The following is a 72,089-nucleotide window of genomic DNA, read 5'->3' as shown; positions in this document are numbered from 1 at the left end:
GATGCTGAGTGAAACGAGCAGAACCAGAAGATCATTATACACTTCAACAATGATACTGTACGAGGATGTATGCTGATGGAAGTGGATTTCTTCAACATAGAGAAGAGCTAATCCAATTCCAATTGATCAATGATGGACAGAATCAGCTACACCAAGAAAAGGAACACTGGGAAATGAGTGTAAACTGTGAGCATTTTTTTTGTTTTTGTTTTTCTTCCCAGATTATTTTTACCTTCCGAATATAATTCTTCCTTTGCAACAACAACAACAACAACAACAACAACAACAACAACAACAAAAACAAAAACAAACAAACAAAAAAAACATGTTAACCAAATCTAACTGAATATTTAACAATTTTTCCTAATGTCATTGAGTTGGGGAAATGGGAATGAAATGAACAAAAGAGTTGAGAAGAGTCTTTTCTGCTGGACTGAATCCAGCATGGACTGTATGCATTCAGTGAAAGGGTCCCCTTTGTAGCAAAGAATAAGGCATAGCACCCAGTCACTTGGATCCAGTCTGATTCATTACTGTTAGATATGTATGTATTTTTTATATTAATGAGAATAATATCTCCAACCACACAGGTTGCTGAAACTCTTTGACCCTAAACACATGATGGTTTCATAAGCTGACAACAGCCTCTGCCAGGCTTTGGCAAATATATTCTGTGGGCTAAATCTGGCCAGCTGCCTGTTTTGTACATCCCACGAGCTAGAACTTGTTTTTAGCATTTTAAAAGAAAGTTTTTTAGTTGCCTGGTCATTCAAAAACAAGTGACAGTCCAGATTTGGTCATAGTTTGCTGAGCCCTAGTCAATCCCTAGTATTCACATAAGCACTTTGATCTAAAAGGCATGTTTTATCTTATGTTGAAATATTAACATAGGAGAATACTATATACAATGGGCCTTGAGGCAACAAAGGTGTCAAAATTGAATGCAGTGTAAATTTGCATATATTTGCAACACCTACTTTCAGTGCTTTTCAGTAGAACTAAATTTATGGAGAAATAGAGCTCCTAATTTATTTCAGAGCATTTTGTATTTTATATCAAACAATACACTTTCAAAAGATTCACCATTATGTAGCAGGCCTTTAGATGGGTGGAAGTGAGGCTGGAGGGGTACCCTAGGACATCCCATGTGTCTGTGGAGGAGGCCAGCATGTGAGAAGAAGGTAAATTAGGGGCTCATTCCATCTGGCACCTTCCTATTTTAGTTAATTATTTATTGCTAAGAATAACAGGTGCAAAGCTCTTCTATGACGCTGAAGAGTTACAAGTGCTATCAGCGTCCTCTAAAACTGGGGACCTGGGACAAAGCTCTGCTCTCCCTGTCCTAGTTTGAGATCTGGGAATAGATTTAATTTATACTAAGCAAGTTTGGACTAGAATATCTTAGTGATAAGGAAAGGGGCTTTTTTGATGCTTTAACATGCTATAAAAAATGATTATAAAAATGCTACTTTTAAAAATCCTTCAGGAGAGGACATGGTTCTAAAATAATTATAGATGATATAATTCTAGGGAGTAAGTGATACATAAGACATAAATATAAACATAGTGAATACTTTTCAATATAGTTTCTAACATTTCTAATTTATTTTTATATATCATCTTGCTTATAAATGATAAAAGTCCTAAAGAAATGAGAGCTATTGTTATTATCATTGTTCAGATAGAAAGCTCAAGTGCCACACTAGGGCCAATAAGAATTTTTAACGTAATCTTTGTTTTTTTTTTTTTTTTTTGTTATTCTAAACTTGACAAACATAAATAAGCACGAATATTTCTAAGTACAAAGATAAATAGACAAAGAAGAATGTATATCTGTCTATCAGTTAAGGAATATTTAAGTGACTTGCCATATGCCCGGTTCTAGCAGTATTGAAAAAAAAAAGGCAAAAGATAGTTTCTGACTTCAAGATGCGTGTGTGTGTGTGTGTGTGTGTGTGATATCATTCCCCCATTATAGGGCATCCCTTATTTTCTAGTTCTTTGTTACAATAAAAAGGCTGCTATAAGTATTTTTGTAGATATGGTTTCTTTCCCTCTTTGTTGATCTCCTTGGGCTGTGACCTTGGATTGTTAAAAGACCTAAACGAAGACCTGCAATGCTTGGGGATAGATTGCTAATGGACAGGAAGATATGGGTAAAAAATGAACAGTATGAAGAAATATGGATATGTTTCCATCTATATTATCAGAGGAAGTACCCACATTAATGAAGTCATGAATCTACTTAAGTACTAAAGTATCATTACTCAATCAGAATTTTTATTAGTCTCTCAGTGCTAATAACATATTAAATCATAATGACTACATCTCAGTCTATTAGGAGCTAGACAGCACAATGAATAAAATAATTAATCTGGAATCAGGAAGATCTGAATTGAAATCCAATATCTGAGATATACTAGCTATGTGACCCTGGGCAAGTCACTTAACCTGTGTCTCAGTTTCTTCATCTATAAAATGAGGATAATACTATCAACCTCTCTGAGCTGTTGTAAGGATAAAATAAGATAATAACTGTAAAAACTGCTATTGAGGTGAGTGTTCACTAAGAGATAGAGTGGTTTAGGAAAAGGATTCTCCAAGATCAGGTGACTATTATTCTGTATTGATTAAACAGTTTGCTCTGAGTTTTTTTTTTAACTATGCTTTATCATACTGTGAAGTATTCCTTGTTCAAGATTCACATAAATGTCTTGTGTTAATGAAGTGTCTGAGACTTTTCCATGATCTGGTAATAGAGTATTGTATTGGGAGGGGAAGAAAAACCATGATTTGTATAATAGGCAAGCCAAAAAAAAAATACTGAACCTTGGGGAAAAGCAGTAATAAGTTCCAAATCCACAATTCTTAGAGGTTTCAGAAGTCCAGTGTTATGAAGATAAAAATTATTAAAATATTTTTGTTATAATAGTCAAGGCAAATAAATTAATATGCCTAAAATGTACCAGATCTTATTGACAATACTTAGGAGAAAATGAAAGGAAAATTTCTAAATATCATAGAGATATTGTTGAATTTTCATGGAATCTTTTTGTCTTTCATTTTAAGATATGCATGTTTCAGGTATAATAGTGCTGTGTTTATGCTTCCCTTTTTAACATTCTCAAGCTGCTGATGAAGGTCTCTTTTCTCGGAAGATCCTTGCTCCCTATATAAGCTGAGATCCTCTTTTAATCTTTTGCCCACAGAATAATGTTTTCATTTCTCAAATTTCTGTCCTAATAATTGGGTGTACACGTGTGTATGTGAGACATACACTCACATGTGACATATATATATATATATATGCTTATATACATGCACATATTCATATATACAGGTTTTAATGCTGGGGATGACAGACAATAGTAGGAAATAGTTCATGTTACTCTGCAAAAGACATTATTGTGATAAGCTAGGCAATCTATAGGAAAGTTCTATTTCATGGATTAGGTTTGTTTGCTTGTTTTAAATAAAATAACATATTTCTAATCTTGTTTTAACATTATTGCTGTCTGAAAAGGGTCATATTTACACAAAAGAGATGATCTTTATAGGAGATTCCACCATAAACACCTTTTTTGAATCAGAAAACACAAAAATTTTGCAAAATGCTAGAAAACTTTGTAGGAGAATTGTGTGTATTCTCTATGGGAAGAAAGGAAGTAGGAAATGAGAACAAAACCTGATTCTGATTAGTATTATATTTCAGTATATTTTGGTGTCTGGGAATACAGGAAAACTTTGTAATTTGCTCTATTATTATTTTATTTAATACTTTGTGTATAACAAAGTCAAACAAAAGCACATTTCAGGTTATAAGTAGTAACGTCCACAGGCATAAAAGAGATTTTATAAAACAACAACCAGTGTAATGTTATAATCAGCCAAGCAATATGCTCACAAAAACAATAATACAATAAATAGCTTCCTTTGTTACCCTAGTGAACAATTCCATAATCAAGAGCAGAGGCAGAATAATAAACAAATTCCTCATCATTCCCCATAAGAAAGCTATTGACAGACAAAATTAGTCTGTATCAGTAGAGATTAATATATAAGAAAAAGAAATGCCAATCAATTTTGTTATGAAAACAATGACAAAGACAAGTTTGGATAATAATGATGATGACAACGAGAGCTAGTATTTATATAGCACTTTTAAGGTTTGCAAATTGCTTTATGTAATTAATGTCAGTTGCTCCTCAAACCAATCCTTTGTGGTTGGTACTATTATTTGTTCCATTTTGTAAGTGAGGAAACATGCTGAGAGAGGTTAATTGACTTGTCCAGCACCACATTGCTTTTGTGTCTGAGGTCAGAATTCCAACTCAAGTCTTCCTGTCACTAAGGAGCAGTACTATGATAAATTAGCTAAACACCTGGAGATGCAATCCATGGGCAGGTATACCTCCTTAAAACACTGCTAATCCTGACATTACTCAAGGAAATGCTTTTGAGGGAGACTTCTGAGTCATTAAATTTCATTTACTACTTCTATTTATCTTTCTCACAGCATTCACTCTATTACTATATTTGTTTTATGTCATGCTCTTTTCTCTATAGCTTCTTTTTCTTCATTGGCGTGTGAGGGTTTTGCAATAGGGAATGAAATAGGAAGTAGATAAAGGGAGTGATGTGACTGAACTCAGTGGATAATCACACTCAGAGAAAGATTTCAAAGTAGCATGGTTGTAGACATTTTTTTCCCTTTTGTTAGGGATGACTTTTGGATTTGTTTACTCTGTCCACAAGGAGCTTCCATAAGAAAGGGAATAAACATTTATATAATACTTGCTATGTGCTAAGACTATACTAAACATTTTTTAGAAATATTGTTTCAGGGGCAGCTAGGTGGCGCAGAGGATAGAGCACCAGCCCTGAATTCAGAAGGACCCGAGTTCAAATGTGGTCTCAGACACTTAATACTTCCTAGCTGTGTGACCCTGGGCAAGTCACTTAACCCCAGCCTCAGGGAAAAACAAAAAACAAACAATCAAACAAAAAACATTTCAGAAATATTATTTCATTTGATTCTCATAATAATTCTTTGAAATAGGTGCTATTATTGTCCCCATTTTACAGTTGAGGAAACTGATGTAAATAGTTTGTAACTTACCATGGGTAATATAACTTTTAAGTTTCTGAAACTGGATTTGAATTGAGATATTCCTGACTTCAGATCCAGGGCTCTATGTATCCAGGGCACAGTAGTGCCACCAATTGTCTCTAAGGAATGAGTCAGAAGAGTTCTAAGGTACCTATGACCAGAAAACCAGGACCAAGTATACCACAATCCAGGGGAGGCTTCTGTCTTCTACATTTATTTCCTTAGACTAGAGAAAGAGCCAAGATTCTGAGAACATTTCCTGGGGCATGAGTCCTGATTCCAAAGTATCTGAAGAATTTTTGTTTATTCCTCTAAAGACTGGTCCTACAGGAAAAGTCGTTTGAATATTGTATGAGAACTGTATTGTATTTTTCTCATTTCTTTGTTCATTCATGAAGACACACAAAAGAAACAAACTCAAACTAGACATTTCTTAGAAATGCGTTTGGACTACACTTGGTAGGCAATTTATTATGCATTTCATATTGCTTTTGTTGTTCATATACTAAAAAGAAATTGCAGCAAATTTGCATTCAAACATTCTTATTCATTTTAATTAAAGCTTTTTTTATTTTCAAAACATATGCATAATTTTTGTTTTTCTTCTTGGGTTTTTCTACCTTCTTTCTAGATCTGATTTTTCTTGTGCAGCAAGATAACTGTAAAAATATGTATACATATATTGTATTTAACATATACTTTAACATATTTGACATGTAGGGGATTACCTACCATCTACGGAAGGGGTGGGGAGAAGGAGGGAAAAAGTTGAAACAGAAGTTTTTGCAAGGGTCAATGTTGAAAAATTATCCATGCATGTGTTTTGTAAATAAAAAGCTATAATTGATTTTTTTAAATAAATAAAAACATATGCATGAACAACACTCAAGCATTCTTATTGATTCTGTGGATGGTTGCATCAACCCAAGTGAAGTCATAGAACTGGAAGGGAAAAAAAGGAGGATGTGGACAAGTCCATTGACAATTCCTATGGAGAAGCAATATACTCGAGCACTGGGGGGCAAGGGCCAAGATGGTGGAGAGCAGTCACGACTTTCTGTGACCTCCTCTGACCTCTCAAACCAACAGTAGATTAAGCCTCTAAACTGGTTTTGGAGTCAAAGAACCCACAAATATTTGGAGACAGCATATTTCCAGAAGAAGATACCTTGGAAGAACTTCAGAACAGGTCTGTTTCAAATGGGCAGGGAGAAAGTCTGCCAAGCCCAGACAGCAGCACAGGAAGACGGGGCAAGGAAGTGGGACAGAGAGCCAGAGCACTGCTCAGTCCGGTACACTGAGGAATCTTCTATGAGCCTCTTAGGATACTCTGTGCTGGTTCAAGCAGGTGTTAGCAGATTTGCTGTAAAACACTCAAGAACTAATACAAAAGGCAAATTGTAAGCCACAGAGCCCCAGAAGACCTGAGCATCTGGCTGTGATTACCCAGCACCAGAACTCAGGCAGAAACTACAGCCCCATGGAAAACAAAAGCAGCTGTCACTCCTTTGTCTTAAGAGCAAATCTTAACCCTTAAAAAATGAACAAAAAAGCAAAAAGAACTCTGACCATAGACAAGTTTTATGGAGAGAGAGAACAGACTTCAAACCCTGAGGTTCCTAAAGGCCAATCAACTCCAGATGAAGCCCCAAAGGAAGACATGACTTGGTCCCCATTTCACAAGACTTTCTTGGAAGATTTCAAAAAGAATCTTAAAAGAGAATTAGAAGAAAAATAAGGAAAGGAATGAAATCTTTGTAAGAGGATATGGAAAAGGAAAAACAAATTTTTCTGAAGAAAACTCCTTAAAAATAGATTTCATGAAATGGGAAACACATATAACTCCCTACAAAATAGATTTGATGAAATAAAAAGAGCATATAATTCCCTACCAAATAGATTTGATGAAATGGAAAAAGCATATAACTTCTTACAAAAGAGATATGAAAAAGAAACCAGCTCGTTGAAAAACAGAATTTGTGAAATGGAAGATGAATGAATGAAAGAGGATCCTAGTGGGAAAAGAAGAAAAAGGAGGTAAAATAATGGAAATTACATCTCACAGAGGCAAGGAAGACCTGTTATAATTGAGAGAAAGAAAGGAGGGGTTTGAGCATTATATAAATCTTACTTTCATCAGATTTGGCTCAAAGAGAGAATATAAGACATATATGGTTTTACAGAGAAACCTGTCTTACTTTATAGGGAAGTAGGAGAGGAAAAGGGAAAAGAAAAGGAAAGACTAATAGAAGGGAAAACAGAAGTATTAAGGGAAAGATATAAAAATGGGAAGAGGCTCTAAAGGGGGAAGACAGTTTGAGGGAGTTGGTGATCAAAAGGAAAATACTGGGAGAGGAGAAGTTAAGAGAGATGCAAGAAGAAATAGACAGCAAAACTATACTAGTCAGGGAATCTCAACCTTGCTCTCTCAGAACTAGATAAATTGAACCACAAGATAACACACATTACTATTAAAAAATACTAGCGAGTATAGGAACAAATTGTAGGTTTCCTTAAAATGATCAGTAGCATTTATTTAAAACCATCAGCAAGCATCATGTGTAATGGGGACACTAGAACCATTCCCAATAAGATCAAGAGTGAAACAAGGTTGCCCAATATCACCATTACTAATCAATAATGTATTCAAAATGTTATCTTTGGCAATAAGAGAAGAAAAAAATCTTAAAGGAATTAGATTAGGTAATGAGAAAACCAAATTATCACTTTGCAGATGATATAATGATATACTTAGAGAATCCTAAAGAATCAACTAAAAAACTACTAGAAACAATTCACAACTTTAGCAAAGTTGCAGAATACAAAATAAATCCACATAAATCATCAGCATTTTTATATATTACCAACAAAGTCCAGCAGCAAACAATACAAAAAAGAAATTCCATTCAAAATAACTGTTAATAGTATAAAATATCTGGGAATTATCTGCCAAGGGAAAGTGAGGAACCATATAAACACAACTACAAAACACTTTCCACAAAAATAAAGTCAGATCTAATAAGTTGGAAAAATATCAAGTGCTCAAGGGTAGACTGAGCGAATATAATAAAAATGACAATACTACCTAAATTAATCTACTTATTTAGTGTTATACCAATAAAACTCCCAAGAAATTATTTTACAGACCTCAAAAAAATAATAACAAAGTTCCTCTGGAAGAACAAAAGATCAAGAATTTCAAGGGAATTAATGAAAAAAAAAAAAAAAAGCCAACAAAGGTAGCTTAGCTGTGCCAAGAATTACATTATATTATATTTATATTATAAAAGCAGCAGTCCTCAAAACCATTTGGTACTGGCTAAGAAATAGAGTAGTCAATCAATGGAATAGGTTAGGATCACAGGACAAAACAGTCAATAACTATAGCAATCTATGTTTGACAAACCAAAGATCCCAGCTTTTCGGATAAGAACTCAATATTTGACAAAAACTGCTGGGAAAAAAACTAGTATAGAAGAAACTAGGCCTAATACCACATACCAAGACAAAGTCAAAATGGGTTCATGATTTAAACATAAAGAGTGATATTATAAGCAAATTAAAAGAACATAGAATAGTTAACCTCTCAGATTACTGAGGTTAATGGAAAAGGAACGAATTTGTGGCCAAAGAAGAACTGGAACTTATAATTGAATACCAAATAGATAATTTTGATTATATTAAGTTTAAAAGTTTTTATACAAACAAAACTAATGCAGACAAGATTAGAAGGGAAGCAATAAACTAGGAAACTATTTTTGCATTTAAGGGTTATGAAAAACGCCTAATTTCTAAAACATCTAGAAAATTGACTCAAATTTATAAGAATTCAAGCTACTCTCCAATTGACAAATGGTCAAAATATATGAACAATTTTCAGATGAAGAAATTAAAACCATTTTTAATCATTTGGAAAGGTGCTCTAAATCACTGTTGATTAAAGAAATGTAAATTAAGACAACTCTGAGATACTACTACACACCTCTCAGATTGGCCAAGATGATAGGAAATGAGGAAACAATAATGATGAATGTTGGAGGCGATGTGGGAAAACTAGGACGCTGATACATTGTTGGTGGAGTTGTGAACTGATCCAACCATTCTGGAAAGCAATTTGGAACTATGCTCAAAAAGTTATCAAATTGTGCATACCCTCTGATCTGGCATTGTCTCTACTGGGTCTGTATCCCAAAGAGATATTAAAGGATGGAAAGGAATCCACATATGCAAAAATGTTTGTGGCAGCTCTTTTTTTGTATTTCCAAAGAACAGGAAACTTAGTGGATGCCCATCAATTGGAGAGTGGCTGAATAAGTTATGGAATATGAATGTTATGGAATATTATTGTTTTGTAAGAAACGATCAGGAGGATGATTTCATAGAGGTCTGGAGAGACTTACATGAATTGATGCTAATTGAAGTGAGCAGAACCAAGAGATCATTATACATGGCAACAACAAGATTATATGATGATTAATTCTGATGGATGGGGCTCTCTTCAACTTGAGATGTTTCAAACTAGTTCCAATTGTTCAATAATGAGGAGAGCCATCTACAGCCAGAGAGAGGACAGTGGGAACTGAGTATGATTCACAATATAGCATTCTCCCTCTTTTTATTGTTGTTCACTTGCATTTTGGTTTCTTACTCATTTACTTTCTTTTTTCTGATCTGATTTTTCTTATGCAGCAAGAGAATTTTATAAATATGTTTATATATATTGGATTTAACATATATTTTAACACGTATAATGTATATTGGATTGCTTGACATCTAGGAGAGGAGTGGGGAAAGGAGGGGGAAATTTGGAACACAAGATTATGCAAGGGTCAATGTTGAAAAATTATCAGTGCATATGTTTTCCAAATAAAAAAAGAGAGAAGTAACATACTCATGGTGCAGAAAAAGATGTACATTTAAAAAATAGTACTACTATATGAATTAATTTTGCTTGAGTATGCTTATTTGTTAAAAAGCATTTTTTTCTTTCCCTCAGTTTTTTTTAAATTGGGAAATATGAAAGGGGAGAAGTTACTAAGTTGAAAAAATCATTGAAAAAAATTAAGGCATGGAGAACAGAAGGAAGCACAAATAAGGCAGAAACTATTCATTTCTGTCTTTGTATCCCCAGCTTTAGTATAATTCCTGGCACATAGTAATTGCTTAATCAATGCTTGTCCACCTGTTGATTGATTGCATGTTGGTTCATAGTCATTAACACCTCAGTGAGGATGAATGATTAAGGCAGTGATTAGGGATGAATTGATTGACTGAGCCTATCACTCAGGCCTTCTCCCTTTTTTCAACCCTTTGTGTTTAATCTATAAAAAGAATCTTCAGTAGAGAACGGCCTTTTTTTATGAGATTTTTGGCAGCTGAATTGCAGTCTAAAGAACCAAGGCAGAACTAAGATTAAATCTGGAATCAGGAATGGGGGAGGTAGGGAAAGACTATATGTTACTGAACAATTTTTCTCCTTCCCCCATGCACATATTCAGTAAAACCAATGATGTCATAATCCCCAGAAAGAGCAGCAGGGGAATGGTATCTGGAAAGGCACACGCTTTCTACCACATGGCTTTAAGGAAAGGGAAGTAAATTACGAAACGGCCCAAGTTCCAGAATCAGCCTTTTTTTAGAGTCCAGGAAGTCATCTTCTGAATAAGGGAGGAGGAATTTTCTGGATACAGTCAATTTCTATAGAATTCCATGACCCAACTTTCTAGAGAAGAAAGGGGAGTTCCTGGAAATTATAGATTCCTGGAACGAAAAGGATCATATATATGATCTTGGAGGTAGAGAAGAAATAAGGAACCAAATCACAATATAGAGGAGCCAAAACTTGGACTTCATTCTTCAGTACTATGGATGGATGGAACTGATCTGTTAGAAAAGCAAGTTTACCTCTACATTAACTATGAGTTTTTCTGTATCTGTGGGGGAGTCCAAGCTTTTGGTGGTATCATCAGGTTGATGCATTGTATGTATTGTATTCTACAGAATATTGCCTTTCTAGCCAACCAAAATACTGTCGTTTTCAAGGGCAATCCAAACCAGAGTGGTGAAATGAGTCTGGAATATTATATAAATTTCTGAGGCAAGGTGAGGCTCACTGGAAAATGATTGGAATTATTTCAGTTGTTTATGAGTTAGTATGAATCCTTTTTCTTTTCTCTTTTTCTGTTTTTGTCTGTAGAATGAAATAAAGGCTACCTCCTCCTTAATATGCAGTTACTCCAAATGTTAGGGTATAAATCATGGAAATTAAGTAGTAAAACAGAGAACTCCATGTAATTTGCCTTTTATATAAGAGATTAGGCTTGTGTCAAAGCAATTGTTTTCACCACTGAAATAATGCTTTCTATTGAGAAATGTTTTCTGGGTGTGCTCAGTGGCAATCAACCAAGAATCTCTCTCATGGAGGCTTCTAGGATGAAAGACATCAAGGAGAAACTGAGGTAATCATTTCTATTTATAACAAGAGATACAGAATAGGGAGAAGTAACTATGCTGAGTCGCTGGAGATTCAACAAAGGGCATCAGGTAAAGAAAATCAAGGTTTAAATTGTTCACAGGCAGGATTGAGTTGCATGGGAATTGTTGGTATAATCCAGTGGAGAGAAAGGGGAATATGTATAATTCACTTTATTGTTGATTATAACATTAAATTTTTTAAAAATAAGATTTAAATATCACTACCACAAACACACATAATATAAATAGCAAAACACAAAAAGGGGATTGTATATGAAACTATGACTCTCCATTTCAGTTTTTTTAAGGTGCATAATAAACTCTACATATTACTTGTGAATTTCCTTCTCTTCTCTATGCCTTATTTTTTCTTTTTTTTTTTTTTGCCTTAATTTTTTTCAATGACTTTTTCAACTTAGTACTGATAACTCTTCTCTCCCTTCATATCTCTCAATTTAAAAAATTGAGGGAAAGAAAAAATGCTTTTTTAGCAAATAAGCATATTCAAGCAACATTAATTCATATAGTAGTACTATTTTTTAAATGCACATCTCTTTCTGCACCTTGATACATCACTTATCTATCAGGACCATATGTAATACTCCTTTGCTTTTTTCTAAACGTGTATTTCTTTTATTGTTACTTTCTTCCTCTACTTAAAAATCTCTGTTTTTGTTACTTAACCCTCAATACCCTTTGAAGACATTAAGGTTTTGAAGGAATATTTATTTCTCCCTATTAGAATGTTACTCTATAGAATACTATGTACTAAATAACCACTTCCAATTATTCATATAAACTTACCTTTCTAAGTTTCTTTGCATTCTTGCATTAATAATAAATTAATTAAAAAAGACTTCAGAGCCCTCCTCAGCTCTGATCTTCTCAGCATAAATGATTTAAAGTTGTTTTTTTTTTTTTTAATTTTGTTTTGTTTGTTTTTATTTCATCAAAGGATAAGTGATCCTTATGTTGTTTGCCCTTTGGAATCCAAATCTAAAATTCCCTATCCTTTTTATAGAAACTACCATGTTTTATGTGATCCTGGCTACAGTTCCTCAGAAGTACATGAATGCTTAAAATGGGTCCAGATTTGACTAAGCCATTCCTGATATTTTTCTTTTTTTTGGAATTGCTTTCAGGAAATGATAAATGGGTTCTTTTTTATCTTTACTTTGCCTTCTGTTTCTAATAGTTCTAAGAAGATTAAAAAATATTTCTCAAAATATAATGTTTAGGATAATTTTTCTCATAGTTTTAAGTAAATCCAATTATTCTTAATTCATCTCTCTTTAATCCATGTCTTCCAAATTAGTTGGGGTTTTTTCCCCCAGTCTTTTGATTTGACGCAAATATCCTTATCCAAGACAATAAGAACACTCAGATATTAAGTTTCAGTTTGAGGAAAATAAGTTTCAGTTTGAGGGTAATTTTGCAGAGATGAGAGAATCAATACAAAGATGATGGGGCATTTAGCTGTGGTACCTGAGAGTTAAAGATTCTGAAAAAGAGAAAAGGTACTAAAGACGGAGAGCTCTAATTTCCTAGAAAACAAATCTATAAGCTAATTCCCTAAGTTCCAAATAAAACCTGTGAGAATTTCATCAACTTTTTCAGGCAGAAGTATGATAGAAACCAAAAACAAGTCTAGTAAATTCACAAGCTTTCATGGTCCTTTCATACTCTGTTGTGTAAATATTTCTTAGAGATTTTGTATGTTTCTTTTTGCTTCTGTGGAACCAAGGATGGTGTCCAGATCACCAGCATTTGAAGAAACTCTTGATATTAGCCAGTATAGCACAATTACTTTTACTTTCACTGAAAAGATTAGAAGCTACCATCTCCAGTCATTGTGCAGGCTGTTGCCATACATACATGTCTTCCTGTTTCCTTTTTTTGCATTATTAGTTTTTTTGACTTTTGCAGTTTAACTGCACCCAACATAGACATATACATCCCCTATTCTTTACTTTCTTTTGGCTGAAGCTCCTATATCAGCAAATATGGCCTTCGAAGTTTCTACCTTTGATAACTAAGTACACTCTGGAAAGCATTTTGCCTTTCTGCTGCCCTTTGGCAGCCTTCACATCTACACTATATAAATGCTTTTCTCATCATTGCATTAAAAACAGAACTTGATGGTCAGCCTATGCCTTCCATGGTTACTATAATGCCCTAAGTACTATCTATAATATTTTTTATTGATAGTTCCTGATTGTTTCCTGCCCAAGACTTCATTTGAGAGGAAAGGGACAGTTCCTTGTTCTCAGGGAATCAGAGCTTGCCTTTTGCTCCCATTGGAATTAGAAGTGTACTACTCAGATTCAAAAAAAGGCAGCTGAGGGTAGAGATGTTGGTTCTTTGTTCTAAGCCAAGAGCCACACATACCAGCATTTTTTAAAGGACTGGTTCCAAAACTTAACTCTACTCAGTGCTGGCTAATGAGTGATATACTCACTCATCCACCACTTTAGTCAGGGTTGGAGATGATTTCTAATTGTTCTTCTTTGTAAAAGACACTCAATAAATCAGATGTTCTTAACCTTTGGTGCAATGAACCCCTTTGGCAATCTAGCGAAGTCTATGGACATCCTCTGAAAATAATGATTTTAATATGCATAAAATGAAATAATTATATTCAAATAATTATAAAAATATTAAAAAAAAAAACTCATTCATGAGCTCCAGGCTAAGAATCTTTAGAACAAAAACTGGAGAAGCTCTTAAAGAAAGAAAAAAAGGAAAAGAAAAGTAGAGGGAAGGGAAGGAAAGAAAAATTAATATGATGTGAAGACACGTGATAGCAATAAAAATAAAATAAAAGTTTACTTTTATTTTTTTTAAGAAAAAAAGCCAAGTGTGGTGAAGCATATCATGCCTGCTTCCAGGAAGACTCAATGCAAATGTCTTTTCTCATGAGTTCTGGGGGTTTGAGTTTTAGTCAGTAAAGCTGATCCACACCAAGTTTGCTATCAATAGGATGAAACCCCAGAATCAGGAAGACAAAAGGCTGCCTAAGAAGGAATGAACTGGTTCAAGTTACACATGAATCAGTTTAAGACTCATTAGTGGGATTGGTTCTTGTGAATAACCATTATACTTCCAGTCTAGGTGAGATACAGAGGCCCAGCTTTTTATTTTTATTTTTAAATTAAATTTCATTTTTTCAAATAAATATAATTGCAATGATCAATATTTTCAAGTCTTTCCAATTTGTGTTTATATTTTTGTTGTTATATAAATCATTCTCATGGTTCTGCTTACTTCATTTTATATTATTTCATACAGGTTTTTGCAGGTTCCTCTGAAAACACTCTTTTCAATATTTCATTAGAAAAATATTGCATCACTTCCATGTATCACAACTTTTTCAGCCATTCTCAATTAACTGGCACCCTTTCAATTTCTAATTCTATAACACTTCAAATAAAAAAGCTGCTATAAATATATTGTTACTTATGGTTTCTTTCCTTTTTTAAAAATTTTTCTTTGGAATATAAACACAGAAACTGTATTTCTAGGTTAAAGGCTATGCATGACTTACTTAATACCTTTTGGGCATAGTTCCAAATTACTTTCTAGAATAGTTGGACTAGTTTTCAGTTCTATTGGCAATGAACTGATTTACTTTTCCTATAGTTTCTCTAGCATGTCTTAACTTAGTTGTTTTAATTTATATTTTTCTTGATTATTTATAACTTGGATTTTATCCTCTGAAAAAATTGCCTGTTCATACTCTTTAACTATTTATCCATTGGAGATTTTCTCTTACTCTTATAAAGTTCCCTTTATGTCTTTAAAGTGAGACCTTTATACTACAAAAATACCCCCCCACACACACTTATTTGTTTCTCTTTTAATTTTAGCTGCATTGGTTTTATTTATACAAAAATTTTAATTTCATTAAATCAAAATTATTTATTTTACCTATTTATTATCTTTTTAAAATTTTCTTATATGGATATGAACTCTTCTTTTACTCATAAGTCTGATAGGTTATTTCTTCCTTATTCTTTTTTTCACCCATTTAGTCTAAACTGTATAATCATTTGGAGTTGTTCTATGTAAGATACTGGACTATTTCTAGTTTCTGCAGGATTGCTTTTCAATTTTCCCAACAGCTTTTGTTAAATATCGATTTCTTGCCTCAATAGCTAGATTTTTTGAATTTATCAAATATAAGGATACTGTCCTCATTTGCTTCTGTATATTGTATACTTAATCCATTCCACTGATCAGCCTCTTTATTTCTTAACCAATGCCTAATTGTTTTGATGATTAATGTTTTGCAGAGTAGCTTGAAGTCTAGTATTAGTAGGCTCCCTTCTTTCTCACTTTTTTTTCATTAATCCCTTGAGAGTCAACTTTTTATGCTTTCTACTATGTGCCATTCATTGTGCTAAGTGAATTACAAATATCATCTACTCTCCAGGAAAGGATGGGAAAAGTATATAACTCCCTACAAAATAGATTTGATGAAATGGAAAAAAACATATAATGTCTTACAAAATATATATGAAAAAAATACCAATTTATTGAAAAACAAAAATTGTGAAATGGAAAAAACTGCAATTAGCAAAACAATTGACCAAATATAAAAGGAGCTAAAAAGGCAAGTGAAGAAAATAATACACTAAAAATTAGAATTGAACAAATGGAAATGAATAACTCAATAAGACTTTAAGAATCATCAAACAAAAACAAAAACAAAAACAAAATAGAAGAAAATATGAAATACCTCCAAGGAAAAACAACTGACCTGGAAAACAGATCTAGGAGAGACAATTCTAGAAGAGACAATCTAAGAATTATTGGACTTCCTGAAAGCCATGATGAAAAAAAGAACCTAGACATTATCTCACAGGACATCATAAAGGAAAACTGCCCTGATGTCTTAGACAAGTAAGCAATCTGAGCAGTTCCAGGAGATCATTATATACTTACACAACAATATTATATGATGACCAATTCTGATGGACGTGGCCCTCTTCAACAATGAGATGAACCAAATCACTTCCAATAAAGCAGTAATGAACTGAATCAGCTACACCCAGCAAAAGAATTCTGGGAGTTGACTATGAACCACTACATAGAATTCCCAATACCCCTATTTTTGTCTGCCTGCATTTTTTATTTCCTTCTAATGGCTAATGGTATACTATTTCAAAGTCTGATTCTTTTTTTGTACAGCAAAATAATTGTTTGGACATGTATACATATATTGTATTTAATTTATACTTTAATATATGCAACATGTATTGGTCAACCTGCCATCTGGGGGAGGAGGGTGGGGAGGAGGGGAAAAATTGGAACAAAAGGCTTGGCAATTGTCAGTGCTGTAAAGTTATCTTGTAAATAAAAAGCTATAATAAAAAAAATGGGAAGCTTCTATAAGCAGAAAAAAAAAGAATTTTGAATTCTTTCCCCACTTTCTACCCCTCCCTATTGTTTGAGAAAGCAAGAAATGTGATTATCAATGATACTCGTGAAATCATACAAAACATATTTCATATTATCCATTTAACAAGAGAAAAAATTTAAAGGTGAAAAAATATACACTTTAGTTTGTAATCAGAGTCCTTCAATTCTATCTTTGGAGGTAGATTGCATTTTTTTTTTATCATGATTTCTTAGAATTGTCTTGGATCATTGTATTGATCAGAGTAACTAAGTCTTTTGTGAAGAATTTAAAGTGACAAATAGAGGAATTTATCATCTGTAACAGGGAACTGATCAATGTAGTTTGTTCTATGTGTATATGTATGAGAGATATGGTCAGAATCACACTTTAGTAAAATATTTGGAAGATGAATTTGAGTGGGGAAAAAAATTGATGCCAAATAGGGAGCTCCAGATAAGAGAGGAGATTCTGGGACTTGCTGCTGGGTATGAACAGAAAGAAGGGGACATATCAAGGAGAGGATGTGGAAAAAGAAATGACATGATTTGTCAGCTGTTTGGATATATGGGGCAAGTGAGTGAGGAATTGAGGATGGCACTGAGGCTATGAATCTGGGTGACTGTGATGGTGGTGGTGAATTTGTCAGTAATAGGGAAGTTCAGAAGAGAGGTAGGTTTGAACAAGATAATGAGTTCTATTTTGGAGCAGATGGATGGGAAGTCACTTATTGTACTGTTTCTTCCTGGCCATCTGTGTACAAATTTTTCTGGCAGGTAGTTAGATTTCTAGTACCAGGTATCTAAATTAAAGATAACAAAGGAGGGGCAGCTAGGTGGCGCAGTGGATAGAACAGCAGCCTTGAATTCAGAGGACTCGAGTTCAAATCTGGTCTCAGGGGAAAAAAATAATAATAATAAAGGAGAAGAAAGTAACTTAGATACAAACAAAGAATATGGTTAGGGGTAGTAAGACATAGCAAAAAGATGAGATGATAAAAAATTATGATCACATAAAAGATTTTTGGAGTTCACAAATGGAATCTATGTGAATGATCAAAGTTAGCTAAAGCAGAATAAGAGTTCAGTCGATTAGATAACTGAAAAATTAAGTCTCTTTCTCTCCTATTCCTTAATACTTCTGGCACAACTGTGAGACCTGACACCCTTCAGATGACATTGCATTCCTAACCATCTTTCTTCATATTAGTTATATTTTTCTTGTCTTTCTGACTACAAATTCATCTATCAAGCACTTTTTGCCTAAAATAAGTCACAAATTCTGGTCATACTGTTCTATTGCCCCTGCCATTTCCCCTGCCTTCATCTCCTAGTCTTCCAAATATTCCATTTGATAATTAGATTTGAGGTAAAGTGCCTTGGAAGGTGACCATGGGATCATTTACAAAAATTTCCTTTGTCTATGACGATAAAAATTACTCCCAATACCCTGAACACATGAAATGAGATAGAAGACTTACAGAAAATGAGACAGACATAAAGGAATTTAGTAAGCTCTACCATTCTCTATTTTCCCCTTTCTAGTTTGTTTTTTAAATTAAATTTTATTTTATTTGTCAGTGAATAAGCACTTATTTTTTCTCCCTCCTACATCACCCAGATCTTGCTTGGTTTTCATTGAAATTTCTATTTGCTCCGTATCCTCCTCATATTTATGATAGGCAGGTATCTATGCTATTTAAGTAAGGAAAATAATAAACAAACTTATTAAGTGTGGATTACATGCAAAACACTGAATCTGTCTTTGGAAGTTATTAACATTTTTTTAAATGGTGAGATAGAGTCTAGGAGAGTGTTAAGTGATTTGTCCAATGTCATATAGACAGGAAGAAGGACTTAAACCACAATCCAGGTGCTCTTTCCATAATACCATTTTGGGTCTTTTTTTTTTTTTTTCCCCCTGAGGCTGGGGTTAAGTGACTTGCCCAAGGTCATACAGCTAGGAAGTGTCTGAGACCAGATTTGAACTTGGGTCCTCCTGAATTCAAGGTTGGTGCTCTATCCACTGTGCCACCTTGCTGCCCCCCATTTTGGGTCTTAAATATGAGGTAAGAAAGTTAAAGTGAGTGGTTGGTCTGGATAAAAGCTGTGTAGGTGGATTGAGCATAAATAAAATTTCCATACTCTACCTATTTTTGAAAAATATAAACATGAATTTTTGTTTAATTTGTTACAACTTTCTCTCAAAAAACCTAAGCAAGAACTTCAGCAGATGATTATAATTTGTTGTTCAAAGAAAAAGCTTTCTTTTAAAATGAAGACCAAGAACCTTGTTTAGCAATTTTTTGGGGGGAGACAATTGGGGTTAAGTGACTTGCCCAGGGTCACACAGTTAGAAAATATTAAATGTCTAAGGCCAGATTTGAACTCGGGTCCTCCTGACTTCAGGGCTAGTGATCTATCACTGTCATCCAGTTGTCCCTGTTTAGCAATCTTTAACAGTGACAATTGGAGTACCATTTTCTCTCTCAAGCCAGGTACCTTCTCACTTGAATGGAATGGACATTTCTTTCTTCCTAGAAGCCTGTTTGCAGGCTTTCCAGGTAGGTAGTTGGATTTACAATGCTAGATATCTAGATGAATGATGATAGGAGAACAAAGAAGTTATGGTATACTTGTGAAAAATCTTCCCAAATGATGATTGCCTTCCCTTGCTAACATTTCTTTGCCTAGAATTTAGTTATTGGAGGTAATAATCTGTGCATTATCCGTATTATTTCAATTTGAGCCTTCATTTTTCATTTAATTCTGAAAATGAAGATCTGGCCAAGAAGTTTCTTGTACTTGGCAGAATAAACTTTATCTTGATGTGATAATGAATTCTGAATTAGAGTCAGATAACCTTTGGGAAAGATTGGCATACAACCTTATCTGATAATTGTGCTAATGTACAAAGAACTTGGTTGTACCAGCCTGGACTGTTGCCATTTTACTATAAGGATTTAAGAAGTAGTGCTCATATGAAAAATCTTTAAGTGGCCTTACACATAAGTACTGTTGTCTTATCTGTTGTTAGTGTTGATTTTTTTTTTAAGTTCCTAGTCTCCTCTGTTCCTCAATTAATGTAATCACAAAAAGCCTAGACAGCTCAGTTGAATAAATCAATAATGCAAATAAATTCTGGACAAATCTTATTTTTGTAAAAGTTCATTGTATCCATCCATAAGTCAAACAGTTTTTAAAAATCAACTGTAAATTATTTATGTTTATTCCTCACAACAGCTTATAGTTTAATTTTTTGGGAGAGGGGGAGCACCTACCATTTACAAAGGATAAGGCAGTTGAGCCCTAGTCAATCAGTCACTCAATGAGCATTTACCCCAGTTACATACAAAAACAATTTTTTTGCATTTGTTTTTAAGATTTTTGAATTCTAGGTTCTTTCCTTTATCCCCCACCCATAATTAAGAAACCACATATGATGTTATACAAAATATTTCCATAAAAGCTGGACAAATCTTTAATCAATTGCTTTGGTAATTGAATAAAAACAGAATGAACCACTGGAAAATATCCTGTGATTGGGTGAAAGACTTCCTTTGGTCCTATATCTAAAATAGCAAGTCAGGCCACGATCAGACTTCTAGCTGCTGGCCAATCATGTGAGTTTAAGAGACTCAGCAGGACCAGTCTAAGTCCCATTAGAGGAATATTAATGGTTGATGGAAGCCAGGGTGCATGCATGCATACCCATATTGCCACATCAAGTGGAAAAGTCTCAAAGATATCCCCAAGACTCAGATAATACCCCTCAACTAAACATATCCACATAAAAAAATAGAAATATGAGCTACATGCCATGGATATTTGTAATCTCATGTTTAATCCTTTTTTTCAGTTCTACTTTTTATATAGATGCAAACATCTTTGGGGATTATTTCATTCTTGGGGACAAAAAAACCCTGGGGGAAATAAAGAAAATGACCAAAACCATGGAAAATAACCAAAGCCCTTTAAAAAATCATGAGAAGCTTGATACACAAAATGAGACTACAAGTGGATCCATATCTTCCTATTCTTGAGGGTGGCAATGTGGGTATAAAAGCAGCTGGGCGGTATAGTGAAGAGAGTTTAGGAAGACCTGAGTCCAAATATGGCCTAGCTGTGTGACCCTGAGTAAGTCCTTTAATCCTGTTTGTCTCAGTTTCCTCATTGGTAAAAATAAACTGGTGAAGGAAATGGAAAGCTACTCCAGGATCTTTGCCAAGAAAACTCCAAATGGGGTCATGAAGAGTCAGAAATGACTGAACAATACATGGGTTGTTAAGATGGGAACCAGTCAAGCAGGATGATGGCACTCGGCCATTTATAAGAACTTGGCAATCAGGTTTACAATGTTAGCAATCTCTTGCAGTAACAATAGGTGCCTTTCAAAGATCCTTATTCAAACAGCTAGTTACTTTTCCTTTCTTTCTTTTTTAAAGAAGATTCAGTTTTTTCATTTATTTATTATAATAGTTTGCTTTAATCATGTTTTAAGAGAGCTATGGAGGAACCAACTATAGAGGGACAGATGAAAAACAATAAAAAATGATGAAAGGTTTTCAATATTTGATGAAAGGCTGAAAGAATTGAAGTTAATTCTATAATTCAAAAGAAAATGAGTAGAGAGGCTTAATTCACTGTATTAGTAAAGAGGACATAGATCACATTCCCTCTGTTACTGCAGACCTAATAGACATAGAATAATTAACTTGGTCTTCTGTTTCCCTCCCTTCTCTGTAACCTGAGGAACTAAGCCAACTTAACCCTCATTTTTTTTGGTTAAATTCTTCCTCACTTTCTGATTCTGAGTGATGTAAGGGTAGGTATAGTCTCACTGGTCAGTCTTACTCTAACATTAGTATTTGGCAGTTCCTCGATATGTAGGTTCCTTCCATAGTAGGCACTAATTGAATTCCCACAGTTACTGTCCAAGTTATTACTTTCTGAGTCAAGCAGGATGGGTCTTGGACAGAATTACTTTGTCCTTAAGTGGGCCTTTGTGGAAGAATTCCTTGTTGAATTCCTTGCATTTACAAGATTATCTTGACTGCACAGTTACTGTATCCAATCTGGAGGCCAAGTTATAGATGTCCACCCTTGAGGTTATTCTTTCACTATATAAAGATTTAGGAACTTAGTGTGCTGTGAGACTTTCCCCTTGTTAATTGCTAAACCCTTTTTGCAACTTGGCCTGCCAGTCAACAGCATGATAATAAAATCTTTGTCTCTTGATTTGAAGATGATCTAAGCCTACAAATTCTTCTGAGTGATGGGTGACACTGACCTGAAGTCCTCATATATACATATATTTGAAGTCAGTTCCTGTATCACATCACTACTGTTATCCCCAATTAGATGAGGAAATAAAGGCTGCATGAATTTGTAGAGCTTTTGAGAACATTTGGGGTGAGATTCACCTGATTCTTGACTCTAAGTTCAACTCTCTATCCATTAGTCCCAATTGTTTCTGATGCAGTCAATAATCATTGCGGAGGGGAGATCATTTAACTGAATCTCCCAGGAAATTCAGGAATCCCCTCTACAAGACACATTAACTTCTGTAGGACTAGATAGTTTTTTTCTAAACTGTTTCTCTAGCCTATATATTCAACTTCTTTTAAATTCCTTCTGGGCTGGTATCCTTGTGAGTCTTCATTATAAAGGAAGAAGAGATATAAACAAATGAAATTAAAATTAATTGATACTACTTCTTATAAAAAGGTTCAATGGGGAGGACTGAAGTTGCTGTCTTAAATTAGGGTTTGTAGTAACTGCCATTTTCAATGATTCATCCTGCTTTGTAATTCCATTTACTAACTGTGACAATTTTTTTTTCCTTTTTCAAAAAATTATGTTTACATTTTGTTTTGACACAATAGATATTTGCCAAGAGAGGTTAAACAGTATCTCTTAACTCCTTATCAAGTTAATTCCCTGAAAAACATTTCATCAGTCATTAACAGAGTGAATTAATGAATGAAAAAGAATTTATTATAAAAAACTGTTGTGCTAGGAATATAAATTTAAAAGTGGAAATAGTTCCTTCTTTCAAAAAGCTCACATTCTAATAATATTTTATTGTTTCCCAATTACATGTCAAGACAATTTTTTAGCATTCATATTTACAAGATTTGAGTTCTAAATTTTTCTATTTCCCACCATACTTCATTGTGTTATTGAGGAGAGCTGAATTATTCAAAGTTGAATAATCACAAAATGTTGCTGATATATTCTCCTGGCTCATTTCACTTTATAGAAGTTCCCACAAAACTTTCCAGATTTTTCTGAAATCTGTTTGTTCTTTATTTCTTATTGCACAATAATATTATATTAATTTCATATACCATAACTTGTTTCAGCCGTTCCCTAGTTGATGAGCATCCCTTTAGTTTCTAATATTTTGCCATCACAAAAAGGGCTGCTATATATTTTGGGATACAGACCTACCAGTAGCATTACTGGAAAACATTGCTCTCATAGGGATCTTGGGATTATTTGCCCATTGATTCAATTGATCTGAAGTTGGTTTTGGGGGTGGCAGGGATGGAAGACCCTTTCTACAAAAAAATGGAGAGTATGACTTATATTCTGAAGGGTACTGTTAATCCCAGGACTCTTGAGTTTAGGATTCTGGGCTTTATTCACTAGGATCTAAAGAGAAAGGTTGGTTAAGATGATTTTATCTGCTTGTCACATACCATATTTACCTCTTCCTCAGAAGGAGCTATAGTGGAACTGTGTTTGGAGGTATTTTCATTTTATCAACATTTATGTTTTTCAATAATTCAGGGATTTGTGATTTCATCAGAGCAGGTTACAACTCCTCTATGAAGAACTTCAAAAGATATAATGACCAAAACATCACACTCTGACCATCTTGGTGATGGTAGCCCTTAGCTTACATAGGGGGTTCTTGGATGACAGATGTATATATTATTTAATAATGCATCATATTCACAACCGTGGTGAGACACAACAAAACTTATGTTCCATTGTGCAAATCCATGAAAATTCATAGTCACTCTCATATCATGATTAAACAACAGCAAAGAACTTGAGTAGAAATAACATTTATTAATATTTTTTTAAATGGAGTTTGGGTTTTTTTAATCTCTCTTTTTTTGAGGTAATTGGGATGAAGTGAATTGATAAGGTCATACAGTCAATAAGTGTTAAGTGTCTGGGGCTATATTTGAACTCAGGACCTCCTGATATCAGGGCCAGTACTTTATTTACTGTACCATCAAGCTATCCCTGGGGGGTTTTGCCTCCAGAAAACCTTGTCCATATCATTTAATAAAATGCCTTGTTCTGTTTGGTTCCGTACCATATATTTATCTATATAATATATCTACTTTCATGTTTCTTAATCACCACAAATTCAATATACCTAAAACCCAACTGATCATCTTTTCCCTTAGATCAGTTCCATCTGTAGAATCTCCATTTTTAACAATGGAACCATCTTTCTTGCTGCTACCCTGGTATAAAACCTTGGAATAAAACTTTAGTCCCCTCTCTATATCTAGTCTTTAAGTACAGTCAGTTCTGCTAGATTTATTTTGAAGTCTGAATTTATTCCAACAAAACTGATATATTAGGAAACAATCTGAGCATGCATTTGTCTATAAGAAACAATTAAAACAAAGAAGACTATACCACTTAAAAAATACTCACAAGCTGCAATCTTTCCAATGCTCATTTTTAAAATTTTTTTATTTTTTTAAATTTTATTTATAATTTTTTGACAGTATATTTTTGACAGTAATTTTTTTTATAACATTATCCCTTGTGTTCATTTTTCCAAATTTTCCCCTCCCTCCCTCTACTCCCTCCCCTTGATGACAGGCAATCCCATACATTTTACATGTGTTACATTATAACCCAGATACAATATATGTGTTGTAAATACCATTTTCTTGTTGCACATTAAGTATTAGATTCCGAAGGTATAAGTAACCTGGGTAGATAGACAGTAGTGCTAACAATTTACATTCACTTCCCAGTGTTCCTTCTCTGGGTATAGTTATTTCTGTCCATCATTGATCAGCTGGAAGTGAGTTGGATCTTCTTTATGTTGAAGATATCCACTTCCATCAGAATACATCTTCATACTCATTTTCACAAGCAAACTTCAGGTCTTTGTTGAGAAAAAATGCCATAATGTACTGTATAGCTTCTGATGCAACAGGGGCTGTGAAAAGAGGAATGCTGATCTGTAGCCAGGAACTCCCCATCTCTTCCCCAATTCCTCCTACAAGCCCTCCTTTCCACTTTCTACCATAACCATGGCTTATAACTTTTGACTTTGTCAACTCAGACATGTGGTACCTAGGAACAAAGACTGAGTAGAAGATGTCTGAGGTCTTAGAGTCCATTTCTATTTGTTGTAGTATTTTTGGATTTTTTTTTTAACCATTAATATGTATAAAATTATGCGGCTGATTTTATTAGGTTCTTATTTTTTATAAACTACTGATGAAGTTTTTAAGTGTTATATTCACAGCTTCATTTTCCCCATAAGTTCTATAGTTTTTATTATTTGTATTTGTATTATTTTGTATAACCAATAATTTTTAGGAAAGTGTATGTCTGTCTCTGTCTCTCTCCTTTTTCTTTAACTCTCTCTCACTCCCCTTTCTCTCTTTCTCTCCTTTTTCTCTGTCTTTGTCTCTATCTCTCTGTCTCTCTCTGTTTCTCTCTCTCTCTCTTTCTCTCTCTTTCTCTCTCTCTCTTTCTCTTAGGATCTTTAGGTGGGGCAGCTAGGTGGCACAGTGGATAGAGCACCAGCCCTGAATATTATAGATTTTCCTTTTACAATGGTGCTTATATCTGTCCTGCCCTTTCCATTGCCATTGCCACCATTTTTGTTGGATCAGGATCTATTGGTGCTAGATACCTTTGTCTGTATTTGAACAAGATTCATTTTGAAGAGGCATCTGTCCTTGTACAGCTGAAACATATACAGACTGAATAAACCAAAGTTAAAGTTAATTAGGTAGGGCTTGGGGAAGTACCGAATTAAGTTAATCATGTCCTTTTATTGGTCACGATTGTATTGTCAATGTCATTACTGAGCTTGATATGTAATTCAGTAATTTGTCTATCATTAATTCTCCCTTGATACTAGCTTTTTTTTTTTTTTCCAACTGCTTCCTTTCCTGTCTTTTAGCAACCCTGAATTTTAGTTACATTCATTATTGATACTTCCTCTTCATCTGGAGCATTGTTGTTTGGCAAACCTTTTATTCAATTCTTATTGATTCTTCCCTCTCTGAGATGCTATTCTAAATTCTTTCAACTTTTGAATCCTTACCTTAATTACTACCCTACTCTCAAAGATTTCTGTTTTATCAAGGAGTTTTCATCTTTTTTGATTGGTGGTATATTGCATATTTTATCTAATTTATCTAATGAGAACCTGTCACAGAGTGGAGAGTATTGCCCATAGAATCAATGAGAGCTGGATTCAAATTCCTACTCCTATTCTTCATACCTGTGTCACCCTGAGCAAATACCTTGACATTTCTGAGTGAATTTGGTCTCAGTGTTTCTAAAATTCCTTTCAGTTTTATATCTATAATCCAATGATAATCATGTTAATTATTAGGCAGAAAATTGTTATTGAAAAGAATGCTAGGTTTGGGAATTTTGAGTTATAGAACTAGGTTTGAATTCCGGCTTGGTCATAGCTATAAGTCATTTAAACCCTATGAGTCTCGGTTTGGGAAGAGACTAAATTAGATGATCATGAAGATCTTTTCTGTTGATAAGCTGAGGATCCTATCAATCTCAGAAGAAGAATTATTCCATCTCTCCAAGGCTTCCAGTCTCTTTAATTCTCTGCCTATGCTTTCACATCTACCATGGCTTTGATCACATTTCTTTCTAGCCTCTTCATTTTTTCTCCTGGTTCATGCTTTGATAGCTTCAAAAAATCGCAAATCATCCTTATCTTAGAAAACCCTTTGTTCTTTATTGCATTGTTCTCTCTAGCTCTTATCTTTTCCATCCAAATTATTCCAACTTTTTCACTATCAAGTATCTTTAATAAATTTTATATCTTCATTTTTAGAATCTATCAAGCAAGCACAACATTTATTAAGCATTTGCTGTGTGCCAGGTATTGGTACTAGTTACACAGGATACAAAAACAAGAATGAAATAATTCCTGCCCTCAAGGAAATTATAGTCTATTAGAAGAGACAATGTGTATATACATAGACATATACAAAATCAATGAGATTCTTACTTGCTGTGTGACCCTACTTAACCCTATTTGCCTCAGTTTTCTCATTTATAAAATGAACAGGAGAAGGAAATGTTAAAACACTCCAGTATCTCTGCCAAGAAAACCTCAAATGGAGCCAGGAAGAATCAGTAATGAATGAAAATGACTGAACAGCTAAGAAAGGTGATGCTTGAGTGGGATTTTGAAGGAACCTAAAGATCCTTTTTTTTTTTTTTTTTTTTTTTTTTTTTTGAGGCTGGGGTTAAGTGACTTGCCCAGGGTCACACAGCTAGGAAGTGTTAAGTGTCTGAGACCAGATTTGAACTCAAATCCCCCTGAATTCAGGGCTGGTGCTCTATCCACTGCGCCACCTAGCTGCTCCAGCTAAAGAGCCAGAGAGAGAGAGAGAGAGAGAGAGAGAGAGAGAGAGAGAGAGAGAGAGAGAGAGAAAGAGAGACAGAGAGAGATAGAGAGACAGAGACGGAGAGAGAGACAGAGACAGAGACAGAGAGAGACAGAGAGAGACAGAGAGAGAAACAGAGACAGAGACAGAGACAGAGAGAGACAGAGAGACAGAGAGAGAGACAGAGAGAGACAGAGACAGAGAGACAGAGACAGAGAGAGACAGAGAGAGACAGAGACAGAGAGACAGAGACAGACAGAGACAGAGACAGAGACAGAGAAAAAGGAAAAAAAGAGAGAAAGGGGAGAGAGAGAGAAAGAGAGAGAGATAAAGAAAAAGGAGAGAGACAGAGACAGATAGAGAAAAAGGAGAGAAAGAGAGAAAGGAGAGAAAGATTAAAAAAGGAGAGAAAGAGAGAAAGGAAAGACAGAGAGAAAGAGAGAGAAAAAAAGGAGAGAGTGAGGAAAAAGGAAGAGACAAGTGTGAGAAAGGGAAAGAGACAGAAGAGGGAAAAAGGGAGGGGGAAAGAAAAAGGGAGAGAAGGAGAAGGGAAGAGGGACAGAAGAGGAAAGAAGAAGAGAGAGGGGGACAGAGGGGGGAGAGGGTGAAAGAATGTGTGTGTGTATTTGTATGTGTGTATATATACATATGTGTGTGTGTGTGTGTGTTGCAAAGTGGGGTGTGAATTACAGGCATAGAGAGCCGCTTAGAGTCTCAAGGCTTAGAGATGAATATAGAAAATTGTATTTGAGGAACAGTAAGAAGCAAGTTTGATTGAATTATAAAATGCACAAAGGAATGATTGTGAAGGTCCTTAAATGCCAAATAGAAGATTTGATCTGAAAGGTAATATGGAACCATTTATTGAGTAGAGGAGTGAGATGGTCAGTCCTATGTTTTTTGTAAATCATTTGGCAGTGGCGTGTAGAAAGGAATTATTTGACACTAGGTGATCAGTTAGGAAGCTATTATACTGGCCTGACTCTAGGTAACAGATAATGAGAGTGTGACCCAGGGTGGTGGCCACATGAGTGGAGAGAAGGAAATGACTATGACAGATGTTGTGGAGATAGAATCAATAAAACTTGCACCATCTATCTATTCTATTCTTAATTCACTACGCCCAGATTTCTTCCCCATCACTCAACTTCCCCATTATACTCTTGAAGGTCAACCATGATCTCTAAATCATTCAATAACATTTATTGAGCACCGCTAGTGTGCATAACAACACTATGCTCGAGGCATGAGACATAAAAAATGAAGACGACACAGACCCAGTTTTCAAGGAGTATAAGAGAACAAACGATGTGAAGTCCTTAGTAATTGGGTGAGGTTGGCAGAGAGGGACTCAAGCATTTATGGAATGGCTTCCTGGGACAAGCAGGGAAGAGCACGATAGGAACCAGTTTAACCTCATGGTACCACCCTCTCTGGAGGTTGTGGATAGCCCCACCTTGCTATATCTGGTCAGAAATCTGAGTTATGTGAAACTCGTGAGGTTAAATTCCCCCTACAAACCTGTCCAAAGCTCACTGAATCCCTCTTGGGATTATATCCCACCACATCACTCTACCACGTAGTGTCTCAACTCCTCACCATGCCTGATGGTGTCTTTCTCCTTCTATAAGATTAGGGTGCTAAATCTCTTTTGCTATTTAGTCTGGCAGCTAAGGACAAACTCCAACCTCATGGGGTGAGTGTTCCCTTTCTCCTGGAAAATTGTGAGTTCCACCAGGAAACTTGGCCTTCTTCATCATTAATTGTTAAAACTTCTTTTCTTGCTAACTATATGTTATTCCAACCCTGTTTCATATTTACGCTTCCCAGTGCCTATTGTATCTCTTCATTTTGTCTATAAACTTTTCTCCTAAACAAACCTACCTTTTGCCAAAGAAAATGGCCATTGTGAATTATTCACATGACAGAACCCCAAACACATAATTTGGAACCAGCATGTTCTTCTCTTAGATCACACCACTAAGATTGCTCAATCGTTTTTCAATCATGTCCAACTCTTCATGACCCCATTTGGGGTTTTCTTGGCAAAGATACCATAGTGGTTTGCATTTCCTTCTCCACCTCATTTTATAGATGAGAAAACTGAGGCAAAGTGACTTTGCTCAAGGTCACAAAACTAGTAAGTGTCGGAAGCTGGATTTAAACATAAGGAAGAGGAGTCTCTCAAACTCTAACTTGGCACTCTATCCACTGCACCACCTAAACATATCATTTTTCTGCAAAGTAAAAGTGATAACCTTTCAATTGAATCAAATAAGCCTTTACTAAGTGTTTATTATTTGCAAAGCTCTGGGGATATAAAGACAAAAAGAAAAATGGTTCTTAACCTCAAGAAGATTACATTCCACTGGTGGAGGCATGGGGGGAAAGGGACCTAATTTAAACAAATTAGTTTATACATGATAATTTTGGGCAAAAGATGGTACTGGCAGCAGGTGCCATAAAAGATGTACAAAGTGCTATAAATTCAAAGAATGAGAAATTATTTTTCATGGGCTGCGATCAAGAAAAGCTTCAGGGAGAAGCAGGGAGAAAAGCTTAACAATACTTAAGTTTGGCTTGGAGAAAGGCAGTAGAATTTCGATAGGCATGGATAAGGCAGAAAGGTATTAAATGTGGAAAGAACTGTGTGATCAAGAGCACAGAATCAGGAACACATTGGAGTAATATGGAAAACAGTGAAACACTTTGATGACTTGGGTATATTATAATTATAAAAATAATTGCTAACTTTTATATGGCACTTACTATGTGCCACTGGGATAAGCACTTTAAAATTATGTAATTTAATCCTCACAACTACCCAGGAAGATAGATGGCATTATTATTATCCCCATTTTAAAGATTAGGAAACTGAGACAGAAGTTAAATGATTTGCCCAAAATCACTCAGCTATGGGTAGATTTGAACCTGACTCTAGGTCCAGCACTCTTTTTCCAAACTACCTACCCTTTTTTTCTTTCTTTTTAAAAAATATTTTTAATATTTTTTTTGGTTTTAATTTTTAATGTTACAATCAAATACAATCAAATTGAAGTACAAATATAGAAATATAATATCTTCTTAGGTACTGTTGGTTTGGAACAAACTAAATAGCGTCCCTTCCCTTAGGGTTGTCTGCAAATTCAGTGTTAGTTGAACATTAAGTTTTATGTAAATTAACATTAGCCTTAACCTTAAAAAATCTTATATATACTAGCAGATTTTCAGTTGTATACCACTTAGCCTTAAACACAGATCTGACCATGCCATTCCCCTGTTTTGTTGTTGATGTTTGTCTTTCATTCTTGAAGAGGACCATGACATTGGGAAATGGTGCCATGACATGCAAGTGAATTGAATTTAAATGAGGTAAGGCTGTGCAAGGTCACCTATCTCACTTTCCCCTCCAGAGCCATCTGGGTCCAGTGGCCAGATATTGAAGAAGATGATTGAAGATGGCCCTGGATTTAATAAACTCCAGCCACTCCATCCTCTAGGATCAAATGTAAACTTCTCTATTTAATTTTTGAAATTCTGGATAACCTAACCTAGATTGATCTTATGCAAACTTACTGTACATTACAACTCTTCCCATTTTGCAATCTAGTTGATGAGGTAAAATAGCATCAGGAATGGTAAAAAAGAAATAGATTTTAGACAGTAATAAATTTGGGAGAGAATTATTGTAAGGAATATTATAAAAATAGCATAATAGAGATTTAGCTACAGTTCAATCAACTTAAAGTCAGACATCTATTACCTATTACAAAGGAGTGCTATTTTATTTAGTAAAAATAGAGTAACAAGTCACAAGTGCAGTCATGAATGAATGAGCAATTTGCATTTTAGGGTACACAAATTTTACTATCTCAGGGAGACAGAATTTATGCATTAAGGGGTGGAACCAGGAAGGAGTTTGATAGCTTAGAGGGAGGGAGTAAGGCAGAGCCAGGTGGAATCCACCTGTCAGACCTGTCTAAAGATATGCTAATCAAGATCTCAAAAGTTATTTAAACCTGCTCTGAGGTTGCAGGGATAGACCATAGTGGCTGATAAAGAGTTCTATCCTTACAATCACTCTGTACAAATGGAACAATCTGGGGTGCCTGATAATTGGACTCCTTCCTGATAAGGGAAGAGAATAAACTGATTTAAAGTCCACATCACAGTTATATGGATCTTTTCTTTTTTACCGATACAAGAAGTCTTTCCTGATCTCCTCAACTGCTATATTTATTACCTGCATATTATATACATAAGATACCTTTAAATAAAAAAAAGGATAAAGGAAGTAAGATATTGAATCTTTCATAAGAAATAATTTGGTACTTGATTGTATTAGGAAAAGAACTTTGACTCAACATAAACTGTTAAAGTCTGTGTAAAGCTTAATTTTCAAATAGACTGCACATTAAAAATGTGCAGAAGATTAATTGTGGCATAAATATAAAGGCTTAAATCACTGTTAGGAGAGTGGTTCTTTTATATGTGGATAATAGAGTTTAAAAGGTCAGAGGAAGAATATTTACTGAAGTTGATAAAATATGCACATAGTTTTTAGAGACACAGCCTGTTAGAGCTTTTTAAAGATTTTGGAATGGCTGGAGTTGCAGGGCATTATGGGTTTCCAGCTCATTGCCATGTAACTATTTTAAGGTTTAAGATGCTAAAACTCACAACAGAAAAGAATCAGGTATTTGTATGATTGGAGATCTGCAGATGACTAAATGCAAACTATTGATTTTGTAGGGAAGATTTGTGAGTTTTTCATCTCATAAGTGAAAGTCAGTCAGTCAATAGCAACAGGCTCTGATTTAATCCACTAAAAGTAGCAAGTGATGATTGAAGAGTCTGGCAAGTGAAGACTGAAGACACAAAAAATTGCAGTGTCAAAGGACAAATCTGTTAGAGCTCTATGAAGAACCATCAGCCAGAGTAATCAGAAGAAATGAGATTGGTTGGAAAGGCTCAATTGCACTGGACAAAAACTTCAGTGTCAAAGTTTAGTATCTGCTACTTTGACCTTTAATGTCAGAGTTTCAGAAAGGTCAAGTTTCTCTTGTCACCTATGATTGGAGACAGAAAAGTAGGGAGGGAAAGATAAAATTTACATCTGTTTTGCTGAGAGTTTTCTTTACTAAAAAATAAATGACCTGTGCAATATCCCAATGAGTAAAAAGCTGGCTTGTCTTGTCTGCTCTGCCTAGACAATAAACCTGACTTGTTTTTCTACTAATGATTGGATCAGCAGTATCCTGGTGAATGGGTAGCTTCTTGCCATTGTTGTCCAAAGAGAGCCTGCTTGAAAAACTTTTAGATCTCTGGCTTAAATGAAACTATTAGTTAAATTAAGAACATAATGCTTTCTCTGTCCTTTAAAAGACAATTATAATTTAAAGAACTTGCAAATGCTTTATTGGTTTGCTAATAGAAGAAAAGAAGATTTACTTAGTGCAAACCCTTTGATCCAGTAGTGTCATTACTGATTCTGCATCCCAAAGAGATCATAAAAGAGAAAAAATGCACATGTGCAGAAATGTTTATCACAGCCCTTCTTGTGGTAATAAGGAACTGGAAACTGAATGCATGCCCATCAGTTGGGGAATGGCTGAATAAATTATGGTACATGAATATAATGGAATATTATTGTTCTATAAGAAATGATGAGTAGACTGATTTCAGAAAAACCTGGACTTACATGAACTGAGGCTAAGTGAAATGAGTAAAACCATTGTACATATTAACAACAAGATTAGGTGCTGACCAAATGTGATGGACTTTGAGGTGATAAAAGGCAATACAATTAGACTTGGGTTGGAAAGTACCATCAGCATCCAGAGAGAGAAGTATGGAGACTGAGATTGGATTAAAGCATAGTATTTTCACCTTTTTGTTTGTTTGTTTTTCTTTCTCACATTTTCTTTCCTCTTGATGTGATTTTGTTTTTGTGCAGAATGACAAATTTGGAAATTATTCAGAATAATTGCTCATGTTTAACTTAGATTACTTTATGTCTTGGGCGGGGTGAGGGGGAAGAGAGGGAGAAATTTTGGGACAAAAGGTTTTGCAAAGGTGAATGTTGAAAGCTATCTTTGCATGTATTTGGAAAAATAAAATACTATTTAACAATTATACATATATGTATATGCATATATACATATCATACACATACTTTTTAATATGTATGTATATATACATATGTAATATACAATATAGTTAGCAGAGAATTATAGTGCAGATGTTCTTGAATAGACCAATGACAATAAATCTTATAGTCCATAGAGCACATAAGCTTTCCAAAGTAATTTATTTCTGTGCCAAGTTTCTATAAGTATATACCTTCTTTTCCTTATAGATTCTGAGTGCATTGGTGGGAAAGGGTGACTGAGGTTTTACCCATGTATTGAAATGTGTTTATTATTTCTGAATTTGCTTTACATATACCCCTTTAATGTTATTAGTAGTATTAGCATTTTCTTATTCCTGGCTTAATTACTGTGTTTAATATCTAAATATGTTAACATTGTGAGTGGCTGGTTTTGTGTAAAAAGAAGTGCATAGATGGTCTTGAGAACTAAAGTGTAAAGTAAAAAAAAGTAAATATATATATATATATATATATATATATATACACAAACATATACTTACATATCACCATGTATATATATATATATATATATATATATATATATATATATATATATATATATATATATATATATATATATATATATATATATATATATATATTCCTTTCATAATAGGTTTACCCCTATTGACCTATAAGAGTTTTAGTTGTGGCTGTGTTTCTTGGATAAAAAATCTCCTGAAAAGCTTTAATAAAGTTCTGAATTAGGGTAATAACAATGGGAATGAGGGGCAGCTAGCTAGTATTGTGGTATAGCTTTAGACCTGGAATCAGAAAAACTTGAGTTCCAATGTGGCCTCAAAGCCTTACTAACTGTGTGATCCTGGGCAAGTCACTTAACCCTGTTTTCCTCAGTTTCCTTATCTGTAAAATGATGTGGAAAAGGAAATAGCAGACTATTTCAATATCTTTGTTAAAGAAAGAAAATCCCAAATAGGGTCATGAAGAGTTGAACATAACTGAAATAAATGAACAATAATAATGGGAATAGAAAATATTGGATAATAGAGCCAGATCATTTGCTATAAATAACCAAATTACTAGTGAAAAGCTATCAGCCAACAAAGATTTGTTAAAGTTTCATATATTTCAAGTGTACAAGGGCTACAAAGAAAGGTAAAAAAAAAATAGTCCCTTTCTTCAGAGAGTTCATAGTCTAATGAAGAAGATATAACAAATATAGACAGTATAAATGAAAAATAATCTCAGAAGGAAAACACTAGCAGTGGGGAGGACTGGGCAAGATCTCTTACAGAACATGGAACATGGAATGTAGAAGTGGAGCTAAGTCTTAAAATCTGCGTCTAGGAAGTCAGGAGGAAGAGGGAGAACATTCCAGATATGGGAGATAGTTCATATAAAAGCACAGAGTTGAAAATGAACTATCCTGTTCAAAAATTAGCAAGTAGGTTAATGTGAGTAATTGTAGAGTATGTGAAAAGGAAAAAAGTATGCTGTTATTCAGTTTTTCCAACTCTTCATGATTCCATTTGGGGTTTTCTTGACAAAGATAATGGAAAAGTTTGCCATTTTCTTCTCTAGCTCATTTTACAGATGTGGAAACTGAGGCAAATAGGATTAAGTGACTTGTCCAAGGTTACCCAGCTAGTAAGTATCTGAGGCTAGATATGAACTCATGAAGATAAGTCTTTTTTGATTCCTAGCCCAGTACTCTATTTACTGCATCATCAAGCTGCTTTAAACCTAAGAGTCTCTCAAGTGGAAGAAAAAATTATATTTGTTCTGCTTGACCCCAGAAAGCCAAAGTAAAAGCAATGAGTGGGAATAACAGGAACAAATTTAGTATTAAAGTGTGGAAACAATTTCTAATCATTAGAGCTGTCCAAAAGAAAAATTGTCTTCTTTACCACATAGTGATTTCCTTCTCACTAGAGGTCTTTGAGTAAAAGTCATAAAATTACTTGTTAGAGAGGCTGTAGAATGGATTCTTGCTTCCGTAAAGTCTGAATAGATGTTTTTATGCTCTTTTCCAAATTAAAAATTTTCTGATTTTGTGAAATGTAAAGAATTCAATTCAGTTTAGTTACATTCAACAAAAATTTCTGATTTGAATTGAAAAGCAAAATTGCATATTAAAAATAAAGAATTAAGCTAGTTTCTCTTAACAAACCATTGTCTTTTTTGCTAACTCTCCATCTTTTCTGTCTTAGCCTGAACTGCATTGCTCTTCCAGCAACAAGAAGTATACTTTTAAATTTTATATTTGTTTATGCTACCTATAGCCTAAGATGAGCTAAAGGACAAAAAAAAATTTAAATAGATTTGACAAATTATAAATCAGTCAGAGCAGAGGGGAATTGCTAAAAAGTGAAGGAAAATAGGAAGTGGGGGAAATCAAGGATGAGAACATTTGTAAGTGTAAGAGGAATTTTCCCAAAAATTAGGTCAGCTCCCATAAATCATCCTCTAGGGAAATTTTCAGGTCATACTGAAAATATCTAAGCCTACTGGAATTTTAGATAAAGGCCAATAAAGGTTCTGGCAATTTAATTCTTTTTATTTGGTAACCCACACATCAATATTTCTTTAATAGATTTTGTTTGGAAGTAAACTAAAATTCTTTGAAGGTGAGATTGGTTATATAAATGCTAAATAGTAAGTTTAGAAAATATTCCTGTATTTCATACATATATTTATACAATTTTGTGGTTGAAGTTGTGTCTAGTTTACTCATGAGCAACAATTCTTCTTAACTACCAATTCCAGATGAAATGTGTTGTAGTAGAGTGAGGGCCATTCTTGGAATCAGAAAGATATAAGCTAAAATTGTCTCTAACATATGCAAATTGTATGGCTTATGGGTATTTAACTTAATCTCTCCGTACCCCAGGTAGCATTCTAGGAATATTACAGGTGTGTGTGCGCACACACACACACACACACACACACACACACAAAAGCACACAATACACACATACTCACACACACACACAGATTCAGAAAAAGAGAGAAAGACAGAGGAAGACAGAGAAATAGCATTGATTATAGCCTGCATTCAGATTTATACAAGCCAGTATATATACACACACACACAAAAGTACACAATACACACATACACACACGCACACAGATTCAGAAAAAGAGAGAAAGACAGAGGAAGAAAGAGAAATAGCATTAATTATAGCCTGCATTCAGATTTATACAAGCCAGTATATATACTATGCATAGTCAGTGACATTGAAATTATAATTATAAATGATGGCTCACATTTATGTAATTCTTAATGTTTAGAAAGAACTTTATAGACATTATCTTTTTTTTGGGGGGGAAGTCCTTATTTCAACCCTCTTAAGCAGGTTCCATTATTATCCTCATTTTACAGATAAGGAAACTTTATTTTAAAATTATCTATGTTTTTATAAGTATCTTTTCTACTACTTTTTCCCCTTTTTGAGCACCACCCCCACAACAACAAAAAGGAAAAAAAAAGACAAGAAAAAGAAAACCCTTATAATAAATACATATGGTTCTGAAAAATCAATTCCTTTATTGACCACAACCAAAATTTTTTTAAGCTTTTAAGCAGATCTGGATAACTTACATTATCGTGACATGAAGCTAGAAATTTGATCTGAAATCTTATGTGCCATTGCCTGCTGGCCTAGCAACCATAAATAATTAAACACTCTCCCAAGTATTTAACCTGTTTGGGGGTACTCTGCCTCTGGACCAATTTTCTTCCTATGTAAACCTGCCTGTCCTAGTCAAGGACATCCCTTTGGAATATTCTATGTTCCAATGGAAAAATGCTTGATGATCTGCATATTGCAGGATACCCTCCTATTGGATTGCCTAGATGCCCTCTGTATTGACAAAACTCCTGGAGGTATTCCAGGTAACTTATATATTGCATATTCCTGGAGGAATGTTTACCAAGGACAGTTTGTTTTTTTGCCTGAAGGTAAGAGTGACTTTCAGTCAGACTTAGTTCCTTATCCTTGTAGGATGGCTTAGTATAATATTTCCCACATAAGCTTAAAATTCACTCTCCCAAAAATATACCTTATATCCATAGGAAGAATAGGTTTACACTTAAGAGTACAATAATAGTCCAGGATATGTATTGACAATATGTGGAATTCCTTTTAAGAGAGTTCTTAGGTTGTTTCCCTGAGGTAAAAGCATCTCTGCTGGGCAGATTGCTCAGCGGCATTACAAAGACCTCTTTCTCCCTATGGTTTGTTTGACTCTTTGTTGCCATGTGTAACTCTCTATTAAGTCCATAGCTAGCTTTATTCTCTTCTTTCAGGGCTTCTGTTTCTCAAAAGTGTTTCTTCCTTTGAGTGACTGTCTTTCTGTAGGCAACTTTGGCTGGAGTGTGTGTCTCTCAATTGGACTTCCAATTCTTGAATTGATGAGCTCTTGAAAGGCTAAGTAGGATGTAATTCTCAGAGCAAGTTGATGCTGAATACTATGGGTGATGGGGGATGGAGGAAGAGCTTCATCTCATTCCCTACTATCAGTGAGCATCATCTCCACAAAGCACTCATGAGCTTCCATTTCCTCACACTTTCTCCTTGCCTTTGCTGTTTAAAGTCCTGCAAAGATATGTCCATTTTTTTTTTTTTTTTGCTTATCCAATGAAGTTGGTCACTTTATTTCCTTAAAAGAAGAGATTCATATTTCATAAAAGGATCCCTGAGTATGGCCACAACTTTGCAGTTAAATACTTTGTTGCTACATTAAATTAACTGTGACTAAATTCTATAACTACATAAATTGTGTTGAGGTGAGTTACCACATTCTCCTTTCTTTAAACATAACTTTCTTGTAAATATTTTATACAAGAAAACAGACATAGGAGTCAGTGACTGCTGATGTTCTAGTTTTTTGTTTTTTTTAAATAACATATTAAGGCTATTTTCATTCTTTTAAAATTTTCCCATCTTTGATCTATTTTGAAAAGTGATATCTGAATAACTTTAAAATTGAGTAACTTCTAACATGGATTTCTTTTATACATATTTACTCTGCTTCAGCTACTTCTATTCCACATTTATTAAGTGTTATTTTGACTTCCTTATAAAGCATCCTGGAAACAGATATGATGCTTGTTGAATTGAATTAGAGTCCAACCATGGCTGTTATACATGAGAAACATTGGCAGATCTGTTTTATTTTGTTTGTTCTGTTTTTTGCTTTTCTTCCAAGTTCAGATGCAAAGTAAACAGCTTAGTTAAATAAGTTTTTATGGAATCACTGAATTTATGAGTTGTATGCTGAATACATAGATGAAAGAGAGTTCTGCTACAGCATACTTATCACAATCTTTGCTTGGAGACTTCTAAAATGGGGGAACCCACAGTTTTTTAGTCAATCATTCTGTTTTGGGACAGTTCTAATTGGTTAGGAGCTTTTATTCTGATATCTCCCCTAAATTGTTTTCTTTGCAACTTCTACTCATTGCTCCTAATTCCTTTCTGGGACCATGACAACCTTTCATATCTTAAACACAGCTATTATAGCTCCCCCCTGAATTTTCTTTTCATCAATCTTGTTCCTTCAGGTGATGAACTCAAGATCCTTCACAATCCTGCACACTTTTCACCTTATTAATGTCCTTCTTAAACAATGGTGAAAACTGAACATGATATCACACATGAGATCTGATAAGATCTGACAATGGAATGATCATTTTCCTATTCCTGGAAGCCATACACTTTTAATGTAGCCAAGATCACATTACATTTTTAGTTACTATCTCACACTGATAACTCATATTGAGCTTACAAGCTATACTCCATCTTTCTAATCCTTTTCTCACACACCCTTCATCCTTTTCAGATCAATTGCTATCTAGACATACCTCTCTAATTTCATATTTGTGAAATTGATTTTTTTTTGAGCTACCCAAGTGTAAGATTTTACATTTAGAAGTTTCATCTTCTTTTTTGGAAATTAATTAATTAATTTAATTTATTAATTTTTACAAAAATTTTATGCATAGGCAATTTTCCAGCATTGACAATTGCAAAACCTTTTGCTCCAATTTTTCCCCTCCTTCCCCCAGATGGCAGGTTGACCACTACATGCTAAATATGTTAAAGTATAAGTTAAATACAATATATGTATACAAGTTTCATCTTCTTAGATTTAGCCCTATGCTCTACCCTGCCAAGATCCATTTGAATTCTGACTCAGTCATCAAGTGTGTTAACTAAACCTCCTAGCTTTTTCATCACTCTGCAAATATGGTGAACCCACAATCTTTATTTAAGACATTGATAAAAATGATAGGCAGCAGAGGACCACATTCAAATTCCTGGATTTTCCCATAGGAGTCCCCTTACTATTTTGACACAGATCCCTGAGTTACCCTGATGGAGTCTTCCCATCACTGAGCCATTAACAACTATTTTTTGAGTAGGACCATCCAACTGGTTCTGAATCTATCTCATTGTTTTATTATAAAATTTATATCTTCCCAAGAATAGTATAAGATACTTTATCAAAAGATCTAAGTAAAGTATGCCCATGGTAGTGCCCTTATTTAATTGTTTAATAATCTTATCAAAAAAGGAAATGAGGCTAATTTGGTATGATTTGTTCTAGATGATACCATGCTGGTACATTGGAATCACCACTTTTCTTTGTGGATATTCACCAATCCTATATTTATTGATTCCTTCTAGAATTTTTACAAAGATTGAAATCAAGTGTATGGTCCTATAGTATACATCTGTATTTTTTTCCCTTTTTTTGAAAATCAGGAGGATATTTGCTTTTCTCCAATCTTGTGATTATCTTTCCCATTTCTCTAGCTATTTAAGATATCACAAATGGTTGCTCGGCAGTCACATCTTCCAGTTTTTCCAGTCCCTGAGAATAGAATCTGTCTGGATCAAGTGACTTGAATTCATCAAGGGCAGCTCAGTGCCCTCTTATTATCACCTTACTTGTCTTAAGTATCAATCTTCTGTTAGTCTTGTTTGTTCTATGATTTCCCACATTAATGTCATGATTCTTTTCAGAGAAAAGAGAAATAAAATACAAGTTTATTTAGTCCTTACTGTGTATAAAAGGTCTGAGCTAGGTTCTGGGGCTCTAGAAACAAAAACAAAATAATCCTAGCCTTTAAAAAACTTACATTGTACTTGGGGTATAGACAATGAATAGAGAGGCTAATATAAGGTAATTTGGTAATAGAAAGAACATGATCCATTAATGGGATCAGGGAAGGGTTCACAGAGGAAATTATACCTGAGTCATAAATTGAAAAAAAGTAGATAATCTGAGAGACATAGTTGAAGAGGAAGAGTATAATAAGTATAGGAGACAGCACCACTCACCTGAGAAAAGAAATGGAATGCCAAATTAGGGAAGTGACTAGCTAGCCATTTTGGCTGGAATGCAGAATTCACAAGGGGTCAATAATGTGAATTAAAGCTGAAAAGTGAGATTGGAGCCAGGTTCCAGAGAAGTTTAAATAATGCTAGGGTGAGGATTATGTATTTATTCTAGAAACCACAGAAAGTTACTAAAGGTTTTTGAATAAGGGGATGGATGTCATGGTACTTATCCCAAGATACAAATACTCATTGGATAATTTGACTTAGTTCTCTACAGGCTCATTTTCCTTAATTCCCCTTACCCTCTTTTTTTGTGAGAGGAAACTGCATAATCTTATATTTTATTTAGCATTTTAAAAAAAGGTTTTATTGATATTTTCTACTTCTTACATTACCATAGTAATCTTAAGTATCCCTTTCCCTCCCAGAGAGCAATATAACAAATAATACCCTATAGCAAAGAAGAAAAAGTCAGCACAACTGAGCAATATGTTGAAAAAATCCAAATATATGTGCAATATATAATATCTGTGGACCTCCCAGGTCCGTGAAAGAGTGGGTTGGTAAGGGTCTCCTCTCTTATCTTTTCAATTAAATTCTGCTTGGTCGTTATAATTTTGTCTCATTTACTTTTGATTTTTTGATGTGTAGTTCTTTTCATTTACATTGTAGTTACTGTGTAGTTTATTTTCATGGTTCTTCTTACTTTGATCAGTATCACTTCATGTAGACCTTTCCAAATTTCTTTTTTCTCTCAGAGAATCAAAAATTCAGAGTATCCATTTTAGGTTCTCCCCTCTAGGCATTTTTTGTCACTGCATTGTAAAGGGTTTCCTTTTTAAAATTTTTGTTGTTGTTCTGAGTATTTTAGACCATACCTTCAGCTATAACTGCTTTATTTTTAACATACAATTTCTGTTTTAGAAGGGTTTAAGAGGTTATGGAAATCAGAGAAAACATTTAGTCCTTCATCTTGTTGCACATATTCTTAGTAATGTTTTGCTAATGAGCTTATATGCAGCTCTTGACTGTTATGTCACAATTTAGCTAGGAGGTCAAGAATTTGATGCTGAAACCATCCCAATTATTAGCAAAGTGAATAAAGATGTGTGCCCCCCTACTTTGAGCGCTGTCACAAAATCTATACAAAGGATAGTATCTTAGAAGTCCAATTTCTTTCTGATATAAATATTTAACTGTATAACCCCTTATGAAAACCAAGTGAATGAAATAGCCCAGAGATCAAGTTTGTAAAGCAGTAATCACCAAAATGAAAACAAAGCCAAAAAATATATTGGGAATAATCTCTCCTTTCCCCTCCTTTTTTGATATTTAAATCTGATAGAAAAATTTAAATAAAGTAATGTTGATTCAATTTAATTCAATTCAGCAAAGATGTATTATGTTTAATGTACTGTGCAAAGGTCTGGGAATTCAAAGACAGAGAAAAAGAAGTCCATGCTCTTAAAATAGCTCATATAAAAAGCTCAACTTGAACACACATAAGTAAACACCACGTATTTACAGAATTACTGAAAATAATTTCACGAGGGATGGGACACTCACAGCTTGGGAGTATGGGGGTATGAAATTAGCAAAGGGTTTTTGGAAGACATGGTACTTGACCTGCAATGAAGGCAGCTTGGGATAATGAGACTCCCTAATTATCTTCCTGCTAGCAGTATTCTTATCTTTAGAGAGGCAAATGTTGCCTATTGGAAAGATCAGAATTAAAATTCTGACAGTGGAAGATATAATAATTCAGAGGGAAAGAGCTAATTTGCAAGTTAGTGTACTTAATATTCAAGCTCTACTATGATTTTTTGGATCAGTCATTTTGTCTTTCTATCTATAATACAGAATTAATACTAAATGTAATACTAGGATGTGTAGGGTTAAAAAAATAACAGAAATACTTTTTAAAAAAAAATTTACTATAAGTGCTTGGCATAAGATTAGTTTTTGTCTCCATTCTATAATAAGGAATATAAACACTGCAACTATTTCTATGCAACATAAAGAGACTTATTATTTATTTAGGTACAATGGTATGCATGAATGCAAAGAGAATAATTTGAGTCCAGAGGAAATTTTTTTTTTTTGGTCTCAATTACTAGGCATACTGCATCATTGATCTTATGAACTAGGCCGCTGCCAACAGCTTGAATGTTCTTACAGATGGTTTGATTCTACCAAGTTAACCCTCCAGAATGCATTTTTAGAATCTTCTCAAGATAAGATGCTATAGCATTTTTCACTTTTTCTGCTATTGTTTGCTTGCATTTTTGTTTTCTTTCTTTCTTTCAGATTTTTTTTCTTCTTGATTTGATTTTTCTTGTGCAGAAAGATAACTGTATAAATATGTATACATAGGGGGCAGCTACCAGCCTTGAATTCATGAGGACCTGAGTTCAAATTGGGTCTCAGACACTTAACACTTCCTAGCTGAGTGACCCTGGGGAAGTCACTTAACCCCAGCCTCAGGGGGAAAAAAATATGTATACATATATTGGACTTAATATACATTTTAACATATTTAACATGTATTATTCTATCTGCCATCTAGGGGAGGGAGGGGAAAGAGGGGAAAATTTGGAGCAGAAGGTTTTGCAAGGATCAATGTTGAAAAATTACCTATGCATATGTTTGATAAATAAAAAGCTATAATAAAAAAAGGGAAAAAAAAGATAAGATGCTAATATTAGGGGACAGTGTAAAAGTATAGGTTATAAAACATAATGAAGAAAAATATATATGAATCTCAAGAGTTATATTATTGCACGAAAAAGCAAGAGACAATGCTGTTACTCTTAAATGGATATTTTATAGGAAGATTATTATAAGCCCACTTTGGGAGGGATTCTGTCTCTCTCTTCTGCTAGTTTCAGTGCACTTCAGTGCTTAGGGAATAATAAATATAACGATATTAATAGATTTTGAAGAGTCACAAATCCTGTCGAGTTATCCAGCATTATGGATGACAAGGGGAGATTGAGTCCTTGAAACCTTTTAAAGGGTGTCCTCTGCAAGCTAAGCATGGGGTGAAGAGGTTTATAGGGTATTTTTCTTTTCAACAGAATTGGACCATGACAGACTTGCCTTTGCCTGGAAGTCTTTTCATGTATACAAATCCTACACATCCTTCAAAGTCAAGATCAGATTTAATTTTGAATACTCCATAAAGCATTCAATCCTCATGTTTCCCTCATTTCTAAACTTTTAACCACAGTTAATTTAATAGTACTTTATATTGCTTGCTTTTATTTTATGCATTGCAGCACCTGGGGATTCTTGAAAATTGGGAGCCCTGGCAAATAGCTACTCCAGATTCCAGGTAATCTATGGGCCACTTCAAGTATTAAATTTATATCAAGAGCCTCTACTGATGTTTTTACATTTAATAGTGAGCCAGTGGATACAATTAATTCAAAGCAATGGCTTTTAATGAAATGGCATAAAAAAGTAGTAAGAAAACATTTACCTCTGGGGTACATTCTCCAAGAGATACACAGTAGAAAGAACAGACCCACAAGAAAAACATGTATGGAACATATGCTAGTCAAGGAACATATATAAAGGGGCTTCATGCCCATGATCCAGTCTTTTAAAGATGTTGTATTGTTCCTATATCTTGTGTTTTCACTGCCAGATGCTGTTCTGATTGAAGGAAGAAAATAGACATTTATTGGGTTCGTGATTTAAACATAAAGGGTGATAATATAAACATTTAGGAAAACAAGGGATAGTTTGTCTCTCAGATCTGTGGAGAAGGAAGGAATTTATGGCCAAAGAATAACATTATGTAATGCAAAATGTATAATGTTGATTATATTAAATTTAAAAGTTTTTATACAAACAAAAGCAATGCAGCCAAGAGTAGAAGGGAAGCAGAAAACTGGGAAATTTTTTTTTACATCCAAAAATTCTTATAAAGGCCTAATTTTTAAAACATATAGAGAATTGATTAAAATTTATAATACAAGTCATTCCCCAATTGATAAATGGCCAAAGGATATGAACAGACATTTTTCAGACAATGAAATTAAAGCCAATTCTAGTCATATGAAAAAAATGCTTTAAGTCATTATTGGTTAGAGAAATGCAAATTAAGACAACTCAAAGGTACCAACCTCTCAGATTGACTAAAATGACAGAAAAGATGTTGACAAATGCTTTAAGTGATGTGGGAAGATTGGGACACTAATACATTGTTGGTAGAGTTGTGAACTGATCCAACCATTCTGGTGAACAATTTGGAACTATGCCCAAAAGGCTCTCAAACTGAGCATATCCTTTGATCTAGCAGTGTCTCTACTGGATCTGTATCCCAAGGAGATCATAAAAAAAGGAAAAGGACCCACATGAGCAAAAAATGTTTGTAGCAGCTCTTTTTGTACTGGCAAAGAACTGAAAACTGAATGGATACCCCTCTTATTGGGGAATTGCTGAATAAATTATAGTATATGAATGTAATATTCCATTAATATTCTATAGAAACGATCAGCAGGCTAATTTCAGAAAAGCCTCGTGAGACTTACGTGAATGGATGCTGAAGTGAAGTGAGCAGAACCAAGAGAACATTGTACACAGCAATAGCAAGATTATATGATGATCAATTCTGATGGATGTGGCTCTTTTCAACAGTGAGATGATTCAGGTGACATCTAATAAATAGACTTGTGATGGAGAGAACCATCTGCATCCAGAAAGAGAATTATGAGGACCTAATATGGATCACAACCCAGTATTTTTATCTTTTGTTGTTGTTCTGCTTGCTTTTTTTTCTTCTATTTTTTTTTAAATCTTTTTTGACCTGATAAAGATAGAAATATGTTTAGAAGAATTGCACATATTTTACCTAGATTGGATTACTTGCTATCTAGGGAAAAGGGAAGGTGAAGAGCAGGGTGGAGAAAAATATGTAACAAGATTTAGCAAGGGTGAATGTTGAAAACTATGTGGAATGCCAACACAATTTTTTTTAATCAAAATGATTGCTCAGATTTCTCAAAATGAAGATCAGAAACTTTATTAGAATTTCCCGAAAAGTGGGCAGTTCACTCACTAGAATATCAGAGAGAAAAGGCCGATTTTACAAAGGCTAAGAGATAATTTAAATAGTCAGAAACCACAGAAACTCATGACCCTCTCCCCTCATCTGGTTAATTTTCACTGTCTGCTCAGATGGAAGTAGCAAAGGTGTGCTAAATTCTAGTCAAGGCAATATAGTTGACTTATTGCAGATGTATTTGTAACAAGCTGACCACAGTAAACTTAGGCAATAGGTTGCAAAGGCTTGCTTGAGCTTATATGAGCACTTTATTGTAATGTTTGTACTGTAATGGAGAAACTGAGCAAAAAAAAAAAAAGATTAGAGAACAATTTAACAATTTATTTAATGGAAAGATTTACTGAGACCAAATGGATCCATGGTTTGGTCCGGGCTGAATGAGACTATAGTCTCAAAGAATCCAGCCCTGAATGTCAGATACAAGATTTTTTTATAGGGTTACAAGACTGATGACATATTTTTCTCCACCCCTTCAAAAGCTATACTCCAAACTTTTGCTAATTTCCTGTCAGGGCATTTGGCTCACTGAGAAATTGTTCCTCTGTGTAAACCCATCTTTGCCAAAAAAATCTACCTTTGCTAAATTCTAAATTCCAATTTGGAACTAGCCCTCTGGGAAGTCATTTCTCAGTGTAATACATTATTATTATTTATTATTATAATATTTTTTTTCCCCTAAAAAACCTGGCCTGCAGATCAGGACTGTGAATTCTTTCACAAAAACCTGTGACACAGGCCTGAGGATTCCATTGCTGTTAGGGTATCGCTTTTCATACCTCAACATTTTGACTCATGTAGAAATCTTTAGCTCTTTCTACCCATTTCATGAAGAAAGCTTTTGACCCAGAAGACTTAGCTAATAGCTTCTTCAGTCAGATAACCTCAGTCTTAGCTTCTGAGGCCTCTCATTTCTTTTCTTGGTGATTCTTAACCCCAAGCAGTCAAATTCTTTAGAACAAAAAATAAGGTTCTTTTTCTTAGGTAGCAAATTCCCTTAGATTTAATCTTTTTCTTTGTTCTCTTCCTATTTCAGAACTTGGGTAATTTGGTCAGAATCCTCACCCTAGTTTATGATGAACATTCCATATATGTTCCCAATTTTTTTTATTTCTGAAAGATAGACTATCAGCCAGGAAATGATCATTTGGGAAGCTAGGCTGCAGCCAGGAAAACTAATCTTTCTGAGCTCAGCTCTGACCTTAGCCACTTATTAGCTATGTCACCCTGGACAAGTCACTTTACCCTGTTTGCTTCAGTTTCTTTATAATGAACTGGAGAAGGAAATAGCAAATCCATACAGCATCTTTGCTTATGAAATGCCAGGGTCAAATGTAAATGAACAACAAAATGATTATCTGTCTAATTATTGCTAGTGGTTTTCAAGTTTTTAAACTTTAAACTTTTTTTTGTTTTCTTAATTAAATGAGTGGGCAGAGAGAAATAATGTCAAGTCCAAGGGTCAAGGACATTGTCTCTCTTACTGGGTCATATCTCAGACTCCTTCACATGCAGATGCAGTCAATTGAAATGCAATCAATTTACCTCACAATTGAGGCAAGGAATCTCTTTCAGCTAGTCAAAAAAAAAAAAAATCTAAATGAATAAATAAATTAGAAAGGGGAAGACCCTCAGGGTTTCTGGCCAAAGCAGAAATTTACTGAGTTATCCTAGTGATACCCACCTCTGGAACAAGATGTGTTTCTCCTCTCCATACCTCCTTTTTCCTCTGAAAATATTTTTGGGCTTCCATGAAGGGGAGAGGAAGATAGTATTCATTCTTTTATTCAACAAACATTTATTAAACATCTGTTGTGTTCAGAACACTGTACTAGGAGCCGGAGGAGATGCAAAATTAATGACACATCCCTGTTATGCAAGAAATAATATATAAATGAGGGTTATAATATATAATACAATAAGTATATCATAAAGTTGAGAAACAAAATGATCTGCAAGATATGACAAAGGGAGAAGGCAATGGTATTGGTGGTAGTTGGATTAGGAAGGAAGATTGAGGATAGATCTATGAAGAAGAGGTTTAGAGGGTAGCATTTGAAGTGGAGACAAGAGGAGGTGGGGTCATTGCATGATTGTGCAATAGCCTCAGGTTTATAGACTAGCTCCCACTGCCAGCATCAAAAGTTCGGAGTCTGAGTTGGAGATCAAAAAAAAAAATCTCTATTGTTTCTCATGAGAAAGGGCACAACTCTTGCTAGGGCAGCAGCAGCCAGCAAGTGCAAAATGCAGAAGCTTGTGGGCTTCTTTTATCCTAATCCTAATCCCATCCCAAATCCTCACAATCTTCTTGCTAATACTAACCAATTGGAGCAAAGCATTTTCAATCCTTCATTACCACAATTATTCATAGCTAAACTACAACCTATCAAAAGACTACTTTCTACAAAACCTCCTTATGTATTTTCTTTCACCAAAGTTGGAAGTGTTTAATTAAGAAAAGGGCTAGAGTGGTTCCCTTTTAACATTACCTCATTTCAGGAAATCATGACTCAGGAAACAAAAATAAATTTGTTTGTAGAGATAAGAATATAGCAATGAGGAAACTTCACTGAAGGTTATTTCTTACACTATCAATATTAAGACCCTCTATAAAATGAGATGGGTGATGATTCCATCTATTGGGCCTTATGGAAAGTATTGCTAATGATGTAATGTGATTTTGGGGGGCCCTGACCTTGGAGCTTCTATTCTAATGAGTCCTTGGTCTTCTGGCTTTGGAATCTGCCTCAGAAAACTGAGCACACTCTATCTATCTGAAGAGCATTCAATTCATTTGGAGATTACTTCTTAGCCTTACCCTCTGGTCATAAAATTAATATATCTATGATTGAAAGCTGTATAAGTGTATATCTTTGCTTCAGTCTCTTTGCTGGGTTCTAGATTTTGTTCTTAGAATTCAGTCTGCTCGGTAATGGTGTCACATTGCTTTTAATAAAATCTTTGCCCCTTGACTTGATGGGTTCAAGCCTGGAAATTCTTTTGAGACACTTTGCAACACCATCTGGGACTTTTGGGGTCCCCCTTCTCAATCTCAACATTGCTAGTATACACTTCTCAGCTTTTCCATAGTGACCATGCCCTTATTTTGCTATTGTTTTGAGTATACTTCAGGTGTTAAGGAATTAATAAATAATGATATTAGATTTCTAAAAGTAATAAATCCATTTAAGCATGAGGGGATGAATGCCAGAATGCCACAAGCTAATATTGAGTATAAAGTAGAAGTCCAGTGCATTTTTCTGTCTGAATGATTCTCATTTTAGATTTTTCTCGTTTTATATGTTTGCTAGAGTAGTTTGGGGAAAATAAAAGAGAGGAGTGAGAACAATTAGAAAAAAAGAGAACTTATCAATAACGCAGGAACTGTTTTCTTTCTCCCTCTTTTAATTTCTTCCCTTTGGTTCTTCATTTTTCTTCTCTTCTTTCTAAGAAAGAAATAGATTTTAGAGTCTTCTGGTCCTGGGTTATTAGGTGGAGTTGGCAGAAAGAGTCTGATAGACTAATAAAATTATTCCCCGAGGCAAGCAGAGGCACTGATGAGGATCAGTTTGAAACTGGAAACTGAGGACTTCTCAGAATAATAACCTTGGGTAATTCAAGATTCAACACCAAGGATCTGTTCATCATTAGGCTCTGGGAAGAAGAGCAAAGACTTGCTCTCCCAGCAGAAAACATTTAAGAGATAACCCCTTTGACCTTCACTCAACTTCTTAGAGAAGAACCCTACTAATTATTTAATGGCCTGGAGATATTGGAGAAGCCTCCAAACTGGCTAATTTCTACTGATTGAAAAAAGCCTGAGGTAAACCAAGTTTCCTTAGTTATTTTAGAAACCTTTAACTCCTCTGATTTAATCAGTTACTTACCTGTAAATAAATCTCCTTATTGTGAAAGATTATGTTGTTTCTCACAAAATCATTAACTAAAATAGATTAAACCTATAACCTAAATTTTAGTATGTGAAGATCTGATGGGTTTGGGAAAAATGAAATTCTTTGTGCAAACATTACAATAGAGTGCTCATATCAACTCAAGCAAGTCTTTGCAAACATTGTAACAAGTTGACCACAATAAACTTAGGCAAACACATCTACAATAAGTCAACTATACTGGCTTGACTAGAATTTAGCAAACCTTTGCTACTTCCAATTGAGCAGGCAGTGAAAATTAACCACATGAGGGGAGGAGGCCATAGATTCCTGTGTTTTTTTGACTATTTTAATCCCCTCTTATCCTCTGGAAAATTGGCTTTTCCTCTCTCTGAAAACTCAGTGGGTGGACTGCCCACTTCTCCCAAGATTCTAATAAAATTTCTGATTTTCACTTTGAAAAATCTCTGAGTAGTCATTTTGAGTCAGGGGTTGCCATCCCACACAAATTTAACCTTACAATCCTACTTTCTGTGGAGGCCATGGATAGCCCCATCTCACTGTGTCCAGTCAGAAATCCAATTTATGTCAAACCCCTGAAATTAAATTTTCCTTATAAATCTGCCTATGGCCCATGCCATCTTTGCCATTTGTAATCCCTTTTGGGGTTATGGCAACTACCATGGCACTTTGACTTATGGTGTTTTTCTCTTTTTTATAGCTAACTCTTTTAGGGTACTAAACTCCTTTATGGACTTAACCTATCAGTTATGAACATGCTCCCACTTCATGAAGGATAACCTTTCTCCTGGTTAATTTTGAGTTCTATCAGGGAACTTGTCCTTTCCATTGTTAATTGTTAAAACCCCTTTCCTTGCTAATTCTAAAATATTTACCACTCCTGGTGTCTATTGTATTTCTTCATTTGTTTGTAATCTCTTTTCCTTTTGCCAAAGAAAATGGCCATTGTGAATTTTTCACAGGATTGGACCCCAATATTTGGTACTTACATCAATCACATCATTTGGTGCTAAATCTCAAACACATCATTTGGAACTAGGAATTGCTGCCCTTAACACATCAATTATCAATGATAGAGACAGTCCAGCTGCCTTTAAAAAAACCCCAAAACTATTGGTTGTGGAAGAATCAATGTGATCAGGTTAAGTGTTCAAAGCAGTTCATTTTAGGATTCTCTTAATTTCTATCAAACAAGAAGCCCAATGCCATATGCTTATCTGATTACAATGAACAGCATGTGACTTCTTTTTGCTTTCTATTATTAGAAAATATGATAATTTCTCATGGCTTGTTTGAGATAGCTAAAATATGGAACAGTTAGATGGTATAGTGGATAAAATATTAGGTTTGGAATCAGAAAGATTCATCTACTTGAGGTCAAATGTGGCTTTAGACACTTATTAGTTATGTAATCCTGGGCAAGTCACTTAACCAAGTCTGCTTCAGTTTTTTCTTTTATAAAATAAGCTGAAGAAGGAAATGGCAAACCATGCCAGTATTTCTTCCAAGAAAACCCTATATGAGGTCATGGAGAGTCATACAAAACTAAAAAATACAACACAAACAAGAAGAAGAACCCAACTTCCACAAATAGAAAAAAGAGTTAGCATTATTCATTATTTAGCATGCAGTTTTATGGTGAAGGATGGTTCACCTGTCTTTTGGTTGAAACACACCTGCTTGGAACAGCCTGAATGTAAATTTCACATATGCTTGAGAGGTTCAAATTCCCCTGCCTTTTATTGACAGGCATTCATTTATATGAGAAAGATAGGAAGATTAAATCAGAGTGAGAATTAGAGTTAAGGTTCCTAGTGGATGGATATATTAATTGAACTCTCTTCTTCTTTCACTGTTTAGCCCCTGACAACTCAATTACTTTGGGGTGCATTTTATTAACTAAGGCTTTTGCTGCTCTAGAGTCTTTCGCGCCAGGGCTAGTATGAGCTGATTCAAAGACAAAATGCCATTTTGTTGAATGACCATGCTCAGAAAGGAGATTATTGCATACCTAAAATTTTTTACATCTTCATCTTCAACTCACTTCAAAGAAATTCAATTCAGTAAACATTTTTTAAGCACCTATTACTTAGATCTCTCATCAAGTTTTTTTTTTAAACCGTATTTCTCTTTACTGATTCTTTCTGCTTTTTATCTCCCCCTTCTTTTCTCTAGGTTTTTTAGAAATATCTTCTAAACCTTCTTTGCCTTTGTATATTCTATTTTTCTTTTTGGCTGCTGAGTATTTGCTGAAAGAAGTGGCTTCTAAGCTCTTTTGGTCTCTATGATGATTTATATTGGTCAAGTATCTATAGGAACTTGTTAAAATTGTTGCTCTCTGATCTTCTATCTGTTTTCCATTTTGGGGAATGTTTTATTTAAATAGGTCAGGTTAGATTTTTAATCTCATGCAATATCTATTTCTCTTTTTTTAATCTTTTTCCTAGTATGCTTTAATTTTAATTTTTTTCTTTATAATGTGGTGGGGTGACCTACTTCTGATGTAAGAGTGAGGAATAATTGGCAGGTAGGTCATATGCTCCATTGGAATTGTCATACTTTGAATGAAAGAAAATCCCTGAGCACATTTGATCCCCCATGTTGTATCTGCGGATATGGAAAAGCAAGAATTGCACAAGATCCACAGTCATGAATAGATTTATATCACTATCATTTGAGGGAGTACTGATGTCCACTAGAATACAGAAACATTGGAATATTGAAGTATCATGTGCATTGGATATGTATTTATATTAAGATGAAAATAGATTTAATCTCTGCCCTCAAGAAGCTTATAGTTTAGTAAGCAGGATGAAATGCATTCACAAATAACTATCATTTGATAATTAGAATTAGTTATATTTTGGGAGTTAGAATTTAAGAAGAGCACAAGTAGGGTCAGGAAGATTAGACTAAGAAATTCAAAGAGGAAGTGATAACTACCAACAAGTAGGGAAAATTTCATAGGTGGTGCCTGATCTGGAATTTGAAAACAGTAAGAATGAATGAGGGGAAACATAAGGTTGTTTTGATGTATAGGACTCTTTGGTCCCCTGATCTTTGTGGGGTGCCTGGTTCAGAAAAACCCTGAATCTTCTGGCTTTGGCTCACTGCTACCCCCATCCTTAATAAACCTAGAGATTACTCTCTAGACCACCACGCTCTACCCCTGATTCATCTGGAGATTGATCCCTAGTCCTGGACTACCGAAAACTAAATAAAATTAAACTGTTTCTCACTTCCCTGCGGATGAGGGTTGAGGTCCCTTTAAGATTCCTTTCTAATTGCCCAACCCATGGCTGATCTTGATTCACAAATCCTGGTCAAAGTCACCCTTTGAATATCCGGGCCCAGCCCCACTATCAGCTCAGCTTCCCCCAGCCCTCACCTGATCTGAGCTAAGTGAAAAGCCCCCAAGAACTTGGAACTGCCCACAATCTTTTGGGTATAAAAGAAAGAGCCAGAACGCCCTCTTTTCAGGAGCCCTCCCGCCAACACATGGTATCCTTCCAGCCATGTAAGGGTTCCTGAGGCCCTGGTGTCTCTCTAACTGAACTTTACTTCCAAATTTCTACAATAAACTTTTTATTTATCAATATAGGTTTTCGGGCCTGTAAATTCATTTTACAGGGGACACTGCACCTCATGAGATTATCTTATTATCTATGTGCCGAGAAATGGGGTTCCCCCTTTCCTTTCCCTCATTACTGCTACTTTCCTAGTCAAGATCTTAGCCCACTGAGAACCTCTCAGAGTTAATAATACACCTTCTTTTGCCAACCTCAACTTGGAAAGTGGGGCTTTGAATTCTTGCACAAAACCTGTGACACCAGCCTGGGGACCCCCAAATGCTGTTAGGGTGTCTCATCCCTCAACAATTTGAAACATTGGTCAGAAGAAGGTAGGATAACATTAGAAATAATTCAGTTCATCAGGAATGTGGAGTATGCTAAGAATAGCATTATACAGCATGGTATAGTGGATAAAACACCCTTAGAATCACAAAAATTTGAGTTCACATCTTGCCTTTAAAATATAATAGTTATGTGATGATGGGCACAACCGTTGTCCCCAGGCAATTTTCTAAGAGTAGTGTAATGCCCCCAAAACTGAGCAAGATAGAGATTATAGTATTCAATACAGAATGTATTAAATGGAGAGATTTACTGGGACAAAAGAGATCCATGGTTGGTCCCCGGGCTGAAAGAGACTATTGTCTCAAAGAATCCATCCCTGAATATCGGATACATCATTTTTTTATGGGGTAACAATGACATGATGGAGGAGGTACCTGGATGGGGATAACCTAATGAGGGCAGGCACCTAAGATGACATAATGGAGGGAGGTACTGGAGAGGCTCCAGATATTCTAAGGATGTCTCAAAGGGATAAAGACCTTAATCCCATCAAACATTAAGAGGGATTAAGTATAGCCTAAGGTCTAAGATATAAAACCTTTATCCTAACTTTAAAAGGAAATGGTTATAACCTGAGGCAGAGTGACTGAATAGGACAATTAGAGAAACTGGGTCAGGACATTAAAAGAGAACAGTGACAAAACATAAGTAGAGTTGCTGATCTGCTTTAGTGGACACAGTTTCTACACTGGCAATGACTCATTTGGATAAAAACCACAGGTCCAGGGTGATCAACATCCCTTCCCTTACACAAAACAAACCAAAACCAAATCTCTTAACAATAACAATGATATATATATATATATGTTTTGTAAAGTAGTGATCTGGTTCAGGTACTGTTTGAATGAGCAGCCTCTAAAGTCTTTTCCATTCATATTTTATAACACAATGATGTCCCAGAAACTGGAATATTGGTCTCTGTCATATCAACTATCACTGAAGCTATACTTATCTCTGAAAACTTTGTGGGCAGCTCCATTAAGACAGGTAAAAAGTCTGAGGACTAATTTCTGGGTAAATAATTATTTAGGGGTCAGTGACACCCTTGAATGACAAAGACCCCTCATGGAACCCTCCCAATACTTGCCCTTCTAAGAAAGAGGGCTCCTAAGGATGGCAATCAACCCTGGTTATTAATGAGAACAATGAGAGGTGAACCTGGCCAAATAAGGGGATAAGTTGCGGGGAGAATGTGATTTTGATCACTCTTGCTCCGAGATTACCTTCAGTTTTAGGCAATCTCCGCTAAGGCTCTTCCCTCTCCTCCACAAAGGTTCTTCTCTCTCCTCCCCAAAGCCAAAGTAGAATGCAATGGGTTTCCCCATTTGAGTGGAGTCAGCAGTGAACTTCACATGCTGACTTGATCTTATTCATACAAATCAGTTTGTTTTTAAAAACACCCAATGCAAATACAATCATATACAGAATGTCTAATTCCACACAAGAGAATTCAAGAAGTTTTGATAAGAGATTCCCATTAACTTGTAATGGGAGAGACATTCTGCGATTCTGAAACAAAAGGTCTTATCAAGTATTCTGATAAAGAGGCAGGGGGGGGGGTTTTTGGCAGAACTAAGAGGCAAGGAAACTGAGGCAGGACTGAGTCAGGGCAATAATTCAAAGTTAAAACATAAGCCAGCCAATCCTAGTCTAGCAAATTTTCAGCTAGAGTCCCCTGTAAAGGCCTTTTGTCTCTGCAGCCTTCTCCAAACCCCGCATCTGCTAAAATCAGGTGTGTCTAGCTAGTGGACAGGTAAAGAGCTTTTTCAACTTTTTGTCTCGCTCTCTTGTCTCTACAGAGATCCAAGCAGGTTTGTAAGATAAATGATTATTAAATTTACCAATTATGGAAAGATGCAGGATTTTTCAACGCCCCCTCCCACCACTGACCCTCATCCTCATTGGCTGAGAGTCTTACATTCTAAACGCGAGATCTACCCATGAAATTGAACTTGACCAATAAGTACATAGTTGCCCATATTTGGATGAAATAGGGAGATGTCATAGGAGGGGAAGGCAATGCCCTTCAGAGTCCTTCAGGCCTACTCGAACTCTGAAGTAGATGAAGCCTTACTCGATTTTCACAACTGTCTTGAAAGATCTCACCTCATCTCATTCAGATTGATAGACAGACAGAGAGATAGATAACAGCTATATAAAAGATAGATAGAGAGATAGATAAAAACAATATTTACTAAGCACTTACAATGTGCCAAAGATCTTTCCCACTGACCTCTAAATTGTCTTTGGATAGAAAATGTTCCACTTCAACTTTTAGTGTGTTCTGACACTCTAAAATTTGTTTAGTCATTATTTAAAGAAATTTGTAGTAGTTTGGAGGAGAGATTGTCAAATCCCTACCTTTATCATTTTGGCTTTGTTCCTTTTCTTTCTTTAAGTCTTCCAGGAATTCTTGTTGAACCTGAATCCAATTAGCCTTTTTAATTATATCTGTTAATTATTAATTATATTTGTTGGTAATCTTCGGAGTTTATGTCACGGTTTTCACTGCCATTGTAGTGGCTTTTTATGTTTAATCTCTTTTGTTGCTGTTTTCTCATTTTCCAGCCATTTTCTTGACTTTGAATTTTACATTAAAATTGGATACTGCTTATCTAAGGGTGGGGAGGCATTGTTCCAAGCTTTAAGCTTTTTGTGTTGATGTTTTCAGAGCTAGTTCTGGGAATCTAGAAATTTTTGCTGCCTCCTAAGTATGTGATAAGGTGAGAGTTATGGTTACTATTCTCTTGGTCAATTTGGTCTTTATCAGAAAGGACCTCTGTTTTCCTGAAGCCATAAACCCTAGAACTCTTCTTGGCTCTGGAACTGTGATTAGGTACTGTTCTAGGACTTTTCTTGCCCCTAGAACTGTGACCAGACTTATTTTCTCTCTTGTGACCAACCACCAGTATTTCTCTGCTTTGGAACTATGACCCAGAAATGCTTATTTATGGTCAATAGAACTGCCAAACAGTGCCTGGTCCTTCACTAGTTAAAAGCACAGGAGTATTCTGGAATTTCTTTCTGACCAATTCTTTGGGTTGAGAACTATAGAAGCTATTGCTGCTGCTATTTTTCTTATGCCTCCAGGACCCACAGATTATATTTTGGGCCTTTGTCCATGCTAATTTTAGTGTCATAGACTTCTCTTGTTGACCTCCTAAATTGTATTAGGTTGGAAAAAAAGGTCTCATCTAGACTTTTTTTTGGTTGTCTCTGCCATTCTAAAATTTGATTTGAGGCATTATTTTAAAGTTATTTGACTTAGATATAAGGAGAGTTATTATAAAAAAAAATTGAAAAACATGGAACATATTTACTATGCATTTTTCTATTCATCAATTCTTTCTCTGGATGTAAATAAAGCCTCCTTCATATATCCTTTTTAATTGTTTTCGATAGTTATAATAGTCAAAATGACTTATTCATTCCAAGCTGTTCTTAAAGCAATATTATTGTTACTGTATACAACATTCTGTTAGTTCTTGGTTTTTGAAGATCTTTGAGCTCATAATTTCTTATAGCACATTAGCATTCCATCATAATCATATATCATAACTTGTTTAGCTAGCCTTCAGTTGAAGAACATCCTCACAATTTCCAGTACTTTGCTGCTACTAAGAGAACAGCTATAAATATTTTATTTTCTTGAGGCAATTGGGATTAAGTGACTTGTCCAGGGTCACACAACTAAGAAGTGTTAAGTCTCTGAGATCAAATTTGAATTCAGGTCCTCCTGACTATAGGGCTAGTGCTCTAACCACTGTACCACCTAGCTGCCCTGAACATATAAGTTCTTTTCCTGTTTCCCTAATCATCTTGGGAAACAGACCTAGACACTACTGAGTGGTCAAAGAATATAAACAGTTTAATAACTGTCTGTACATAATTCCAGAGTTCTCCAAAATGGTTGTATCAGTTCACAATTCTACCAACAGTGAATATGTCTCAATTTTTTCACATCTCTTTCAACATTTATTGCTTTCTCCTTCAATCATTTTAGCGAATTTAATAGTATAAAATGACATTTCAAGGTTATTCAATTTGTATTTCTCTAATCAGTAATGACTTACAATAAAACTTCTTAAACTGTGGTCACAATGCCATATAGGATTGTGTAACTGAATATGGAGATTGCAAAATTATGATTTTTTATCAGTAAATATTTGATTTGTACACTTATTTTATATATAGTGCCTGGGATCATGTAAAAATTTGTTGGGTGAAAAGAATTCGTGGCAGAAAAAGTTTAAGAAGCTCTGAGTTAGAGCATTTTTATATAACTATAAATTATTTTGATTTCTTCATCAAAAAACTACTTGTTGATATTCTTTGACCATTTATCTATAGGGAAATGATCTGTATTCTTATAGATTTCACAAAATTCTTTATATATTTGAGACTTGAGACCTTTATCTAAGAAAATATCTATAAATTCCCTCCCCCCTAATTTTCTACTTTTCTTCTGATGTTGCACATATTTGTTTTATTTGTATAAACCCTTTTTAATTTAATGTAATAGAAATTATTCATTTATACTTCACTGTACTCTACATTTCTTGTTTATTTATAAGTTGTTTGCCTGTCCATAAATATACTCACACACACACATGCACACACACACACACACACACACACACACACACACACATGTTTGTGTCAAATGATAATCTCTTAAGGGGAGGAGTGAGAAAGAAAAAAGGAAAAGAAAAAAAGTTACATGGTAATTTTAATATATATTTGAAAGGGATAGCAAATTGTATAATTTTAATTTATAGTTTCATGTACAATTGTCTTCCACATCCTATTGTGTTATGGAAATGTGTGCTTTATTTTTTAAGGTCAGAATAAAATAAATAATATCTTTAAAAATAAATAATTCTCCAATTTGGCTTAATTAATCTCTTTTACATGAGAATATAACTCTAATATTTTACTTGAATCAATAGTAACAGAATGAAATAATTTCCTCTTATCTAGTACAGAACCATGTGTGTATATATACCTAAATATATATATGTGTGCATGAATGCATGCTTGTGTGTATGTATTCCTGTGGGGATTCAGTGGTTATTATGATGGATATATGATTCTCATTCATATTTTTCATTATTGTTAAGCTTTACTATCAAATTAAAAAAAAATAATTCTTGTCTTTGAAAACTATTAAGTGGATTTTGTAATAAACTTGTTTTGGTAATAAAATTCCTTTAAATTGATAGGGTCAACTTCAGTTTAATTAAATTCAACAAGCATTTGTTAAGCATCTCCTATAAGCAAAAACTTGGGCTGGATGGGCACTGAAGTATAAAGACAAAAAAAAATACCATCTGTACTGGGTAAGATTTTACAACTTGTATACAAATAAGTTTAATGTGGGAATCTGAGGAGGAAAAGAACATTTGACAGCCTTGGGGAGATCAGAGAATGCTTCATGGCGGAGATGACCCTTAAAGAAAGAACAGACTTGTGAAAAGCTGAAGATGAAAAAGGATAATATTGAAGCCATGTGTTTAGAAGCAGAAGATAGAAGGTCAAGGGTTCCAGACATGGAAATAGGAGTTGTTCTATTGATGGCAATAGAAAGAGCATCACTGTGGGATATCCTGAGTGGATGCCTGTAAGATTTCCTATCATTCTGTATAAGGTTTTTTCCTTTCTTTATTTCATCTGATGTCAAGGGATAATAAGTTATAGCTCTTATTTACATTTGCTCTTATTTATGGATAGGTTGCATTAATAAGGACTATGTTCCTGGTACTTTTTTTTTTTTTTTTTTTTTGATTACAGGAAATCTAAATGGGAGTGGTATCTCCTCCTGCTCTACACTTTAGCACATACAGAAATAATGTCTTTTATCTCTTTTAAGGGATCAGCAAAAAAAAAAAAAAAAAAAAAAAAAAAAAAAAAGGGAAAATGACAATTGATGGAGAGGTTAAGGGAGGACAGACCTAACAAATATGTTGTCAGAGCTGTGGACTGATCCAATTATTCTGGAAAGTAATTTGGAACATTACTCCCAATTTCACTAAACTGCATGCCCTTTGACCTAGTGATATGATTAATAAGCAAGTACCTCAATGGGATCAAAGAGGAAAAGGATCAACATGTATAAAAATATTTATGGCTGCTCTTTTTATTTTTGCAAAGAATTAAAAACAGTTTGTACCCATCAATTGGGGAAGTGACTGAATATATTATGGTATATGAATGTAATGGAATATTTTTGTGCCTAAAAAAATGAGGAAGAGGATGAACTCAGAGAAACTTGGGAGTAATTGTATGTACTGATGCGAGTGAAGTGAAATAGGACAATTTATGAAATAACTACATTATAAAATTAAACACCTTTGAAAAATTTAGGAATTTTGATGAATGATAATCAATAATTATGGTTCTATAACTGATCATGAGTTGCTTCCCACTTCTTGGTAGCAATGGACTAGAAATACGAAATGAGATGAGTTTTCAGACCTAATCAATGTGGAGATAGATAATTGCTTATTTGTTATAAAGAAGTGATTTATTTTTTGCACGGAGGAGGACCGGAGGAAGAGTTAAAGAGGGAAGAGTGGATGAAAATGATATTGATACCAAAATAAGAAGAAAAGAAAGAAACAATAATGAAACATTAAAAAGTATACATGAGTGAGCAGAAGGAAGTTTAGAAGGAGACAGAGGCAAGCAGGGTAGTGTTGGGACTATGGTGTTAAACTAAAAAAACAAATAAATTGTATGTAATAGAGATTATTTCTCTGTTGCTTCTTGTGGAAGTGGCTTGCCCTGGGCACTTCCAGATCACCTAACATGGAACCATCTTGCATTCCTTATTTTTCTGTAGAGTATGACCTCCTTTGATTGGTTGTGTGGTCAGGCTACATCTTTAAACTTGACCAGACTGAGATAATCTCTCTCTTATTGGTTCTCTCTCTCTCTCTCTCTCTCTCTCTCTCTCTCTCTCTCTCTCTCTCTCTCTCTCTCTCTCTCTCTTTTTTTTTTTCTGCTGCATCCAGAAAGATTCAGCCACATTCAACCACAGTGTAGGAACCATGAACTAAACTGACAGGGGTTGATGCCTTTTTCCTCCTATTTTGTCCAGGTTCCAAGAAATGGAGCTGGGAGCGACTTTGTTTCTACTCTATTTTACTTGTCCTATTCAGTTTTAGGTGCTAATGGTGCCCACCGGACCCTTGGGCTCAAGTCCCAGGTATCTTGTTGCTCAGAGCTTCCCTGCCAGGCTGGCTGCTACCACATCCTGTCTGTGATAATAGCTCCAAGGTTGCCATGGTTCAAGTTTCCTGTGGGCACAGCTGGAACCTAAAACTGAGAAGGACAAATGACACAGAACAGAGACAAATGTCTCTCAAGCTCATTTTGTGAAGCCAGGGGAGGTAGGGGCACAGTATCTCCTCTCTACTTCTGGGTCAGTTCTTGGCATCTGATATGTGGGTAAACTCTGTTCTTTACCTTATGGATGCATCAAGAAAGAGTGAGCAAGAAAAGCCTATTTTAGCCTGTCCTGTTTTAAGGACATTCTCTTTGGTGATTCAGCCAAAGAAGGCTTCAGCCACCCATGAAGTAAGAAAACACAGGATGAAGGATGCCTCTATGTTAGCCATTCTAAGCATATACAGGGCAAGCCCTTTGTATAAGAAAATATTCATGTTTGTTGATAATTTTCAAGTTAATAATAACAACAACAACAACAAAAAAAGGACCAGCATCTCTTCCCAAATCTCTATACACTTCCCTATTGATTGCACAAACTTAGATGTAGGAACCTTCCAGATTTCACATTTATTAGATGTATTGATTAGATATGCATAAAATATGCAGAGGGATATAGTCAAGAAGTAAACAATGTAATTAAATACTGCATTAGTTGGGCTAGGAGGGACAGACTTCTGGGTCTTCTTCTCCTAACCTAGGAAGAAGAAAGGCAGGGCTAATACTGATTATTCTACAGGTAATCTGTGAATTAAGGGAGAGGAGGAGTGTACTAACTCCTAAATCACTTAAGTGTTTGCTGAATAACATAATATCTTTTTTTTTTTTTTTTTTTTTTTGGTAAATAGTTTATTTTTTCCAATTACATGTAAAGCTAGTTTTCAATATTCACTTTTTAATAAGATTTTGTGTTCCAATTTTTTCTTTCTTTTTCTCATCCTTTCTTCTCCCTGAGATAGCAAGCAATCTGATTAGGTTATACATGCATAATCATATTAAAAATATTTCCATATTAGCCATTGTGAGAGAAAAATCAGAACAGAAGGGAAAAGCCATGAAAAACAAAAAAAAGTAAAAATAATATGCTTCTATCTGCATTCAAACTCCATAGTTCTTTATCTGAATATAGATAGCATTTTCTGTCATTAGTCTTTTGGAATTGCCTTGGGTCATATACCTGAGAAAAGATGTCTTTCATAGTTAATCATTGCAAAATGTTGCTGTTCCTGTTTTCAATGTTCTCCTGTTTCTTCTCACTTTATTCAATATCAGTTTATGTAAATCTTTCCAGGCTTTTCTGAAATCAGTTTGCTCATCATTTCTTATAGCAGAATAGTATTCCATTACATTCATATACCACAACTTGTTCGGCTATTACCCAATTTATTGGCATTTTCTCAATTTCCTATTCTTTGCTATCATCAAAAGAACTGCTATAATTATTTCTGTTCTGGCTGGCTAACTACCACATCCTCCAAGGTTGCTATGGCTCAAGTTTCTGGTGGGCACAGCTGGAACTTTTCCCTTTTTTTATGATCTCTTTAGAATACAGACTTACTGGTGATATTTCTGGATCAAAGAGCATGTACAGTTTTGATTGCTTTTTGGGCATAGTTCCAAATGAGAACTATACCATCCTGATATTCCCAGCAATCCAACCCTCACTAATTTGCCAATCAGTCTTTATTCATCTCTGTTCATCCCATCAATCCATATTTACCACTGTACTGCAACAGCAGCCCACCAGACTCCTGGGAATGGAGCAGAAGGGGAAGGGTGCCCCATATCAAGGGATTGCCTCTCTCACATTCCAACCCATCCTATCACTTCCATGTCGTTCTTAGAATGGAATCTCTTTTAGCTTTTTTCTTAAATCTAAATGGCAAGTTAAAAAATATCATCAAACTGACAAATGCTTGAATAAAATCAGTTGAACTCTTTCTGTAGTTTGATATCTCCATAGAAACATTCAGTGACCCAGTAGATAAAAGATTAGACTAGAATGTAAATGAAACAAGATTCTAGTTTTAGATGCTTTCCTTTTTCTAAATTCTAAGAATAACATTCAACATATGTCTGGGTGGTTTATAAAAATACTGTGGCATTGCTATTGCATTAATGGAAACACATCTTGACAAGGGCAAGGGAAATTCTGGGTGAATTCTTAAAACAGACTAGTTGAATCCATTTTTATAGCCACTCAGATTGTATTCATGCTTATTTCAAAAAGCTGTTTTAAAATAATATTTGATTGTTCTTTTATTTCCATATCAAAATTATGTTCTATGAGACATTGCTGGAACATCATACTTTCTATTTCTAAAATAAGCACCATTAACAATGACTTGATTTGCTGGCTCTTCTTTGGAGAATCCTCATGTTGACAGGCCAACAAGAATAGTCAGGTTAAGTAGTGAAACTGCATTTTTTTTTCATTTGACTACAGTGTAGTGTACTTGACAGACTTCAAGGACATAAAATGAAAATGGTGAAAACTGCCTGAAAAATACAGAAAGGAAAATTACCAAGAGGAGATATAAATCCAAAGGGCAGAGATTTTTATTATTTTTTTAAATGATACAGATAATCTGTGGTAGAGGACCATTCAAACTAGAATGTCAGAGGGTTGGAGTTTGGTTTGTTTGTTTGTTTATTTTAATATGTCAACTAATTACGTTTTTAAGAAAACTAACCTTGGATTAATTGAAGTTATCTCTAGCCTTCATTGTCATTGTTACTACTCTTGTCCAAGCTCTTATCACTTCCCATTTACACTAAGTAAATATTTAATTGATCACCTTGACTCCAACATTTTTCCATCATGAATCCATAGATTAATTTTCCTAAAGCACTGTTTTCATCATGTCACTTCTCTGATCAAAACATTTCAAAGAATAACTCCTCATTGCTGATGAGGAGTAAACTGTGGTCTAAACAAAGATGGGTCAGTTCCTTTTCTCTCTCTCTTTCCTTCCCCAAAGTAACCAAGGGCTGGTTCGGCAGCAAAGGAATTTGCTACTTAATGCTGTATGGAAACATAGTCTTTATTGATTAAAACGGAAACACCGGAGAGCCGGTGGGCAAAATGGCTGCATGGTACAAGGCCATTTTTGCAAAGAGCAGATCCCCGAGTTCTCTCTTTTATACCAGAGCACAATCATTCAGCCTGAGAGTGATGTAATAAGAGAAGGATTCTCTTGTTATCTTTTGGGTAGAGACTGAAGTCTCTTCCCAAAAAGGAATTTCCTGATGGCATTTGGTCTGTTTGAGCAGATTAGAATGGGGGGCTGTAAAACTCCAACCAGCTCAGATAGCCCAAACTAGTTTGACCAGATCTTGTATCAAAGGTCCAAGTCCCAAATGAAGTTGGAGATCAAACAAAAAATACCTAAGGGCTACCCCCCTCAACAATTGCCAAGAAGATAAAATCCAAACTTCTCTGCTTGTCATTCAGGGGATTTCATTATTTATCTCCAATTTTTCTTGAAGTGGATGTCTACTGGATCTGACTGGATCTGACTGGATCTCTCTGTTCTTTTCCAAAAGAGTCCTTCATTCTGGTTACACTTGTTTATTCATGTTTCCCTTAATATTTCTTACACATTCTGACTACTCTGTCTTTGTCCAAGCTGTTCATTTAACTTGCACTCTGTCTTCATATTCAAATCCCTAATTTTTTTATATACTACTTCTCAAATGGATGCAGACTTTTTCCTTTAGGTTTAGCATTGCTCAGCCATTAGCACTACTTTAGCTATTAAAAAATTATTCATTAGTTTTTGACATTTAGTTTTATAGAATTTTGATTTTCATTTTTTCTGCCCTTCCTCCATTTTTCTCTTCTCAACAGCAATCCATCTGATATAGGTTACACATGTACAATAATATTAAACATATTTCCACATTAGTCATGTTGTGAAAGAACAACCAGAGCAAAAGGAAAAAAAAAACATGAGAAAGAAAGAACAAAAAATAAATTGAAAAGTGAAAATAATATGCTTCAATTTGCATTCAGACTCCATAGTTCTTTTTCTGGATGTGGATTGCATTTTCCATCATGAATCTTTTGGAATTGTCATTGTGTGGCCAAGAAGAGCAAAGTCTATCAAAGTTGATCTTCTGTACAATGTTACTGTTATTGTGTACAATGTTATCCTTGTTTTTTTTGCTCACTTCACTCAGCATCAGTTCATGGAAGTCTTTACAGGTTTTTTTGAAATCCACCTGATCATCATTTCTTATAGAACAATAGCATTTCATTACATTCATATGCCATAATTTGTCCAGCCATTCCTCAACTAATGGGCATCCCCTTGATTTCCAATTCTTTGCCAACACAAAATACTAGAAACATTTTTGTACATGTGAGTCCTTTTCCATTTCTTATGATCTCTTTAGGATACAGAATTAATAGAAGTATTCATTAGCATTACTTTAACTACTGCTTTCCATAATTGTCCACAACAACAAAAACAGCCATTGTTATTATTTTATTTTCTAGTAGATTCAAGTTCCATTATATCTATTACTGTACTATGGGACTACTCATAATACAAATCCCTTGTGGGTGGAAACAAAGCCTATACATACTTTTTGTTATGCTTTGTGCTATCTTATGTATTTAGTTGGAAATAAGAGGAGGAGAGAGGAAAAGAAAGGAAAGGAGAGGGGAGGGAGAGGAAGAGATAGGAGGAAGTATTTTTATATTAGTTTGAATGCCATTTAGAAATCCTGGGGCCTTTTAAAATAATTTTCCCTTTGTTTCTTTTCTCCCAGAATATAATAGCTCAGAAATCCAATCAACCAATTCCAAACACTCATTCAATGGCAAGGAATTAACATAATGGCAACAAAATCGATCAGAATGAACCAAAGCACTACTTCATCCTTAACTTAGTCGGTTTGTGAGTCATTCAGCAAGCCTTTACACTTGGCAAACCTGCATTAGATTCCTGAGACATATGAGCCAATTGATTTAATGTGGATTGTTAATTGAGAAAAAAGGAGTAATGAATTCAAGAAAAGTAGTTAACATTCAACATTTTAACATATTTCTTATTCAATAAATATTTTCTGATTCATTTGTCATTCATTGAAATAAGGGAAGAGGTGATTTAAGTAATTTAAATGACTAAATAATTTAGAAAAACTTTGTACCAGACATTGACTAAGGTATAAGGATACACTCCTTATATTACCAGCTGACTATGTGATTTTGGGTAAATCACTTAAGTTCTCTGTGTTTTAGTTTACTAATATATAAAATGTGAGATTGGAGTAGATGATATTTTAAGTCACTTTTACCTTGAACATTCTATGATTTACAATATAAACTTTTAAATTGAACTATTAGGATAGGACCGACTGAATTGATTAGAATTTTACCACCTTTTATTTTTGTGATTTTTCCTTAATCTTTTGTAGAAAGGAGGCATAGAATGGCCAAAAACTTAGAGGAGGGAAAGAGAAATAGGAGGTGAAAGATAAGGATAATGAGGGGGAATAGGGAAAGAAAGAGGAGGAGAGAGGAAAAGACAAAGAACAGCATTTCTAGAAAAATTGACAATGGATTGTATAAACAAGAGAGGAATGTTAGATTGGTCAATAAATTAAGGAAATAATTGGGACCTAACAGGTAGATAAATAAATAGATTTGGAACTTTCTCAGGCATAGGTAGGGACTTTTTATATTTTAAGCAGGAAGTCATGCTAGAGTTCCTTTCTTTCTGAATCTGTGAAAGTTCTGTCTTTATAATTTGTTCTTTGTTGATGTCTCATGGAGTCATTAGCTTCCATTTGACCAATTTTTATCTTTAAGAAGTTTTTCTTCAAAAAGGATCTCTTTTGGGGCAGCTAGGTGGCTCGGTGGATAGAAAACTAGCCTTGAATTCAGGAGGATCCCAGTTCAAATGTGATCTCAGACACTTAACACTTCCTAGCTGTGTGACCCTGGGCAAGTCACTTAACCCTAGCCTCAGGGGGGAAAAAAAAAGGATCTCTTTTGTACTTCTTTTACTATTTGGTCAATTCTGTTTTTTTTCCATTAGTATATATATATATATATAATATATATATTTTTTTGGGTGCTTTAATCAAGCTATTAATTCCCTTTTCATAATTGTTTTCATAGTGCTTGTTTCTTTTTTCATTTCCCCCCTCTCTCATCTGATTTTTAAATACACACACACACACACACACACACACACATACACATTCACACATTTTTGAAATCTTTTCCTTTAGCGCTTCTAGGAATTTTTATTTAGGTTTATGTCCACTTTACATTTTATTTTATTTTGAATCTTTGCTTATGGATATTTTCAAGTAATGGTTTTCTTTTAAGTTTGCTTATTGAGCTTCATTAAAGTAGTTTTTTTTTTTTTTTTTTTTAACAATCAGGCTCTTTTTGTGTTGTTATTTTCTCATTTTTCCAGATTATTATTATTTTTTTAATTTTGGACTTTATTTTAGAACTGGTTTCTGCTCACCTCTATGGGAGATAACTGGCTAGAATTTCAGTTTTTATATCTTATGCTGCTTTCACAGCTAAGTCTGCAGGCCTATAGGTTTTCAGTGCTAAAAAAAAGTTTTGATCTGAGGAAAAATTTGGGTTCCTGTCTCTTGGCTTGTGTTCTAATTTTTACCTAAATACGGCCTCTGCTCCCTTGTTACTGTAATCACTCCACTCCATTTTGGAACTAAAATCTGGAATGGGTAATGGGTGATAGAGCTGCCAAATGGCATCAGACATTGAGCCCATACTTGCATAAGGGCTGCTCAGAGACGCTTTCTAATCAGGTGTTCAATCTCCTTATCATCCTAAAGTGCCCTTAGATAATCCCAGTGCCACCATGACTCCTGCTGCTGCCATTTCTAATGCCCACAGATGGTACTGATTCTGCTACCTTGTACTCCAAACCAGACTCCATCTTAGTATGTGAAGACCTTTCTTACTATCTTCCTATGCTGCTCTGGGCTAGCATAGATTTTTTGTTGACTTTTCTATTCAGAATTCAGTTAGACATGTTTTAAAAATTGTGGTAAAAAATATGCTCTTAAAAGTTTTCTTTTCTCTCTCTCTTTTCTTCCCCTTTCTTCCTCTTCCCTTCTCTATTAGGTTGTTGAAACAGCACAGCAAGAATGCTGATCTTACTCTGCTATCTATGGTTCTGTCTCCTGTCATAATTTGTTCTTTGTGCTTATTTCCTGAAATTGGAAAATGGAAAAGTAGACACAAGATTGTGAAATAGTAATTTTCTAGCTGAGTACCTATAGTTTCCTTAAATGTCTCAATCCAGCACAAAATGAATCTGACACATTGTCAATCTCTTACAAGGCTGGTATTTAAATAGACCATGAGATGATTAATTCTGACCATAATTACATATTATTAAACCTTCTTGTTTTAAAAGTCCATTTTTTAAAGTACTAAAATGTTACTTACCAATATCTCACATGTGCTCAAAGGGAAGCTATAGTCTTTGTGATGAGCAATAGCCATTCCAGGGTTTTATAGTATTAATATCCTTTACCCTATATAGACTTCTCTTACATAAGAAGAGAATTGCTTTTGATGTATTGTGATTATTCCCTTTCATCTTTGTTTTAAAGTTTAGTGCCTGCCTATCCCCAAGTAGAATGTATAGTCAATTCAGGCTAGATCCTTCTATTTCATTAGTACTATAAGAGGTACTATTTCATAGTACCTCTAAGAGGATTATAAGGTTTTAAAAAATAATATGATGTTTTGGCTATCAACCTGACAATTTCAAGAGAAATGGTTCCATTTGGTTCTTGATAATTAACTTATTTTTGATTCCTTCAATAACACCTTATTACTATGTATTAATTAATAATCAGTAGAGTGCTTAGTTTTTTATTGTTTTTAGGCAGGAACTTAGAATAATGGATCCAGAGATGGAGACAAATCAGGTGGTCACCTAATTTTACCAGTACCTAAAGGATGAATCCTTTTATATAGTTTTATACACAGTAGGTATTTAAATGTTTGTTAAGTGTTATTGAATGAATACACACCTACTGTCTTTTGAATTATTGAATGAGTATTGAATTTATGATCAGGTCACTATAATTTATAAGCTTCTTTACATTTTTACAAGTTGCTCACTCAGAATTTGAACTTTCCATTTGTGGATGAGATTGTATATGCGTATGTATATATTTATGTTGTCCTTTAGACATTTTAAATTTCAATTTTTTTTTATCAATTTAGGAATAACTAAATAAATTGTAGTATCTGTGTATGTATAGAGACTGTTACTATAACAAAAGAAATGATGAATAGTAAAATTTTAGAGAATCATAACATATATACATGTATATATGCATATGTATGTGTATGTGAACTGATACAGAGTGAAATAAGTAGAATTGGGATGACAATATAATAGAGATGTTACCCAAGATTTCTTTTTTTTAGGATTTGTAATTTTAAATATTTTAAACTTGTCAAATAACAATAATATGTAAAGAGCAAAAGAAAATTATATGTAAAACAACAAAATTCTATTACAATTTGTTTTCTGGAAACTAGATAATAGCTGGAGAACATTTTGAAATTATTTACAAAGGGCTATAAAATTGTACATACCATTTGACCCAACAATACCTTAACTAGGTTTGTATCCCAAAAAGATCATAAAAAATGGAAAAGCACCCACATGTACAAAAATGTTTTTAGCAGGAAAAAGGTGAGGGGACAAAGGGAGGAAAAAATGGAAACCAAAATATGATAAAAGTAAATGTTAAAAGCAAATTTTATAAAAACTAGATAATAAACTAAAACATAATTCCAAAGCTATCCTGATTATTTGGACCTCTTTCTGAACTTCCTTCTGTTCTCTTTTGCACATTTTAAAAATTCTTCTTTGACCCTTCTTTCTTTTTATAGCTGCTCTTTTTTGTTCTCCTTCTTCCAAATCGACTCCTCCAAAAAGATTTTTTCTTTGTAATAAATATGGAAAATCAAAATAAATTTGTAATTAGCCATGTCTGAAACTATCATTGCATTCAAGATGAAGAAGTATGCTTGATTTAATGATCTTCTGTAGTCATGACTGTTCATTGCCAGGATCATAGTTTTTAAACTTTCCAAAGTTCTCTCTTCCTATCCCTTCCCCTCCCTTCTTCTTTCCTTCCATCCCCTTCTCTCTCCTCCTTCTCCTTCTCCTTCTTCTCCTTCTCTCCTCTCCTTTCTTCCTCTCTCTCCTCTTCCCTCAATTATTCTCTCTTTCTTTTGAAAACTGGGCTTCCCTATAGTATGATCTCCTTGCTGATCAACATAGAAGTTTTTTCCTTCTCTTTTTTCTCCTTGTTATAAATCTTCCACTACCCCACTATTCATTAGCTATCCCGGTCATACAATAAATGAGGAAGTGCCTATGTCTGTAACTATGATTAACACTGACAATATTGAAACATATCTTAATAAAAGATAATGTATAATTCAAGGAATAGTCATTCCATCTGAATTTACAGTTAAAACAGAAGATAATAATTGTGAATGAGCCCCATAGATGGCTCCAAATTCAGAGGCCGTTGTACAAACATATTTTTACACTATTTGTGTAATGGTTTCTGAATTTGGATCCATCTGTGAGGATGGCTATCACACTCGGCCAATACTAACCCTTACTTTAAATAATCAACATTTTGAAGGATTAATAGACACTGGAGCCAACAGGACTGTGGTGGTTGCTTCTCAATGGTCCCCTTGGCAGAGGTAGGAGGCAGTAAGGAGGCTTTGATATCCATTGAACCGGTAAATTGGCAAAAAGATGGAAAGATAGGAACCATTTTTCCTTTAATAATAAATGGCTTACATATTAACTTATGGGGTAGGGATATATTATATTAATTTAGGGATGAAATATTACCACAGAATTTTTAGGAAGGGTCATTGCTGTTAAGGCTTCTACGGCATCAGTATGGGTGGAGCAATGGACTCTGTCCAAAGAGAAAATAGCCGTTCTATATCAATTAGTACAAGAACAATTAGAATTAGGACATATTGAAGAAACAAAAAGCTCATGGAATTTCCCTGTATTTGTTATAAAGAAAAAATCTGGTAAATGGAGAATGGTAACAGATTTGAGACAAGTAAACTCAGTCTTGAAAGACATAGGTTCTTTACAGGAAGATTTGCCATCCCCAAACATGACCCCCCAGGGAATGGCCCTTATGGATAATAGATGTTAAAGATTGCTTTTACTCTATCCCTCTTCACCCTGAGAACGGATAAATTTGCTTTCTCAGTACCAACATATAATTTTCAAAGACCTATAGGGCTGGGGACTAACCTCAGAGGTGATAGGCCAAATGATATATGGCAAATGGATGTTAAAAACATGGGAAAACATGCAGTCATGTTACAGTTGATACTTATTCAGGCTTTGTATCTGCATCCTCTCAATGAGGGGAAGCTGCTTCACATGTAATAAATCACCTATTTCACTGTTTGCCTGTATGGGTATCCCACACACTATTAAGACTGATAATGATCCTAATATACTTCAAAAATATTAAAACAGTTCTTACAGGAATTCTCCATATATCATATTTTTGGGATTCTTTGCAACTCTACAGGATAAGCCATTATAGAAAAGACTAATCATACCCTTAAGAAATTTATCAAAAAACAAAAATGGGGAAATGGAGGTGGAGTCACTCAGAAAGATATAGATAAAGCAGTATACACAATAAATTAAATCCTGCCTTCTATGAGAAGCCTTTCCAAAACTCTTAATGTTAATGCTTGTCCTGATTCAAATAATGACTATTTTTTTCCTATTTATAGGATTTTTTTGTACATGTTTGTTGATTGTCTTCCTCATTGGATTGTAATTTGAAGACAGGCAGGGACAT

Source organism: Sminthopsis crassicaudata, chromosome 5 (assembly GCF_048593235.1).
Source record: "Sminthopsis crassicaudata isolate SCR6 chromosome 5, ASM4859323v1, whole genome shotgun sequence".
NCBI classification, from domain to species: domain Eukaryota; kingdom Metazoa; phylum Chordata; class Mammalia; order Dasyuromorphia; family Dasyuridae; genus Sminthopsis; species Sminthopsis crassicaudata.
This window is presented reverse-complemented; position numbering follows the sequence as displayed.